Source organism: Phoenix dactylifera, chromosome 5 (assembly GCF_051530095.1).
Source record: "Phoenix dactylifera cultivar Ajwa chromosome 5, Ajwa_hap1_PhDact_Kaust_v1.1, whole genome shotgun sequence".
Classification (NCBI taxonomy): domain Eukaryota; kingdom Viridiplantae; phylum Streptophyta; class Magnoliopsida; order Arecales; family Arecaceae; genus Phoenix; species Phoenix dactylifera.
The window spans coordinates 35,365,733-35,437,373 of NC_143194.1; the positions used below are offsets into that span (position 1 = coordinate 35,365,733).

General features: G+C 39.0%; 4 protein-coding genes and 1 long non-coding RNA gene across 13 annotated transcripts in view; 3 read left to right on the top strand and 2 right to left on the bottom strand.

Moving 5' to 3' along the window:
- Window positions 1–8,575: 8,575 nt before the first annotated feature.
- On the bottom strand, window positions 8,576–21,585 carry LOC103713411 (nuclear poly(A) polymerase 4-like). Its single transcript, XM_008800327.5, has 10 exons — window positions 20,448–21,585; window positions 20,268–20,345; window positions 16,011–16,118; window positions 13,070–13,132; window positions 12,806–12,967; window positions 10,717–10,830; window positions 10,572–10,634; window positions 10,139–10,468; window positions 9,884–10,048; window positions 8,576–9,648 (listed from the first exon to the last, which is right to left on the bottom strand). The coding sequence occupies exons 1-10, from the start codon at window positions 20,571–20,573 to the stop codon at window positions 8,725–8,727; spliced, it is 2,133 nt and encodes a 710-aa protein (XP_008798549.1). The 5' UTR covers window positions 20,574–21,585; the 3' UTR covers window positions 8,576–8,724.
- Window positions 21,586–31,693: 10,108 nt separating this feature from the next.
- On the top strand, window positions 31,694–35,682 carry LOC103713430 (protein IQ-domain 26). 2 transcript variants are annotated; one of them, XM_008800359.6, is made up of 4 exons: window positions 31,694–33,176; window positions 33,387–33,883; window positions 34,483–34,689; window positions 34,775–35,682. In XM_008800359.6, the coding sequence occupies exons 1-4, from the start codon at window positions 33,089–33,091 to the stop codon at window positions 35,483–35,485; spliced, it is 1,503 nt and encodes a 500-aa protein (XP_008798581.2). In that variant the 5' UTR covers window positions 31,694–33,088; the 3' UTR covers window positions 35,486–35,682. The 2 variants fall into 2 exon arrangements, with proteins under 2 accessions (XP_008798581.2, XP_088578718.1); XM_088722592.2 differs by having other exon boundaries at window positions 31,694–32,108.
- Window positions 35,683–36,902: 1,220 nt separating this feature from the next.
- Window positions 36,903–39,174, top strand: LOC148703582 (uncharacterized). Of its 2 annotated transcripts, XR_016413361.1 has the most exons (3): window positions 36,903–37,140; window positions 38,075–38,173; window positions 38,997–39,174. It is a non-coding gene; the product is annotated as an uncharacterized LOC148703582 (long non-coding RNA). The 2 variants fall into 2 exon arrangements; XR_015987476.1 differs by lacking the exon at window positions 36,903–37,140 and having other exon boundaries at window positions 37,270–38,173.
- A 9,917-nt stretch (window positions 39,175–49,091) lies between these two features.
- On the top strand, window positions 49,092–61,037 carry LOC103713431 (uncharacterized). 6 transcript variants are annotated; one of them, XM_088722593.1, is made up of 7 exons: window positions 49,099–49,294; window positions 50,435–52,153; window positions 52,263–52,300; window positions 52,412–55,969; window positions 56,075–56,211; window positions 57,694–57,920; window positions 58,027–58,284. In XM_088722593.1, exons 4-7 carry the CDS (start codon window positions 55,889–55,891, stop codon window positions 58,095–58,097), a joined length of 516 nt encoding a protein of 171 aa, XP_088578719.1. In that variant the 5' UTR covers window positions 49,099–49,294; window positions 50,435–52,153; window positions 52,263–52,300; window positions 52,412–55,888; the 3' UTR covers window positions 58,098–58,284. The 6 variants fall into 6 exon arrangements, 3 of the variants coding, with proteins under 3 accessions (XP_088578719.1, XP_088578720.1, XP_088578721.1); XM_088722594.1 differs by having other exon boundaries at window positions 50,435–50,616; XR_015987479.1 differs by lacking the exons at window positions 57,694–57,920; window positions 58,027–58,284 and adding an exon at window positions 58,853–61,037 and having other exon boundaries at window positions 49,093–49,294.
- The window catches only part of LOC103713432 (profilin-1), a 14,031-nt gene continuing 2,951 nt past the window's right edge, over window positions 60,562–71,641 (bottom strand). The window contains exon 3 of one of the 2 annotated variants that reach the window (XM_008800361.5): window positions 60,562–60,938. In XM_008800361.5, coding sequence (XP_008798583.1) covers window positions 60,804–60,938 — 135 coding nt within the window. In that variant the 3' untranslated portion in view covers window positions 60,562–60,803. Of the gene's footprint in view, window positions 60,939–68,497; window positions 69,925–71,641 lie in introns of those variants that run through there. The other variant, XM_088722596.1, reaches the window with a different exon arrangement.

Sequence of the window (71,641 nt, forward strand, 5' to 3'; positions counted from 1 at the left end):
AGAAATATTTCAGTTCACTCAAATGACTCTAAAAGAAAGAAAATGTAAATGCTTTTGAAAGAAATTGAGCTTCAAATGAATCATTTTCTGATTAATATTTCTATACATTTTCTCTAAGATTAAGAGAAAGCATAACTTGTTCGTAAAGGATTAGAAAGAGTAATTACTACAAATTTTGGAATAATACTAGATTACTCTACATTCTCGATATTACAGAATTTCAGTGTTATTCATGTTTATCACTAAAATCTGAAATTCAACAATTTAAAATGATTAAAGAAGAATGCATCTTTTGAGGGGGAGCTTTAGATATTCAGTATCCTATCCCAAAGACACTTTATTTTGATGCATACTTTGAATTTTATGGATTGATTTTGATGAACCTCCTTATATTGCAAGACATGCTTTAATTTCCTTGAGATGAGTTCTATAAAGGTTGTCTTATCTCAAACCTTGAGTCTTATGAAAATAAGCTGAAATATATTTTTGAGATTGACAATCTTATTGAACATTATCTTAGGATTCTAAACTCTTAAATGGAATGATCAATTGAGGGGGAGAAAGAAAATTTCAGAAGGAGAGGTCTTATGGAACTTAATCGCATAAATCTATAACTAAAGGAGAGAGAAAGAACACTAAATGAAAAGTGATTCTAATACTCTCCAATATGTATCATCTGAAATTTAAATCTGAAAATCTGTATGATACACCTTGAGGCGTGTTATTTGGTTAGTATATCTCATGCATCACTCTTAAACCAAATTGCAAATCTTAAGAGCCTCTAATTTAATGAAAACGGGGGAGAATAATGTGTTAAATTTTCTTGAGTATCTCTTAGAAAATCTATTTTTGGAACTTCACTAATGAGCTCTAATTGGCTTGCTTTTTGGAACTTCAATTTTGTGCAAATTCATTATTTTATGTATCAAATTGTGCTTATTTTCTAAAGAAATAAAAGAAAGTCTTTAAAAGAGCTCTAAGATGTATCAAAAATTGCATGAATGTATATTTTGATATTTGTGCCCCAATGCTCCTATTATCATAAAAGAACTTTGAAGTCATTAAGAAAATTAATTAAATTGCTCTCATGGTTGATAAAATACTTAATAGATTGGGCAAAAGGTCTTAAATGAACAAGCTTTCATACTCAGTGAAGAGAGGTTGGATTTCCACTCATGTTTTTCCTTGAATATCATTTGTAGTACTTCTTGAATTAACCTAAGGAAGATTCCACCTACACTTGATTAGAAAACTATCTGTGGTATCAAATTAGAAAACCTCTTGAATTCACACTCGATGTGTTCTGCTCTGATCTTTGTGCTTAATGTTTCACTATCTTTTTGATGTTGTCAAAAAGGGGGAGAAATATCTAAGTATATGCTATATACCTCAGAATGCTTTATTACTTTGAATTGAATACAAATCAGCTTAAAATTTAAATATGTTGATTGTGTTAAGCTGATTAAATCTAAAAGCATTATCATGAAGTATGTTTTAAATATACATGTCTTCTACTTCATGCAACTTAGCTATGTATTACTTCTAGAAAACAATATCTTTTATATTGCATATACTCCAAGTTTTGTCATCATCAAAAAGGGGGAGATTGATGACCCAAAGATTGATTTTGATGATCACAAAACCTTGAAGTATAGATACTAATGTTTATGTTGCAAGGAGAAAGATATTTATTTTGCAAGGAACATAGCAAGTTGGGAGAACACAAGAAGGCCTCCAAAGCTCTCAAGTTGGAAGAAAGCTACAATTTATTGGCCCAAGCTTAAAGTTCAAAGGATTCAAATTGGAGGAGTAAAATCAAAGAAAAAATTCAAAAGAATAGTCTTCGAGTCGACTCCTGAGGAATTCGAGTCGACTCCAATGTTTACCGAGTCGACTCCGGGGAAGTATGAGTCGACTCCTAGGAGTCACAGGCAGAAAAGTCAGAGAGCAGTTTTCGGGTCTGAGATTCGAGTCGACTCCAGTGGAACGCGAGTCGACTCCGATGGTTGGTAGGTCGACTCCAAAGAAAGCAAGAGTCGACTCTCAGCGGAACACAAGGAAAAAGTCAGAGAGCATTTTTGGGACTCTGAGATTCGAGTCGACTCCCGCATTGCACGAGTCGACTCCGAGACTCCGCGACCATCAACAGACAGAAAACCAAGTTACTGCCTCTGAGATTCGAGTCGACTCCCAGACAGCTCGAGTCGACTCCAAGGCAGCGCTACACCAAGATGGCAGAAGGCTGTGTTTCGCAAACTGAGAGCCGAGTCGACTCCAAGGAAGTTCGAGTCGACTCCAAGACTGGACGAGCCAAAAGACAGAGGATCGGGAGTTCGGGCTCTGAGATTCGAGTCGACTCCCAGGACAGTCGAGTCGACTCGAGAGGACAAAATTCAAAATTGGATCCACGGACTTCAGTGGATGAGCCGACTCCGAAATTGCCAAGTCAGCTCCAGAAGTTGGCGAGTCGACTCCAGGTTAAGACGAGTCGACTCCCAGTCGAGGCAAGCACATTAATTCAAATTTGGAACAGTGGCCGAGTCGTCTCCGGTAAAACACGAGCCGACTCCTGCAACAGGCGAGCCGACTCCTGATCGCGCGAGTCGACTCCGATCCCAACGGTAACATTGTCAGAAAATGCAGACTGTGTCCAACGGCTCTTTTTCTTGTCTCTAACGGCTATATTCTTGTTTCCACGCCATCTAAAGCTATAAAAACAAGAAGAGAGCTAGGGGAGAACTCATGGAAGTGGGAGAGATCATCTAAGAAAGAGATCTCAAAGAGATTACAAAGGAAATCTCCCATAAGCACAAAAGGGCCATCCAAAACGAAATAGATAGAAGAAGAGCATCCAAGTGAATCCGAAAGCTTCCTCTCCATCCGTGTGCTGCCTCGGGGATCCTCTACTTCATGCCAAATCAGAGGAGGATCAAGTAAAGAAGAAGCCGAGCTCCTCCATCTTCAAAACTCGTTTGAGGGCTTCTCTTTACTCTATTTGTTTATATTGTCATATTTGCTTGTTTAAGAAGCTTTGTTTTGTTTTATACTTTGTTTTAATATCTTGTAACTTGATTCAATCAAGGGATTGAATCAAGGGGTTAAGGTTTGTTGGTGAGCCAAAGAAAAACCAACGGTGTTAAGGTTTGTTGGTGAGCCAAAGGGAAAAACCAACGGTGATAGGTTTGTTGGTGAGCCGAGGGTAAAACCAACGTGTAAGGGTTTGATTGTGATCCCGGGAAAACAATCGGGGAGGTTCTAGTCGGTGAGCCTGGGAAAACCGACCGAGTTCGTTGTGACCTCGTAAAACAACAAGTTGGGTTGTGAGCTTGTAAAACAACCGGCTGTAATCTGTAGGATTATAGTGAAATTCCCAAGAAGTCTTGGGGAGTGGATGTAGGTGCTGGGGTGCACCGAACCACTATATGTTTGTTGTGTTTGTAATGCTTCTGCTTATTGTCTAACTAACACACTCACTTACTTAGATAAACTGCTTGCTTAACTCTTATCTGGACATCCTTTAATTGCAAGCATATTTAATCAAGTCACATTCTATACATCAAACTGTTGCTACGTTTAACTTTCATTGCGCATATATACAACTTAGCATAATTAATCAAAAAGTACTAGAAGTAGTTTAAAAGTTTTAAAAGACCCAATTCACCCCCCCTCTTGGGTTGTATCTACTGGGCAACACTACATATATTATAGGCTAGGTCCGCTTTTATACTAAAATGGCTAGCAGATGTGGGACTACATATACGCCCATACGGATCCTCACAAATCCCCACACTTTCTAATGTGCGGAACTTTCCTTCTTAAGAAGTTGGTGAAAGCGTGCGGTTCATATTATGTTTCGTTTGAAAGTTTGGGATGTTGTCTAACGAATGACATAGAGAAGACCCACACGCATGCTCTATCCTCACGTAGCCCTCCATTTACTCGGTATCTCGCACGACAAGCATTCTCCAGCCGCGACGCGTTCATTGAATGAGGAGGATATAGAGGTTCGTTCATGATACATACATCCAGGACACACAACTTCGTTAGGCATTCACCAAACGCGCGGATCATGTGCGTAATTTGGGTCGACAAGGTTGCGACGCAAGCGCGACTGATGATATTACTTTCAAGAAACCAGTCAGTAGGAACGATGCATGGTAGAGGAGGAGATTTAGATGCAGGTAGGGAGAAGACATGATGTTACTACTCAGCAAATTGCAGCCAACTGCGTACGTATTGGCTTGCGATTTTCAGCAAAGATTAGTAAGGGGGTTCTGCGATTCCGTTTTCAAATTTCTGCCAGCTGAACATGTATTGGCTTTGATAGCTATAGCCCACTTGTCCCCCAAAATTCTGGCAGCCAAATGCCAATCATTTGAGTCATTCAATTTTTATTTTGAAAATACGATTTATAGTAGCTTTGCTCGCGGGGAAATATCTCGAGCAATTCTGTAGGCATTTGGACAGTTGGACATTTGAATATTTTTGCTGAAAAATAAAAGTAAGGAAACTATGTTAACGGGCCAATTAACAACATTTGAATGAGTCGTTTTGATTTTGTACAATTGTAGTCGTTTTGCACACCTAGAAATATCTCAGGTAGTTTATTAGGAATTTGAATATTTTGTAACGAATTATATTAGCTGTCCAATTGACGCCAAGAACTTGAGCTGATAGTATATATCATGTTCATCGAGCGGGTTTTACTCTATAGTTTAGCAACTGAAGATTCTAAATTCGAATCTTCAGGTTGGGTTACAGATTAGGTCTGAAGAATTTTGGACCAGGTTTGGGTTTAAATATAAAGCCCATATATTTTTTAAGCTGAGCTTGGGTATATCATTGGACCATCGTGGGCCCGGACGAGGCCCGAAATGGAGCCTGAACTCAGATTCAAAATGGAGACCGAAATTAGGTTCTTATTAATGAACTGCTTAGAAAATAGGAATGACATTTCCAATTGTGTTATCGATTTGTTTTTTTAGTAAATATATTTCTAATCATCAGATGGTTGCTAACTTAAAACTACATTATTTCATTAAAAGACAAATAGCTACAGTATAAAAGGTTAAAAGATTAAGCTTCAATTGGGTTTGGGCCAGCCAAATTTTTAACATCGGTTGGACCAATTGGGTTTGGGTCGAGCCTGGGCTTGGGTGCGGGTCGGGCTTGTGTCAGAATTTTTCAGGCCTAAATCCAGCCTGAAGTTTGGAAAAAAATTTCAAGCCGAGCTTGGGTAAGGAAATGACCTGGCCTTTTTCCGGCCCTCCCCAAGTTATATACAACCTTGATTATGCAAATGAAGGGTTAAACAAGTTGAAATAATGTCTAAATTGAGCCACAAAAATAAGGTAAGATAGTGCCCTAAAAATTATATAAATAATTAACATGAAAAAGATTTAAAACTCATGGTCTCCAACAACCTATATTGTGATGCGATGGTGACTAACAAAAACTTCAGTTGATGACGAATGAATCATTATCAACTGTATACATCATTGAGAATAGATTTAGTCCTATTTAGAATAATTAGGAGAAGAGAGAAGGGTGATATAAATGATTGGGCCCAAACTTATGTGACTTGAGCATATAGCTTAGATTAGGTTTCTATGTGCATACCAAGTCCTTCTGGTATTAAGACTTTTTCCATTTCCCCAAAATGTGGTATAAAAGCCGATGGCCAACTTGATTGAGCAAGACACTAGGTTTGAGATGGCATGATTTTTGAAGGGAGGACTCTAATGAAGATGTGATGAAACATCACTAAGGTTGAGTAGACATGATTCTTAGAACAGTTGACTCTTGCAAAATGAGATAAAATATAGTTCTTGGAGAACGAAATTCTTGGACTTGAGTAATAACCAAGCTTTTAGATTGAATTTTACATTTCCACATGTATATCAAGTCTTGGTATTAAAATTTTTGATTTAATAAATTGTTTTAGAATCCTCTCATGGTCTTGTGAAAAATATGCGTGAAGGAATAATAATATGATCCCTGCGATCCTTTCCAGCATGAAGTAGTGGTCTCTGATCACGAATGCAATACCGGCATAGTCGCCGCCATTTGGTATACTACCATCAAAGTTTACCCTCAAATGGCCAGGAGGTGGGGGCTCCCAAGAAGTAAGGATATACCTGGATGCTGAAGCAGTAGAGGGAAATTTCCAGATGTCCCTCACCATCCTAGATGAAACGACCATACCCTCCTTTGATGGTCCACCAAACAGCTTTGAACACCTTGCCCTCTCCCTTTTGAGAGTTCTCAATTGGCGAACACTTGCATGTGACGGTATCATTGCACTGTCGGAATCTATTTTTTTTACTTGATGGGATTGTTACTATTGCTTGATTGCGCTGTCACTGTTTCAAGTTGATTTAAATGTTTGCTTTAGAAAATTAATTATATTTTAGAGTCATAATGATAATCAGCACTTCTTGCCCCCGTTATTTGGGGAGCGGTTGTGTGGTTCTTCGTTCACCAATTATCTAGATGCTTGCCTTCAAAAACATTTTAACTCAAAAGAAAAAAACAACATTTTGACAATTTTCTTCAATATTATCTTATTTCTCTGTTCGCGGCCACAAATTAGCCGTACGTTAATCCTTCATTATTTAATCTATGACCAGAGTCAACTCATTTTTTTAAATTTTTTTGAGGGCTTCTGTTCTGATTTTTAACTAAAATAAATCAACAATTGTGTGATGGAATGAGTAGGAAGGGAAATAGAATCAGCAGACCAGAAAAAAAATTAGCTTTAGTGCACCTGGATTGTGATTTGTGCGTGCCTTCATAAATAAGGTTTCAAATGATTCATGGTATCCTACGAACAAATCATTTGGTAGAAACTTGATCAAGGATTTCGCTAGCACTATTATGACCAGTGATGGACTAGCTTATGAAATGCAGGAACAAGGAGAATTATTTTGAGTTGCCTGTGAATCCAGAAACACTGGAACATCAAATTTTACGAGTCTCTCATGGACGACCTTATTATTACAGCAGGAGCTACAAAGTACAAGTGGGCATGCATTACATGCAAACAAAATCACCTGAATATCAGTTTAGCATCCATATAACAGGTGAAAAGAACCCCTGGTGCAATTACATGACACCAGTGGAGATGTAGCAGATGTTTGCAGTCCAGGAAAGTGATGATTACCACATTTCAATATGTAAACATGGTATACAATTTGATGAAACCCTTCATAGCCCGGATAAACACCACCTTTTGACAATAACAGTACGCATAATTTTTTTCCAAAAAGGCCTGCTAGGTCCAATCTACTGCATAAACTTAAACCGACTCCAAGACAAAAACCTGTTAGAAACTACCCGGTAAACAGACATAAGACATCTAACAGACCTGCTAAAAACCACGGAATCAAAAAGAGCTTGATATAAAGTGTGAAAGCAGCGTACGATATTAGCAGGCTTTAACAATGTACTTATTATTGGGTGGAACAGTTAGGCCATCCAGGGCACCACCACAATTGACTTGGTCGCAATACCCAAACAGATACCCATTCATTCCAAAAAACCAAGCAACCTATTGCATGAGAGATGATCCATTCACTCATGCGAGTTCCATTTCTGCATAATTTTTTACCAATACCTCAGGCATTCGTCTGGAGACAGAGCATAGCATGCCAGCTCCATGTTTGGGCTTTGTATTCTTGACAGGCAGGAGTTAGTGCAACATTGTACACCTAGAGGAAAAATAATTTAGATGTTGCAGATAATTCTCCAATAGCATCAACAGAGATGACACAGGCCATAATACGCAACACAAGATGTAACATCCAGAGAAAGGAACCCAAAGTTAAAATGTTATATTACAAGGGGAAAAGTATACAAAGTGATACTTAAAAAAAAAAACGACTCCTATCCTAATCTAAACCTAGAGTTCAGCATTCCTTAAAAACCAACCCCCTGATATTTGTCCCGCACAGGCATGACAGACTCGAACCAAAAGAAAAAAAAAATAACATAATTTACAGATTCCTGAAGCACTTCAACACCAAGCCACAGAAAAGAGTTCTGGTGCTTCTATCATCTGCCACATCTATTGTACCAACTTGCCCAAAGAACCCCAAGCCGTTGAAGCTCATGCCATGAATTACATGTTTCCTTCAGCTGTCATTGTATATATCAATCCGTGTGCAAAACCTAAACTCGAGCAAACTTACCCTCCCAAGTGCAGGTTAGGCTTTCTTTCCTCCATCAGCAAATCTGGTCTCCGATCCATGGCAGGTTCCATTACACATTTTCATCAACAGTCTCTTCAAAGCCTCATGCTGTGGATGTCAGACTCAACCTACCACAAGCATAAAAACACAATACCACCAAACAGGACAATATAAAGAAAACAGAGCAATAGAATATTACAAACATTGAACTTTGGGCATCATGAACACTTGCCTTAATGCAGGTTTCCAAGCGGCATCCAAACTCACACCCACATGAGCTTTGAGGGCCACTCCAATTGTGATATTTGCCTTCAAATATCAGAGACGAGGGAGAATAAGAAATAAGCCATTCAGTGAAAAATTACTTCACTACCCCATTGAACTTCCAGAAGGAAAACATGCACCAGAAGGAACCTCTAGCTCATCCGTCATGCCATTTTGCACCATTGCCTTTCCGTTAAAGCACTCATTCTCCAAATGGGAAATTCCTCTCTGTGATGATTCCTGGCAGTCGTTCCTGGCAATCTCTCCATCATCACTGGCCACACATGCTCTCTGAACTGCTGCAGACAATTGATGAAGCCCTGTCAATTTCCACATGCAGAGTCCCATCGCTCAACTTCATATGAACATCATTGCTGATATTCCCAGCATGAAGTATTTCTGTATCACCCACTTCTGCGGTCCTATCAACAACAGCCAAGCCCTCCTTCAAACAATTAACCTCAGCATCCACTGTCATCACTGGTTGCTTGTCCTGTGAAACACCTCGGGCAATACCATTAACATTGCCATCAGGTGTGTGTGTCTGCACCTGTCTGATTGGGCTAACGAAGTTCTTGTTCGCTTCCTTATCCAGTTCCTTTTGGCCATCATTTTTTCTCTCAAGCCAGCTGTTAAAAGCACCATCAGGATTCTGTCTAAACACTTCGGTTTTCACAACCATACTGACAGTAGGTGCTTCCATCAACCCACCATTTACAGATTCAGCTATAGGAGGCTTCTGCCTGTTTGGGGATGCCCGTTTCTCTGGTTTGTTCAATTTAGCATCACTTACATCAGCATCCTTTTTCCTCTTAAGGCGTCCCTCTGCAGATCCACCTTCACATTCCTCAGATCCACTTTCACCAGAAATTCGCTCTGCCTGGTGCTGGCTTATGAGCCGAGATGGACGAGGCCGCTTGTAACCATCTGGAAAGACATAAGAAGGAATCTGCTTCCTCCGAACATGAGAAACATATATTTCCATTCCAGGTTTCCAAAACATGTACATATTCACAGAATGCCTGAACTCATCAACTGTTCCACGTATATCAAATTGCTGGCCTTCTTGTGTTTTCACCCCTTGTTTCCTTTGCAAACCCATGAAGAAGGCACAATGTGAACACTGCTTGGAAAGGTCTACATACTCACTGGGGTATGGATGGCACTGCAACATCCCATATGTGTCCCGCTCAATCTGTTTAAGGTACAAAAGAGAGGAAAGTGTGAAAGAACAATGTGCATCAAAATTACGTCGTAAACAGCCAGTGATGGAAAATTAAATATACTCAAGATTTTTCATATCTGCAGCCAGTAATGGCAAATTACATATACTTAAGTTTTTTCATATCTGCCAAATCTCAGTGCCATGTTGGAAGAGTTACTAAGAAAAGATTTGATGAAATGAATTTTAAGTCAAAGAAGGAACTTACCTTCAGAGTCAACTGCCTCAACCGAGATTCAACCCATCCCTTCCATAATCGCAGATCCTCAGCATCTGCAGCAATAATGTCAACCTGCAGATAGTTTTTATAGGTTTCGAAGAAAAGGTAAGGCTCAAACAGAGCACTCCAGCTGGCCTTGTTTAATTCGATGTCCTAGGTAAGGAGGGGGGAAAATGAGTATCAGAATGGAACAATAAAAAGACTTAGCAAGCAGTGCCACAGTGGACATCACAAACTTCATACCTCACAGATTTTATTGCCAATCTGAAATTGTTCCATCATTACACGGAGGGTACTAGTTGATACATTATAGCTTGAGTTCATGCATGGATATGCAGGTGTAATTATAGGCATATGATGAGTTCGATCACGAGGGTTCTTGCGTGGATCCCAAACAGGGAACCCAAGTTCATCCTCCTCAATGGCACATAACATCACAGGATTTGGCCAGCGCCACTGTGTATAGACTCTGAAGAATCGGGAAACTAGCATACTTGGCACAGCATTGGGATAAAGCTGGCAGACACGAGCAACTAATAAAGCCCAATTGACACCCCCAAGAAATCCAGTAACCTAGACAACAAAGAAAAGAGACCGAAAAAAAGGAAAAACAAAATGAAACATTCAAATAGTCAAATAATTCAATTAATATCAAGCAAAAAACCTCCCAACTTACGTTCGAGTACACCCCGCGCTTCTTAGCCCAAAACTTTAAGCACCTAAGCGTGGTGCGGAAATTCTACAGAAAACAAGATATGATTCAGAAATGTACAGTCATGATAAGTAAACCAATAAAGAGTAATGTAATCCTTAATTGTAACCTCAATGTTAGGTACGAGTCGAAGAATCTGATCTGCCACCCTGCAGCCATTAAGACTTCGAATGGTTGCTTCATCAACATTGTAAAGCACAGATCCATGAGAAATGTCTAAATCCTGCAAGGAAGTTTGTACAGCAACACTACATGCATCAAACATAAAATAAAATCAACAAAAGATCTACAATGCACATTAAATTAGGTCTACAGGTAGTTGATTGTCAAACACTAGAGGACCCCCAAATCTATGTTAAGGCAACAATGGAAGTGAAAAGTAAGTAGACCACAAGTACTATACAGAACAAATTAGACCCTGGCATGAAATTGCTGACATGATACTTTTCTAGCTGGTTGATATAATTTTTATCACCTGCAGACATCTTATGTAAGATTTATAATGAAAATGAAATGTTATAAGCAAGATTCTGCCCTCATATAAACCAAATATTTGCAGCTAATTAACTTCTCAATGAAGCCTCACTCAACCAGTCCTATGCCAAACTCAACTTATTGCTCTATTTGACACATGAGAATGCAGGCCAACACAAAGTTCAAAAAGCCATACTTTTCCATCCACAATGTTTCCGGATGATAAAGAACAGATAATGATGCTCCTCTTGGTCAGGCTGAGAAATCTCTAAAGAGACCACAAAATTTCGAAAATATCACTTCTAAACAAAGAAAAGAAAAACAACAACTGTGAAAAGCAAAGAGAACAGTTCCTCATGACGGGTAAAAATAAGAGTCCAAAACTTATAAGGAGGGTTTATCTTCTGAATAAGCCTATTTTATAACATAAACAAAAAAAAGAATGAATGAATGATTAAGAATTACCAATTGATGCAGAACAGCATTTTCAAAATATAAAAAGAGGTTGTGCTGCTTCAAGGAATTTTACCCGAATTAAGCGGACAAGGATACTTTACAAAAGTTACTAGGGCACACACTTCATTAGGACAACACAAATTATTGAAATGACATAAATATAAAAGGAAGAATTGAATGCTGCTGCCAAAAGGTAATATAGCAATCATAAAAAATGGTAACTATCTAGAAGAAAGGTCGGGAACAGCTCTCCTAGGGGTAAAAATGCATTGCATATTCAACAATGACAAATTTATATGAATAAGGCATTGCGGGATTTAAACTATCATATATTAAATGATCAAATAAAAAACAACATGCAAGCGATTTGTTTCTAAACATAAAAAAATGATGACAGACAATATATGATGCATATCCTAACCAAGGGAAGCCACTCAAAAAAGGTGGGGAAAAAAGATGAGATTGTAATACACGATAAGTTTAATGATGGAATTGACAAGGAATGGAAACTAGGAAATAAGACATAGAGAATGAGATGGCGGCCTAGTGCACAAAGCTTCCACCCCTACAAGGTTTGGGGAGGGTTAGATAAATGTAGCCAACCCCATGTGCGAAGAGGCTGTTTCGATATTTTGAACGCATGACACTCAGGTCACAACGGAGCAACCTTAGTGTTGCACCAAGACTCACCCTCTAAAGGGTGTCCTCCCCCGACCGCGGAGTTTGAGAAGGGTCAAATGAATGCAGCCTTACCCCCCACATGCAGAGAGGCTATTGTCGTGCTTTAAACCCGTGACCCCCAAGACACAATGGAGCAACTATACTGTTGCGCTAAGACCCACCCTCAACAATGAGATGGAGGGACAAAATTTATTTGCATATAGAATGAGATGGCGGCCTAGTGCACAAAGCTTCCACCCCTACAAGGTTTGGGGAGGGTTAGATAAATGTAGCCAACCCCATGTGCGAAGAGGTTGTTTCGATATTTTGAACCCATGACACTTAGGTCACAACGGAGCAACGTTACTGTTGCACCAAGACTCACCCTCTAAAGGGTGTCCTCCCCCGACTGCAGAGTTTGAGGAGGGTCAAATGAATGCAGCCTTACCCCCCACATGCGGAGAGGCTATTTTCGTGCTTTAAACCCGTGACCCCCAAGACACAATGGAGCTACTATACTGTTGCGCTAAGACCCACCCTCAACAATGAGATGGAGGGACAAAATTTATTTGCAACAAAATATGATGCTTAGCTGTTAACAGACTTACTTCAGGAACAATTAAGAGGGAGATACTAGCATAAAGAAGATCAATAGATATTCCATGGAATTTGAATTTCATAACAGGAACATGAGCATCTGGCACAGGTTGTAGCTCAGTCACTTCATCCATTTCTGCCAAAATTGCATGCAAAATAATGAAAAAGTCCTCCTGCAGAAAGCGTCCAACAAAACCAGTGACACAAAATTAGACCAAATAAGGTTTAAAATATTTCAACATTAACTGAACAGTATATTCAAATGACAATTAGACCTCTCGGTTAACATATGAAGGTCCAACACACAGAGTGTCAATGTCAGCCCCAGGTCCATGAACCTGTCAAACACCAGATAATATATGATACTCAAACGTGGAACAAGTAGTTGCTTGGTCTTCTAATATGGAGGAAAAAAAATTAGGCACATACCAAGGAACTATCACCAGTATATCAAATTGAAGAAAAAGAAAAACTACCCAGAAAATTAAGAGAAAATTGCAGAAGAATGACTCAGGGAAGAACAAACCAAAGATAAAGCAGTATGGACCTTAAAAAAAAAGACACATAAGGGTGCGTCAGATTGAGAAACCAAATTGCAAGAGCTATGGCAAAAATAGCTCCATAATTTTATCTATTGAACAATACCAGCAACATTACAAGCAAACTTCAACCAGGGCTTGAAAATTTAAAGAATAAACCATAAGAGACAATGGAGAAATCCACCAATATGTCAAAAATGTTTTTTAGAAAAAGTTTAAACAAGCAGCGCATGAGCAGAGTATTGTCATACTATATAACAAAAGCTTGGCTGGATGACATAGGAAATAATATAGATATGGTTCCAGCATAAAAACAATTGAAGTAAAAAAGATAACCGAGCATGTGCATAAGAATATTGACAGATTTTACTCCAATTTCACAATAGTTTACTAAATGTAATAAATAAAGTAGCATATATAGACCATCGCAATATACAAAGCACCAACACAGAATGATAAATAGAGACAAACAGACTGGCCCATAGGCTCAATTTTGTATTGTTTGGGCCAGGTTGATGGCTGTTTCATTAAGAAATTAAGCAAAGCAGCCAAAGATTGGTCCATTCCCATCACTGACAGAAGGTAAATTAGGGAACGAAAAATATTCCACACTCATGCACTAATAAAAACCTACCTTTTAAACATATTTTGAAAAACAACTACTTGTGGCAAGTATGCTTAATCTACCAAATCGGGATTTTCATTCATTAATGTAGCATGATGTTAATGATGGAAGACACAAAAATCTAAATACCTATTAATAGTTCACTTATATAAAAGTGCAGTTGACTAGGATGATAAAATATCTTTGTAGCATTCCAATGCAATACACTGTAATGCAGGATTTGAAGACGAGCAATTTGTACTTAGATAAGCCACTACATACAGCCTTGTGAATTGCATCAGTAACCATCTAGCAAGGTTTGTACCGTACAGAGCAGTATGGTAGAATCAGCAGCTTGTCTCCTCTAGCTAACCTGATTCATAATGATCCAATCACTCATTTGAGTTTTGCTTCCATATCAGAGAGTGTATTTAGAGGAGGATTTCCTGAATTGACGCAGGCAGCATTATAGGAACTGTTAACTAAATAATTTCCGTAAAGGTACCCAATCAGATTTTGACAAATAAAGCTACATTAATGGTTCCGGTAGTCAGGAGATATGTTTAAAAGTTCACTGTGGTTTAACGGAAGATTGTAATCCTGGCAGACAAGGCTCCTCTAGATCTCACCTGGACCCTCCATTGTAGTAAAATGCCCATGTTTCGGTTGATTTAAATAGAGAAAGGTGGAAATGGAGATGGTAGCTAACCCTTAAGTTGCAGAAAGGTTCATGAAATAATAGAAGTCAATTAATAAGAATGAAAAATTCTAGTGGTGCCCATTATTGTTTTAACTTGGAATCAAACTCTTACTATCATCTCATCAACTGGTTAAATGTTTGAGAATTTTTTAAAAAAATTTAAAAAATGTTTGAGAAGTTTTTTAAAAAATTGAAAGTACAAGACCAGATTTAAGTGACTAGCTTTTGCACAGATCAAAATGAAATTGTAAATCAGAGACGATCAAAATGGATCGGTGCTGGAATCAGATTCTTTCAATTTTCTTATGGTGTGAAAAATAATTCAGAGAAGTTGGAAACATCAATAGAATAATAGTTGAATGAAGAATTAAAAATCACCAGACATCAATGGTAGCAGCAGCAGCAGCTACTACAAATATTTATAAACAAGAAAATACTAATGGACAAAAGAAAACACAAAATCGCTATCTTGATCGATAAATAATAATAAGGTGGAGACCACTGGATAAATATGACAGGTCATGAAGAGGATGCAAACACATACAATAAAAATAGGAAAGTTATTGAAAAAAAAAACAGTTGGCTTGATCTATCATAGAACAGTAAAAATCAAGCCTGCGGATGGATCCATAAAAAGGACCACCAAAATGCAGCAATAGATAATAAGAATTGGCAAGGGTAAAAAAACAAGCCTGCAAAGGAAATAACAGCAAATCAATTCATAACAAGTTCCTTGAGTGAGGCAAGTCAACCATTATTGTGGTTGCAGCTATTAGTTATCATCAACAATCTTCTAAAAGTTACTCAAAATTCCTACTCTAGCTCATTCAAGACCCAAACAAGTTGCAATTTCTTTTTTCCCCTCCAGCAGCTAAAAGAAAACAAAAATGATGAATGTAGTACATAACAAAAAAGAAACTGAAATCTCAAACTACAAAAAATAAATTTTACGATGCAGCATCAAAAGTTGAAAGGCAAAAGCATCAAGATCTTGTTATAACCTTACCTAAATCATTAAGGATGATAACAATTATGTATCAAAACATAAGCATTGTTAAAGATAAAAAAAATGCAATAAAATGCAAACAGCAAGAAGACCACAACTAATCCCAAACATTGACACACAATAATGTATTAAATTTTCCTCCATATCACCAACTGTTTTACAGTGTACATCTAATTATCCGAAGCATTATCACAGTTGCAAAAAACTTAAAATGCTGAGTTTAATAAAGATTCTAATTGGTGGATAAGAACTCATTGATTCACAAAGCCAGCCCAAAATAAGTTCCTATAGTCCGGGAAACCTGATAAGACATAAGAAAAACTACCATTCAATATCCAGAGCAAGAATCTAACATAAATTCTCTTACCCCTAAGCGATATGATCCAAATGTAAAAATGACAGCATTTGCATCCTCGACCATTTGATCAGTGTACCCCCTCTGACGAGTTAACTGCTTAACCCAGTTTTTAACAATCTGAGATTCCATCAGACAATACCACAAGAAGTCAAATCCATTGCAGTTGAACAGTTGAATAGAATTTAGGAAACAATCACATATATACAGCAAGGTCGAAAACCAAATAATTTTGCATGGAAAAAAAAAGCAATTAGTAGTCATCAAGCCAGATCATTCTAAAAGGATGGATGATCAGTGCAGCTTTCAAAAGCAACAAAGTGATCACTTTAATATTGTCACTGAGCAACTAACAAACACCAATAAAAGAAAAAAAAAATGTAATCAGAAGAATTGTTATGCAAAAGCAGTAAATTTGAATAATCTGACAAATTACATGGTAGACGAACAGGAAAGAGAAGAAATGTATAATACTTTTTAAAGTAAATTAAATTAATTATCTACTTATATGAAAAACTCTTCCATGCCCTTAAGGACAACACTTGAAAGTGGTAAATTCAAATAATCTAATAAATTCCATAGTATGAGACCTGGAAAGAGAATAAATGTATGAAAGTTTCAAAAGTAAATTAAATTAAAATCTACTTCCTTACAAGAATGGCTGTTCCATGCCCGTAATGGCAATACACCTGAAGTGCCATATAAGCAAGACTATTCCATGCAGCTTGCCGGGGAAATATTAACCAAAACGAAAAATAAGACATCCATTTGCCAAAGTCCTAATCCATACTTGTGTATTTCAAACAAAAAAAAAATGAAACTAGTAGGATGATGTACAAGTTTTAGCCCCTTATCATTCGTATAACTCATTTCCCATTTTATAAATTCTTGGTAGTGGTGTTAAACAACCTGAACAGCCAAGGCTCAACAAAAGCTTGCTTCAAGGTTGATTTGAAGCTAAATAAACCAAGCTGAACCAGCAATCTAGGCTCAAAATTAATTTCAAGCTGAGTCAAAAATAGACCCAATTCGATTAGGATCAAAAAAAATATATATACATATAAATATATAAATAGATATATATGCACACATACGCACACATGTATATGTGTACACACACATATATACATATATACATATATGTGTGTGTATATATACATATATACCGACAAAGGGAGAGTTGGAGAGGGAGAAGAAGAGACAAGAAGAGAGAGAGAGGGAGGGAGAGGAAGAAATGGAGGGAGAGAGGCCCAGAGAGATGGAGGGAGGTCCAGAAGCCCTCGTTGAGACAGGTTCCCTTGTCTCGTTTCCAAATAGGGGCCTTTTTTTATTTTGCTAGTTTGAACTAAAGCCGACAACTGTTGCCGATCAAGCAAGCAAAATAGAAAAAAAAAGCCCCTGTTCCAAAACGAAACAAGGGAACCCATCTCGACAAGGGCTTCTGCCCCCTCCCCCTCCCTCCCTCCCTCCCTCCCTCCCTCTCTCTCTTCCTCTCCATCCTCCTTCTCCCCTTCCCCTCACCTGATTTTTTGAACAAAGGGATGGAAACGTGCTGGTTAGCCGTACCAGTCCCGAATGACACAGACACGGTTCAGGGGTGCTACATATATGTGTTTGTGTGTGTGCGTGTGTGCGCATGTGTCTGTGGGTCTGTGTGTCTGTATATGTGCGTGTGTGTGCGTGTGTGTGTGTGTGTATGTGCGTGTATATAGTTTACATAGCGACCATTAGATCTTAAATCCAACAGTCCACAATATTAAGACTGTTTCAAGCTTAAATATTTATTTAATTTTTTAATCCATTAAATATTAAATCAAATTTGAACCAAGCTCGAATCAAGCTTTAATTTAAACTTGAATCTAGCTTTGTTCAGGATTGAATTAATTTCTAGCTCGATTTAGGATTTTCAAGCTGACCAAATAGGTTCATGTTCAGCTTGGTTCAAAATTAAGCAAAAGTCGAGCTCAAAATAGTGATAAACAAATTTAGCTTAATTTTAACTTTAAGCTCAAAATTAAATTCAAACCAAGCTTGACCAGACCCTATCTAAATCAAGCTTGGGTCATGTACACCCCTACTTCTCATTTATTCCAAAAAATTTCATTGAAAAGCAATCAGTAGGTCTTACCATAGAGTCTTCTGATTTAGAATTTGTGGAAACTGAATTTCACATAACTAGCAAAAAATAGCCACTAAAAGAAAAATAGAATGCAGTAACACAAAACAGTGACTTCACTTCAGCAAAATCCTTCAAATCGAGAGTCATGCTGAACCCCCTTATGCTCCCTTCTCCACACCACTCACGGCATCTGTTAATTATACAAGTTCTGGTTTGTTATTCTAAGACAATTCCTCATCCCCTGCAGCCTTTTAACTAGTCTCTTTTTTCTACCACCTTCCAGAATGACACCAGTCCAACTAGGACCAAGGGCATAGCCAACTAGGCTTGCTACCGCTCTTACCAATAGGCTATTGGCAATTATTTAGAAAAGTAAACCCCTTCTCTCACTTCATACAGATGTTTACTAGGCATTTCCATAGCCATACCCAGCTCCAAAAGCTGATTCACTATAGCCATATTGTCTAGGAGCTCCAGTTGCACACTCCAGCACCCAACTCCAAATGCTGATCCGCAAAATAGAGCTTGAGAATGTGAGCCTCTTGTGAGAATTCATTTTTTCTGTTTTTTATGGGCATGATACGACTTGTTTACTCATATAATTCACGTGAAGATGACTTAAGAGGAGATGAGTCTCATAATTACCATTTGAAAATAAAATGAATCAAAGACTTTACTTTCAATTTCTAAACTTCTTTTGCTGATTTTGAGTTCCATGATAGGATGAGAATTCACCTATACAAGTCATTTACTTCCATTACCTGCTGAGCTTTAAGCAGAATTTAAAAAAAAAAATAAAATAAAATTTTAAACCATTTTCTCTCAGTTTTGATACAACTTAAGAAAAGCATACTGCAGATCCAATTACAAGATTAATTTACATCAATAACCAAATAAATTTCATTCAGATTATTGCTGAGACTAAACATACCAGACAGTTATCACCCTTGACTTTCTTTTCTTCTGAACACTCAATAAAACTCTTATATACATCCCAACTTTGAACTTCTTGACATGAAGCTGCTCGTTGTTACCTCGATCAAATCAGAGTTCACACCATCCACCCTGAGCAATTAGGAGGAGTGGGCATAGGTCGCATATAAGTCTCCAGGTCACAGACAACACCCAACATAAAGATGTACACTTCCCCACTTCAAGCTACAATCCAATTCTTTTGATTTTTACTTCCTAGAATAATAATCATGCAAATAATAACAAGACCCCATTCATTGCCTGTCCATGTAACACCTTTCCCTAGGGCAAAACTTGACTCTATTCAAGCTAAGACCAAAAACACTCATTTTTTCCATGGAAATACATTTGCAAGATTAAAACTAAAATTCCTTTCTAACGGCATATGATTATTTCATTGGAAAAGATCACTACTTTTGACTTTGCTTGATTGTCTGCTCCCAACTTCATTCATGAAAGAAGTTAAACAAGAAGATGCTACCGAAGAACTCAAAACTATCATGCACGATGGAGAGGGAAAGAGGGAGGAGTGGGAAAAAACAAGTATGAGGACTTCATCTCAGTAAGTAGTCAATCAAGGATGTATAGCCTTGCCAGCTAAACCTATCATAGATCATTTTATTTTATAGTCTTTCTCCAAGTTCCAAACCATGTATATTCCAGAATGCCAAACAAGGCCCATAATAACTTCATCTCAGACAAGTGACTGTTTCTTTACCTCATTCTCTACGAGAGTGATCCAACTACAACAACAATTTAAAAAACAACCAGCTGATTTTGACATCATTCCAATCTCCAAGCAAATGTCTCACAAACATGCTGCTAATAAGAAAGCATATCAGGTAAATGAAAATGTGGTATTTTAGCTATGATCTCTTTCCTGAAAATTTTTGAATGTCTAACTAAAGCAAAGTTTGAAACCATTAGATAAAACTCTAGTTGACTTTACTAAAATGTGGCCATAAGACTGCTTTTCCAACATTAAACACATCCAACTATATCAAGTTAACTGATCTACTGCATAAATTGCTAGCTAATCCCCGACATCATCTATTAAAAGGTTTTGTTTTTGGTTAATATAATAGTGAAATTCAACAAGGAAGGTATCTTAGAGCATAAAACCAGTGCCAAAAATAGGGGCAAGTAGGTTATCAAACCAAAACTTCAATAGATATTACCTTATCTATCTCTCTTAAAATCTCCTCTCTCTTTGCAGCTTCCTCCTTGCTCTCATAAAGCCCGGAATCAAGCAAGAACTGTCACATAGCAAACACGTATTAGAAACCAAGATAGCAATTAATATAAACAGGTAAATAAAAGAACGGAGGAGGAGGAGGAAGAAGAGGAAAGGGCCATACCTTTTCTAGTTCCTTCGTTCTCTGGAGATCCGCCTCTGTAGGCCCAGCAGTTGAGATTGGTTTTGTTATGCCATACTGCCTCGGAGCTTGTGGCGGCGTGCTGCCCATGGCATCCGAGATGCCCATTGGTTTCAGCCTAACGAAAGCCCTACCGAAATCTAACGCTCAATATGACCCTCTTCCCCTGATAACACAGCTAGTTGTATTGCAAAATTACTGCGCACCTCCTCAGCACTAAAAGCACGAGAGCGATCCAAAGAATAAGAACTTGGAGACACAAAGGAATCCTCCAAAACGAAAGGACAAATTCAAGCACCGACACACAAAAAATAGTCTGACTCGGATCTTCGAGGAAAGAAGACAAATAATCAGGATCAAAGATCACAGCCGTATGAACACAACTTCTTTGCAAGAGGCCCAAGACGATAAGCACCTCGGAACCCTAGAACCACAAGGAGGGCAAGGGAAATAGATCCGCGCTGCAGAAATCCAACGAGGCCAACAATTTCTTCTGAAGAATTCAGCGAGGGAAGAAAAAGCCGACCATATAAAAAGCCTTATATTCGGAAACTCCAACTCCAATGGGGAAAGCCGTTCCCACCGTCAGCAACAGAAGACGCGGATCGAAACCCTAGAGTCTTCAAGTGGAAGGAAAACCGGAACCCAAACAAACAAATCCAACTCCAAAAACCGCAATATAGAATTCAGACAGGCAAGAAACAACAAACCCTAGAAAACGAATCCGAGGCGAAGTCGAAGAGCGAAAGGAAAGGGGATCGAAGGAGGAACCGAACCAGACAGAGGAGCAGCTCCAGAGGGCTTCTTCCGCCGAGGCGATCTCCGGATCTGCCACCGGAGGGTGGCGGCGAGACCCAAAATCCGGGCGGGGCGAGGGGGGCGGAGAGTGAGAGCAACTTCTTGAGACGGTAATCGCGGAGCAGAATTGGAATTAGGAGCGAAGAAAATAAGGAAAAGGAATCCGGGTTTGAGACGGCTGCACGCGGTTTTCTGAAGGCAATCTTTTAAAGCAGTTTCTCGGCCAGCCGGTGCTGGGGTTTGTCCCGTGGGAACTAAAATATCTCTCCGTACTCCCTCTGCGTTGCTAATGCTGGATTTGGTGGAAAAAATAGGTATAGTCAGCGTCGGTGTATATTTTTTTTGGAAAAAGGGAAGCCAATTGCCACCCAATTGGGCTTGTGAACAGTTCCACGTCGTTTTGGTCAAAACGACAAGGATGGCGTTGGCCGTGTGATGTAGGACAAGTCAACGGGCCCTTTGCTCTCCCTTACTGTGTAGTGGCTTCGGCTGCCTTATTTCGCACCAATCGACAGAGCCATGTGGCATGCGCTGATGATATCTGCATCCGTCTGCTAAATTGAGAATGTGGGCCTGGGCCTATATAAGGCCTATGGGCTATGGTGGACTCTGAGCTTAGGTCGATCAAGCTTGGGCTGGGCCTATCTCACTAAGCTCAGCTATTTGCATCCCATTTTCTGGCTTGCAGGAAGAAATCCATATTGGTTGTTCAGCTGGACAGCAAACTCCTTCTATCAGATAAGCCAAGCTCGATTCCATCTTGAGCTCCAAATATCCCTTTCATGCACCGAGCTAAGCACAAGCATCTTGATTCTCAGCTTGGTGTTACTTCTCTATACCACTATAAATGTTTATATGGGGTCCTTCTCATTGTTCGAATATTATCCAACTTGACCCTTCATTTGGGATCAAAACTCATGTCAAAACTCTTCTAATGAAATGCACCAGGAACTCTTGCTCAACGTCACGGAAATAGAAGTAACGAGTCCAACAAAATCATCAATTATGTAAGGTGGAATCTTTGAATATATTAGATGAATTGAATCGGTTAAATATGCTAACATCCTGAAACGGACACTTGATTGACGCATTCACATTACAGCCAGCTGCATGTATGCACGAGGAAGAAGTAGAACTACATGAATTGATTTTACTGGAATAACGAGTGCACCCATCTAATGCAACTAATGCTAGCCAAATGCCGCTTAAGAGGACAAATGAGTTGGTATAATTCCATGTTGGCTGGATTTGGCAATGAAATCTCCGCACTTAACTAGCTAAAAGTTCGCATCTTGATGCGACACCAGATCTAGGATTCACATCGAGTTTCTTGCTTATATCGAGTCAAGCCAAAGCCAATATGAATGTGTATCAGATAAATTACACATGAGAAGAAGGGAATGGTGTATGATTCGCTTTCTCAACAGGTGCACTGTCCTATAGTCATTCTCCCCCAGTAAGTTGTTTGAAAAGAGAGTGAAAGCGAGTACGTAGAGCTCATATCTTCCGTTGTCGTCGTTATTATCATGATCAATGCCAGTGAGACAGATTCAAAGCCCATCATGCAGTAATAAAAACAAAAGTGGGCCGGCATATATTCTCAATCTTGTTTGTTGGGACATGGGCTAATATGTGACTCGTATGGCTCTCTGTTAAGTACTTGCCTTGAGCTACTTAGTTTTTTCTCTTTTTTTGAGAGAATAAGAAGGCAAAAAAAAAATTCTCCCAAAAATGGTGGAACCTGATAGTCCAACACTGGAATCTCGTATTCCATATCAATTTCGGGATGAACTAGCTTTTAGCATCAAGTCCAGCTCATGTGCTCCACCTGGAACCTAACCCTAGCGGCCAGGTGATCTTACCAGATCCTAACTATTCCGGTTGAATCAAATTGAATTAGATTGGCCCAACTAGAACTGAGTGATGTTTGCTGACTAAGGTCCTGTTTGGGAGAGCTGTTGGCAGTAGAGCTGTTGGAAGTAGAGCTGTTTGAAGTAGAGCTGTTATAAAAAGCTGTTTGCTGTTTGGTAACTACATTCGTAAAGTGCTGTGGTACTTTATTTTGTGTTTGGTAAACAAACTGAGAAAGTACTTTTGTATGACAAAATTACCATAAAGGACATTGCATAGTATTATACAACAGAACATAATAAAATATAACATAACTTAATACATAAATATACGATATAGTATAATATTATTGTAATATAAAATAATATTATGTTAAGATAGCATAATAGTAATATAATTATTAGAATAAATTAATATTTGTAATATAACATAATATTAAATTATTTAACATAACATATTAATGTATTATGATATAATATAATATATATTATATTTATAGTATAATACAATAATAAAAGTATAAAATATTATAATTATTAGTATAAATTAATTTTCATAATATAACATAATACTAAATTATTTAAAATAACATATTAATGTATTATAATGTAATGTAATATAATACAATATTTATAGTATAATACAATAATAAAGGTATAAAATATTATAATTATTATTATAAATTAATTTTTCATAATATAACATAATATTAAATTATTTAAAATAACATATTAATTTATTATAATGTAATGTAATATAATATAATATTTATAGTATAATACAATAATAAAGGTATAAAATATTATAATTATTAGTATAAATTAATTTTTCATAATATAACATAATTTTAAATTATTTAACATAACATATTAATGTATTATGATATAATATAATATGATATTATATTTATAGTATAATATAAAAATAAAGGTATAAAATATTATAATTATTAGTATAAATTAATTTTCCATAATATAACATAATATTAAATTATTTAATATAACATATTAATGTATTATGATATAATATAATATGATATTATATTTATAGTATAATACAAAAATAAAGGTATAAAATATTATAATTATTAGTATAAAATAATTTTTCATAATAATTTTTCATAATTTCTCATAAAATAATTTTCCGCGGTCCAGGGGCTCTTATTCGTGGTCCACGCTCGAGGAGGACCTCAGCGTGGGCCGCAAGGTTGATAATAAAAAAAAAACAATAGATTGATTTTGGAAGGTATAGAAAAGGATTAAAAGTTTTTTCTTCTAAAATGTGGTTCAAGAGATGCATACAAAAATTGAAAAGAAAAAAACCTTTTCTTACGGAAGGGAGTCTGACGGCTAGGGTTCTTGGCTCTAGCAGATTTTTAGGTTTATAAAGGAACAAACTATGTAATTATGTTATTTTAATATGGGCATTTTTGTCAAAAATATAGCTTTCCGAAAAAGCTGAAACAGCTTCCTCCCAAAAGCTCCAAATTGGAGCTTCCTCCCAAAAGCTGTTTTCAGCTTCCCGCAAAAGCTGAAACAGCTTTTTGAAAAATTTACCAAACACAGTTTTTCATCTAAAAGTACTTTTGCAGGGTCAGAAAGTGCTTTCTGGCCCTCCAAAAGCTCTCCCAAACAGGGCCTAAGCCAATTGGATTGGCTCGCGTTGAAACTTCCAGTCTGACGTTTATAAATTGAGTTGATCCGACCCATTACAAGAGCCAGTGGTAAGGCATGGCGATTTTGGGCTTGGAGTGCTCGGGTCGCCACTTTATTCCTAACAATCTGGCACAGTCCGAGGTGGAGCCTCCAACAATGGTGAGTGCCATCCGATTATAAATAAGAACTCATTTGGTTTGCAAAAAAAAAAAAAAAAAAAAAAGACAGAAATATTTTTTTAAAAAAAAGCTATTTTTGGAAATATAATACCGAGAAAATTAATTTTTGCATGTTTAGTTGACAATAGAAAAATGGTTCATTCAAGAGTAGCTTATATTTTAGTTGAGCATCAACTTTTTTTTAAAAAAAATTATGCGAAATGTCTATTATACTTTTAATAAAGCAAAGACCGGATTTTTTATAGCTTCATAGTATTTTTTGAAAAAAAAAAATCCCAATTCTCAATCGGTGGGAAAATGTCTTTCTCATGTCCCTCATAGATTTTTTTTCTTCTGTGAAATATAGAATTCTTATTCGACAGGAATATTACTTTTCCATTTCTCTTATTTGAAAAATCCAACTAAATAACAGGGTTTTTTTCATTTTTCCATTGATCACAGATTTTTCTTTTCTTTTTCCATAAACAAAATGAGTCCTAAATAAATAAAAAAAAAAAGCTACAAACGTTTTCTCCGCATTCAACAGTTGGATTTGGGAGCAGGAAGGAAGCCCTTCTTCTATCGAGACAGAGCTGCCAAAGGGGAGGTCTGCAAGAGATAAGAATTTGACAATTGATGCAGTTAGGTATAATTTGTCTTCACGTAATGTAATCCCTTTTAAATTTCAGATTTCTCAAATTCGATTCGAATTTGCTAATAGATAAGATCATTAATTGTTCCCCACCCCAAATAAATAAATAAAAATCATTAATTCGCCTGACATTTTTTTTTTAAAAAAATTATTATTTATTGCAGGGCTGTGTAATGGGAGCAATTGAGGCTATATTCTGGAAGGCCGAAGTAAGCCATTTCTCTTCTTTTGCTTCGTTCTGGTAACCGCCAGCTTTTCAAACTAACCCGTATAGAAGACGTGCAACAACATTTTGGTACTCTTATTTTCCACAGCCCATTTGTCTTATGCTTTGTTTGATCTGCTACTCCGTTATAGAGAGCTGTCATGCCGTTATCAGCTTTCTAATTTTACCGCAATGTATTTTGCATGCATGAAGTTGACATTCGTGTGCATAACCTGTCAAATACCTTAAGGGCTCATTTGATTCGCAAAATTGAATTCAAAATCTGAATCGGAACCATAATGGATTGAAATAGGCATTGGAATGACCCAATTAACTGATATATTTGGTTCATGATCGGAATCAGAATATAATTTAAATACTAGGGTAGAGCAAGAATTAGATTTTGAGAGATTGGGGCATTTCCATTCTTCTTTAGAGTCAAAATGAGAATGAAATTTTTTCTAACCAAACAAATGGAATAGGAGTCATTTATTCTCATTCTCATTTCTATACCTGGTATGCATCCTTTTTTCTGAAGGAAGGTCAAGTAAATTCCTAATTTTTTTTTTGAAAATAAGAGAGAAATAAAAGTTCAAAAAGTTGAAAGTGATAAAAAATTGATTAGTATTAAAGATACAATACTTGGCAAACAGATTTTTTTTTGGGACTTTCATCTTCAAAAAGTTTGACACGAATACACTTTTCTGGAGTGGAAACAATAGCTTCATTTTGTTCTTCTCCTCTTTTGGCCTTTTTCTTCTCTTCTTTCTTCTTTCTATCAAATCCCACAACTGACAAAACTCTCCATGTTCTCTCTCTCCTACCTTCCTCTTTTTTTTTCCCTACTCCCTCCCAGGATGTAGAAGGCTATGACAATAGGCTTCCGGCAATTTTTTTTCTAGCCCTTTCCAAGATATGGGCGATCGCCACAACCAGTAGCAACCCTCCAAATATTATTGTAAAAAAAAATGAGAATTGTACCTAATCCAAGCCACCAAAAAAGTGCAACGACAATTCTCAATGTGGGGGTATAAATAGGCGAAAGGAATTGCAGCATACAGTGCACTTTCGTATATAACAGTTGTGCCAAAGTGACTGCAACATACAGTGCATTTTCTTTTTCACTCTAATCATCGAATCTATCTTTTTTTTGAGCAATATTTTTATAAAAATTACTGAGGAGCATGCACTAGATCAATCGGAGTATTAAAACAAGTTGAAATATACAAAAATAAATTTAGATTTTTTTTTGTTTGCGTGTATACATTCTAAATATGTGAAATTGCATAAATATCTTGCAAACTTGCTATTTGTATGTATATCCTTATTTAACAAAAAAAATTATATATATATATATTTTTTGCGTGTCTACTCATTAAAGGTATTACAATCATTTCAATTGTAAACCGCTAATTTCTTAACGGCATTAGATAGTATTGGTACATATGCAAAATACGAAAAAAGAAGAGATGTATACATGCAAAATAAATTTTTTATAAGGATATACATGCAAATATCAATTTGGGAAGGGTATTTATATAAATTTTAAAATTTAGGAGGGTATGCATGCCGGAAAAAAAAAAAAAAACTTTAATTACATCTCGATGGCAATTTTCCTTCCCTTTCCATAGTAATAATAATAAAAACAAACCACCTTAGAACTTGCCAATGGATCAAACCGCCACATGATTTTGTTGTCTCCTATGAGATGACACAAGATGTAAACAAAATAAGTTGGTCAAAATACTAGCGTAACAATGTTATGAAAAGCGGGTTAGGCACCATCATGTTCTTTTTTATTTTTATTTTTTTTGAGACACTATCCTGTTGATTCATCAACGTATTGTCTCCCAACATCATAATGCAACTGAAGGCAGTCTTAGGAAAATTTGAGCCAAGTTGGGCCAGGGTCCCAGTTCTTACATGTCCGCACGAGCCCATAATGATATGGAGTCCTTCTTCCATCCCATTCCCATCGTGCTCCGAGCCCACAACTCTGCCATCATCTTAGCCCATTTCCCAAACTGGCTTGGGTTGTATCTTTATCGCAAATTAATGATTGATACTTTTTTACCATGGATCATGTCTTGCACAGATTTCAAAACATTCCATTTTTTTTTTACCGCAATATTACGCAATCCAATGGTTGATGTTGGAAAAAAAAATCATTCTTTTTCGCGAAATATAGAATCTGAACCCTGCGGAGACCACTCAGCCCTCGATTTGTTTTATTTTAAGGCAAAGATAAAGTATTTTATCACACGATTCCTCAAGCAAATGACTAAACCACCCCAGATAACATTTTAATTTTAGCAATGGGTTGCTTTTATAAGAGGACTATTCTGGTCACTGGGGCGCATAATTCCGACCATCTAGGAACCTTCTGTTACCTTAAAGATGTCCCCGTTTCAAAAATTTAAAAAGATTCGGTATCTTAGCGGGAAATTCAAATGGGGCCAATTTCGTAATTCCGATCATCGTTGGGCTGAATTTTACGGTAGTAAAAGGGGGTGGTTCTATATACACCCCCCCTATTGCTCAGGACACCCCCCAAAAATTAAAAAAAAATTAAATACTCTCTACACCCCCCTATTTGCTAAGGACACCCCTAAAAAATTAAAAATTCCTAAATTACCCCCCACCCTTCCCACCCCCTCACCTAAATTGCTCTCTACACCCCCCAAACCCCCCCCCACCCCGCTCTTCCCATCCAAAACACCCGCCGGCTTCTCCCTTCCGCCCAAAAAACCTAGCCTCAAGCACCTCCCCGGCCATCTCCCGAGCAACGAGCACCTCGCCGGCGAAGGAGGAGGGGGGAGGCGGAGGAGGAGGACGGGGAGGCGGGGGGAGGCGGAGGGGGAGGTGGGGGATGGGGAGGAGGAGGAAGGAGGACGGGGAGGTGGGGGAAGAGGAGTGAGAGGAGGTGGCGGAGGAGGAGGGGGGAGGCGGAGGAGGAGGACGGGGAGGTGGAGGGGGAGGTGGAGGGGGAGGACGGGGAGGTGGAGGGGAGGAGGGGGGGGAGGTGGGGGATGGGGAGGAGGAGGAAGGAGAACGGGGAGGTGGGGGATGGGGAGGAGGAGGAAGGAGGACGGGGAGGTGGGGGAAGAGGAGTGAGAGGAGGTGGCGGAGGAGGAGGAGGGAGGCGGAGGAGGAGGACGGGGAGGTGGAGGGGGAGGTGGAGGGGAGGAGGGGGGGAGGTGGGGGATGGGGAGGAGGAGGAAGGAGGAAGGGGGGGTGTACTGAGAAAATTTCAAGGGCAATATGGTAATTACACTAAAGGTTAGTTTGGGTATTTTTTTTTGGTTTTTGGGGGGTGTCCTGAGCAATAGGGGGGGTGTATATAGAACTACCCAGTAAAAGGCCATCCAAGGTAGCCAATATCTAGGGTGGTTCTATATACACCCCCCCTATTGCTCAGGACACCCCCCAAAAATTAAAAAAAAATTAAATACTCTCTATACCCCCCCATTTGCTAAGGACACCCCTAAAAAATTAAAAATTCCTAAATTACCCCCCACCCTTCCCACCCCCTCACCTAAATTGCTCTCTACACCCCCCAAACCCCCCCCCCCCCCACCCCGCTCTTCCCCTCCAAAACACCCGCCGGCTTCTCCCTTCCGCCCAAAAAACCTCGCCTTAAGCACCTCGCCGGCGGCCAAACCCCCTCCGTCTCCCCCTTCTCCCTCTCGTCGCCGGTCGGTGCATTGCACCTCGCCAACGCCCAAAACCCCCCGTTCCCCCTTCTCCCTCTCGTCGCCGGCATTCTCCCGATCTCCGACCACCTCGCCGGCTTCTCCCGGAACCACCTCCCCGGCCATCTCCCGAGCAACGAGCACCTCGCCGGCGCCTCCACGACCATCTCGAGGTAGCTCCCCCCCCCCCCCCCCCCGCCTCTAGTGCTCCGTTCGGCACTGGATCGCCGAACAGAACCCTTCTGTTCGGCTGAACAGTGCCGAACAGAAGCCTTCTGTTCGGCAACCCTCAACCGAACAGAAGGCTTCTGTTCGGCACTGTGCAGTCGAACAGAAGCCTTTTGTTCGGCGATCCAGTGCCGAACGGAGCACGAACCGTGAAAAAAAAAAATTTCGAAACAAGGTGGAACACGTACCTTTGCGGCCGATTCTTCGTCCCAAATCACTAGTTGCTTGTCCATGCTTCGAATGGGGCTTAAATCTCCTTCAAAGGTCGCCTAAACGATGTAAATGGATCGAGGGGTTTAAGGGGGGTTTGAGGGGGGGTTTTTTTTTTCTTTTCAAAACGAAACGGAGGAGGAGGAAGGGGGGGTGTATGAGAAAATTTCAAGGGCAATATGGTAATTACACTAAAGGTTAGTTTGGGTATTTTTTTTTTGGTTTTTGGGGGGGGTGTCCTGAGCAATAGGGGGGGTGTATATAGAACTACCCTAGCCAATATCTATCCGCGTGGATCGCCAGAAGACATCCCGAAATCAATATAGCCATCCATCATTCCATAATTACGAAAACGACCTCCTCCGTTCGTTTATAGGGCTGTCAACGAGCCGAGCCGAGCCCGAGCCACCGCAGGCTCGGCTCGGCTCGTTCCATAAAAATCTAGGCTCGAGCTCGGGCTCGGGCTCGATACCGAGCCCTGTACTGGGCTCGGGCTCGGGCTCGCCTGGCACAGCTCCGGCTCGGGCTCGGGCTCGTGAGGCTCGTTTGCCTGAGCCCGAGCCTGCCCCGGCGGCCGGCGCCCCATCCCCATAATTCGTCGGAGGACGGGAGGAGAGAAGAACGAAGGAAATAAAGAAAAAAAGAAAGAAGAGAAGAAAGAAGGGGGCGGCCGCAAGCACCACCGGCACGGGCGTCGGCCGCGGGTCGACCGCAGGCGCCGGAGGCTCGGCCGCGGGGGAGGGAGTGAAACTTTCACTATGAAAGGAAGGGGGTAAGGGGGACCTCGACGCAGGAACGGCCGGATGGGGCGGCGGCGCTTCACGCTTGTTGCCTTCCCCGCTGGGGGCGACGGCATCGGGGACGGAGAAGGGAGAGGAGGTTGCGGCGAAGCTTCTCGGAGAGCTAGGATCGGGTGTACGGCGTCGTCATCGTCGTCGGAGGGGAGGGGGCATCGGCTTCGGGCTTGGGGGCAAGCCGGCGAGGAGAACGGAGAAGAAACCGAGAACGGCGAGAAGAAAGGAGGGCCAGAGGCGGAGGGGATTAGGAAATGTTCTGGAGAAACCGAGAAGAACGGAGAGTGGGAGACTAGGGCATCATATTCGGGCTGTTTGCCGTTTGGTTTCCTTTGGGCGTTTGAGGCTTTGAGCGTGGGAGTCCCAATCACCCAAGTGGCTAACAGGCTAAGTCGCGAATCGGGAGGGGCTCAGGGGGCGGAGCGGCTGGGCCTGGGCGTGGGCCCGCCGGCTGGGCCTGGGAGTCTCACACAGTCACATACTCACTAGGGCTCGTTTGGGCTCGTGAGCTGCTCGGGCTCGAGCTCGAGTGTAAACGAGCCTCATGTTGGGCTCGGGCTCGGGCTTGTTTCACTAACGAGCCGAGCCCGAGCCGAGCTTTTACCGAGCCGAGCCCGAGCCGAGCCCGAGCAGCTCGGCTCATTAACAGGCCTATTCGTTTATCCCCAATTTGCTCGCAAGCCATTAGGAGAAAATTACGCAACCTAACCTCATTCAGTACGGTCGTCCCGTTTTGGTAATTTGGCGCAAATGCAGAGATATTTATAAGAAACCGTTTGGATATTGCCAGACGAGCGGCGAGATACTCGTGCCGGGTCTTTAATGGCCTCTATGTCAATTGTCAGCCGACGACTCGGACGCTCGCAAATATACCAAAATACCCCTGCTTTCATTCCGGTTCCGCTGCAGATATGGCGAAATCCAGGGGCTCTTCCGGATCGTGGCCATAAAATAAATGCACAGGGACACGTGGAACCCGAAGGGGGATCGAGACGTTCCTCTGTCGGAAGGCCGAAAGAGGGAACTTTCGCCCGATACAATAAATGGGCCTTGGTTTGCTTTGTAGACAAAAAAACGTTGCCTCGCGTTGTCCGTGAAAAGAATTTAAAACTTTCCATTCATTTCAGACGAAATAAAAACAAAAGCAGAGAGAGAGAGGAAAGAGAGCGATGAGATTCCCTTTTTCAAATTCCCCCTCCTTTTCGTCCAAAACCATCGATTCCATTTCGGAAGCTGGGAGGAGGAAGCACAGAGAAAAGCGACCAATCTCCATTCTCCCGTCATAAAACCATATAAGAATCCTTCCTTTCCTCTTCGTAGCATAGCCTCTTCACCAAATCACAAGCCTCCCACAGGCTTGATAAAGGGAGAGAACTGTCGGAGTGGAGTGCAGAAAAAGAGTAAGCTTTTTTTTTTGTGTGTCAGAGTCTTTTTTTTTTTCTTCTTCCCCAGTTCCATGGTCGCACCTGGGACAGAAGAGAGAGGTGGTGCCTGTAATGGCAAGAGATCGAGCGCCATTTCACTGTCTTTTTGATGACGTGTACTAAGATCTCTGCAGACGAGAGAGTACTCGGTCCTCCCGTTTTTTCTCTGTTGTATGATATCGGCCTTTGAAAGCAGCGCTTTCAGAGCAGAAAAGCTGGATGGTGTAGCAGAGAATAGGAAATGGATAAAAGTTAAGGGAGAGAGAGAGAATTTATGGTGAATAAAAGGTAAGGAAGGGAGGGAGGGAGGGAGAGAGAGAGAGAGGGAGGGAATTTATGGTGAATAAAAGGTAAGGGCGCTTTACGAGATTGTCAGCTGACAAGGGAATTGAGGAATATACTTTCTCGCTAGACGCGATACTTGACAGAGAGGTGAGAAAGGGAGAAGTGGAGTATATAATCGACTATGTTTTCCATTTTGATTTAGGTTTAGCGACGTTGTCCGTTTAATGAAAACCCAAGCTTTTATTAGTAAATTAAATAGGGGTGGTAGGGAAATCAATTATTTCTCCACATTTAAGAGACCGTTCTTCATTCTTTTCTCACACTCTCTGTCTCTTCTGCTAAATTTGTGGAGAAGTGGAGGATATTTGGAAACATGAGCTGTTTCCTCCTGCGCCTTTTTGAACTTCCAAAAAAACACTTTTTAGTGGAATTAGTCATTCCATTTTTTTTTTTAAGAGAGAGATCCTCTTTAACCAAGCAAATTAGCTTTAGATATAAGAAAGGAAAGCCCAATACCCCCTTCGACTTCTTCCCATTTTCCGATATCTCTGGGACTGAGCCCAGCTATCCCATCTGCCAACCTCTTTCCCTCCCTCATCTGCCTCCCGCTCACGTTGAGTTTTCTAATGGCTATCCTTTATGGGTTTTGTCTATTAACTCCCAATAGTTGAATGGGCTCCGGGTGGGAAGGACATTGCCCTGTTTCTTTCGGGGACATCCTCTTGTCTTGTAATGCAGTTCATCACGAGGGGTTGACAGGTTTTTGTTCAAAAAAAGTTCCCATCTATCCATCCTTTCCATTCTCCATTACTATTTTCCTTTCGTTTCAAAGTGTTTATAACCGTTTCTCCTCTTTTTGAGTTTTTTTTCAGCTCTTATCCCGCAACCCCCGAAAAGAGAATTCTTCTGCTTAGTTTTTTATGTTACGTGGCCATTTCATTCACATCCCTTTACCACTTCTCTTTGTAGAACCTCCAAGCCAGTTCCCCATTTCTAGCTCTTCTACTCTCTATTCCGGCCGGAATTTGTCAGGTGCCGGCGGCCGGGAAATGGGTCGGGCTACACGGTGGCTGAGGAGTCTCCTGGGCGGGAAGAAGGGGATTAAGGAGCCGAAGGACTACACCAGTTGTGGGGCTGAAGAGAGGAGGGAGAAGAAACGGTGGAGCTTTGGGAAGTCAGCTAGGGACCTTGGCGAAGTGGTTGTGGGCCAGAATCCTTCTACAGCGGTGTCAGTGGACACGGACACGGCATGGTTGAGGTCTATCTATGCTAAGACTGAGAAGGACCAGAACAAGCATGCTATCGCAGTGGCGGCGGCCACGGCCGTAGCTGCCGATGCTGCCATGGCGGCGGCACAGGCGGCAGTCGCGGTGGTTAGGCTCACAAGCAAGGGGAGAGGCGCCACTATTGGAGTCCACGAGCGGCAGGCGGCTGTGAAGATCCAGACTGCTTTCAGAGGCTATTTGGTAATGATAATTAGAAGCCTTTTCTATTAAATCCTACTATCCTTAGAATTTAATCTGATTCCAAATGCTTATGAAATTTTAGCTCACAGGATTGATTGCTCGGTGAATTTGATACCTTCCCTTCTTTCTTGTTGTCATTTCATTTCCAATTACTACATTTACCTTTTTTGGTTGAACACACATTTTACTGCAAGAATCAATATTTATGGGTATCCTTCCCTGTTCATTTAAACCTGAACTTCCTGTCTTAACTATTCTTTCCAGCTTCTAGATGTTCGAAGAGCGAATCGTACACTTTTATTTCTCCTTATTTGATTTATAATGGGTTCTCATCAATTCTTGACGATCGCTCTGGGGTATTTCTGTTACTTACTACTATCTTCTGTCATGTAATTACGGAGTTCCCTACTATTTCTTAATTCGTTGTGTTCTTAATCCAGTTCACTCTTGTCCCCCATTTCTGAATGGAATTTATAAAGTTGGGCAACTTAATGACTCTTTTCTCTTGTTCCGCATCTCCTGTTTGGCAATTGATAAACCTTGTTCTTTAATTTATTCAGCATCATGGGATTAATTCTCTGGATTTGCCTTGTCTGCAGGCAAAGAAAGCTCTCCGGGCTCTCAAAGCACTTGTTAAGTTGCAGGCCTTGGTTCGAGGCTATCTAGTTCGCAAGCAGGCAGCGGCAACCCTTCAGAGAATGCAAGCTCTCATCAGAGCTCAGGCCACCGTTCGAGCTCAGAAGTGTCGCAATCTTCTTCCAAATGACCGGAGGTTTCAACCAGAAATCCGCTCCAGGGGATATCTGGTACGTTAAAATTTCCATTTTTTTCCAGTCAAGGCATCATAGGACAGCGGCAGTTGACTCCTTCCCCTTCCCGCCTCGATCACAGGAAAGGTTCGACGATACAAGGAGTGAACGCTTGGCATCAGTCCACAACCGGAGACTATCGGCTTGTCTTGACAATGCTTCCAATATTGGATTCGACCGGAGCCCAAAGATCGTCGAAATCGACACCGGCCGGCCCAGGTCGCGATCTGCCCGCCGGACCAGCCCCTCCGTTCCGGACCTGGCCGACGACCTGCCCCCCCAGTCAATCTACTCCCCTCTTCCTTGCCAGATTCCGGCCCGGATCTCCATTCCCGACCGCCGGAACTTCCAGGACTGCGACTGGTGCCTCACCGGCGAGAAATGCCGGTTCTCAGCCACAGCGCGGAGCACCCCCCGCTACATGAGTTACACCCAAAACATGCCAGTGACTCCAGCCAAGAGTTTGAGCGGCGCTGACGGAGTCTTCCGCCGGTTTCTAAACGCTCCCACTTGCCCAAGTTATATGGCAAACACTCAGTCCTTCGAGGCAAAAGTCCGGTCGCATAGCGCACCGAGGCAGAGGCCAGAGCCGGCCGGGACAAGAAAAAGGCTCCCTTTGAGTGAACTAATGGTGGAGTCTAGAGCCAGTCTCAGCGATGTTGGAATGCAGAAGTCTTGCACTCAAGCTCAAGAGGCTTTCAACTTCAGGAGTGCCGTTGTGGGCCGGATTGATAGGTCTTCAGAGTTAAGCTGGGAAGCAGAGAGGGAGATCTACTTGCAGAGGAAGTGGTAATCCGTTGAGTTCAAACTTTAGAATAAGAGAGTGAAGTCCTCTTCTTTGCATTATTTATCCCTTTTCGTTTCCTGTTGCTGTAACAACATTAGAAGAGAAATCAGAGAGTGGTTTGGTGTCAATTCTTAGAATCTATCCAATTCTAAGTTTCCTTTGTTTCACGCCGGACTTTCATTTAAAAAATGTTAAATGTCTTATCACTGGAAGAGGAATAGCAGCAGGAGCTCATATTTTGTGTGGACCTTTTTACGAGGTTGTACCGTTGTTATCTTTTGAAACGTACAAGAAGGCATTGTTCGCGTTGTTAGATCGGCTTCATTACCCAAAACCTAAGCAAGGTCCCATCGATTGCATGGTTTAGAGTCGAGCATGCGCGTGCTTGGAGTGGATCGCCGGACCCAAATCAACTGTACCTACACCGGATGGTGAGCTAAACTTATGATCCTGGTCGGGTGGCAGCATGGTGTGCTCCGTACGTTTTCAGCTGAGTTGGTGAGGACGGGTGGGTGCTCGAAAGCAGTGTAGGTCCGACCCTCCTTTGGATCAATTTATTGCCCTGCACGGCATTGACAGCTTATTTTGTCCTTGCATGTTTAGGTTTGGTGATATGTTTAGCATTTCATGTTTTTAGGATGAATCTGTGGTCAAGCTTAATAACAATGCAAGCACTAGTTTTGATCCTGAAATGTTCAACAAGGAATCCGGAGTTATGTAACATGAGACTAAAAAGGGATGTAATCCTGAAGTGATGCTCGTGCATTGTAACCCCAAACTACTATAAGTCACATATATTTTAATAACGTATATTTTTTTCATTATGGATGCTAGGAATGTGTTTGGTTGCGAAAGTTCGGCTTTGAAATAGAAATGAGAATAAGTGACTCCGACTTGAGCTTTTTAATTGGTGAGAGTCTCATTCTTATTTCATTGGGAATGCACCAATCCTCCAAAACCTAATTATGGCCCTTCCCAATTATTTAACTCCCATTTGTCAGGTTAGTTTAAAAGTTGATTTTCTAGAAATACCACTTTATTTAATTGATTTTTCACAAAAATCCCAACCGGCCATTTCGATTCTAATTTTTGTCATAAACCAAATGCATCGGAAAATATGAGAAGTTCAATTTTCATGTCAATCTAATTCGAGCTCGATTCTGATTTCGATTTTGGTCGTGAACCAAACGCACCCTAAAATCATTCTTAGAACATCCACGACCTTCCTACATATAAGTCATAAAGTTTATCTTCATTTTATGCTATTATTGGTTATACAATAATGTCCTAGGGCATGCTAATCGAAAATCTATATATCGTATGTGCTTGTAATACCCATGAAAAAAAAAGAAAAAAAAAAAAGAAAGAGAGACGGGCCGGCCCGAAAAGACCGGGCCCATCTCCCTTTTAAGATCGTGCCCTAGGCACGATCGTGGAAGAGGGGGAGGGTGCAAGGGAGCGGCGGCGGCGTTAGGGGGGGTTTGATCGCCGGAAGAGACGAGCGCCGGAGCCGTGAACCGGCCGGCCATGGAGGAAGCCGGAAAGCCTCTCCTCCCTTCCCCACAAACCGGGAGAAAAAGCTTTGGACCTGTGCTTGTGCTAACGGATTTCTCCACCCATCTCTCGCCGGAAAGGTCGCCGGAGCACCCCGTCGGGCTGAGGTAAGCATAGCTCGTCCTTTGTACTTCCTTTGCTAGGGGTAGGGCTATGTTGGATGGGGGTTTTGATCGGTGAATGGTCGGAGAAGAGTCCGAAACAGGGTACCCCTGTTTCGGCCTCTCTCTTGTGGATCTTGCTGCCGCCGGCCGCCGGGATTGGCCGAGAACCATGGCATTGTGGTCGGTCGGGACTGTGAGAGAATTATTTTGGGATTTCTAGGGTTTATTGGAGAAGGGGAGAGATGGATCCGGGGTCTTCTTCCTCGTGATCCCATCCTCTCCTCCTCTTCCCCTCGTCGGTTGGCCACCGGCGGCGGCGACGGCGGCTGGGTGTCGTCGGTTGGGGGCCGAGCCACCATCACGGTGGCCTTTCCGTGGAAGAAATGGAGGAAGGGGGAGGGGTCTGTGTCGGCTGGAAAGAAGAAGAAGGAGAAGAAGAAGAAGAAGAAAAAGGAGGAGGGAAAATAAGAATATAATAATAATAATAATAAGAGGAGAAGGAAAAGAAGAAGAAGAAGAGGAAGAGACTTCTTCTTCTCTCTTTCTCTTGGCCGGCCACCATCGCCGGTGACTGCAGCAGGGGCGGCCGGCGATGGTTCGGCCAATGGTGGCCGAGGGTGGGGAAGGTGAGGGCACAGCCACCCCGGCTGTTGCCCTTGGACCAAAGAGGTGGAGGAAGAACCCTTCTCTATCATCCACCCTTCTTTTGGTCTTTTCATCGGGACCGGCCATCGTCGCCGGCGTGGCAGCGGCCACGGCTGGCAACGACATGGGCCGGTGGTACAAGGGTAGGAGTCGGGCCACCCCGACTGCCCTAGACTTGGAGAGATTGAGATGTTTGGGGATCTGGTTATGGACCCCATAGTAAATATCAATTATGGTTTGGAATATTTAAATATTAAATGATTTAGTTTGTGATTTGTAATTGATGTTGTAGAGGAAGAGTCGGCAGAGCCAGGAGGTTTTGATCAGGGGACTCAGCACCCCAGCGCGTAGGTTGTGATTCGGACTGTGTTTGAGTCAGTCTACAATTTCTGTAAGAATCCCTACATCTGAGCACTTCTATGCATATATTGATTTATCGTTGGATTTATTTACGGTTTTGATGTTATTGCTTGTGAGTTGATATGATACATATGAGACGAATTTTTATCAACATATTTTCATGATTATGTTGTTATTGTTTATGAGTTGATGCGGCACCTATGAGGCGTGCATGTTGTTTATAATGAAAATATTGAGATAAATTCATTTGGGAAGAAATAACATATTTTTTGAAAATTTATGAAAATATGTGATGTGATGGAAATGTGATTGAACATGTAAAACTAGACATGTAATATGGGTTGGACTAACCTTGTCATAAGATAGCCTCTACGAGCTTATGCGTAGGATAGCGGCCACGAGCTGATGCGTGGGATAGCCTCCACGGGCTTACGCGTGGGATATCCTCTACGAGCTTATGCGTAGGATAGCCTCCACGGGCTTACGCGTGGGATAGCCTCTACGAGCTTATGCGTAGGATAGCCTCCACGGGCTTACGCGTGGGATAGCTGCCACGAGCTTATGCGTGGGATTTGTGCAGTCTTGGACTGGGACATGATCTTGGTTAGTCCAACGCCAGAAATGAAAAGTTTGAAAACTTTGGAATTTGAGTAATACGGGAATGGATCACATAATGTGAAAAAGGATTTGTGTATATGTACTGATTACATATATTTGTTGTTTGTTGAGCTTTTGAAATGATGAAATGATATATATATTTTGATACTTGATTATTTTATGATTTTGTTGTGTGTGGCTGTTGGGATTCTTACTGGGCTGGAAAAGCTCATACTACACTTCCATTTTTTTTTTAGAGGCACTGGATTCGTAGAATCTGTCGGATGGGACAAGAAGTGAGCTCGATCTGGAGTCAGACTGCTAGATAGTTAGAAGTCAATTTATCTTTTATTTATGGACATTTGAAATTATGTAATAAATCAGTACATTGTAGCTGGATTTGATTGAATTACATCAATCTTTGGTTTTGGCATATATGTGAATGTTGTACCTTTTAGGCCTTGCATGATCTTTAGGGCACTGCTCTAGGGCTCATGCGGCCGGTCGCGTGCCGGACCTGGGTGATGGGTTCGGGGCGTGACAGTGCTATTATGAGTAAATTTTTTTTAATTTTTATATTTATATTATTTTCCAAATGAACATACATAAATATGCAATTTCCAAATATGATCATATCCAGCAGTGCAAATGAGTGGGGGCGGACCAAGGCACGAGTGATCTCGACCTGACATGATATCTTGAGTCTGTTTTTATTTTTACTTATCAAAAAGCATCAAGAAACATAAATATAGCCTACTTTCTCTATCAAAAAGCATCCATGAAGCCGCCATTTATGTTTGATAAAAGATGGATAACTTGAATATCAAGGGAAACATTTGTAAGGGTGCATCAACATAAACTACATATGCAGCGGAGAACTTTTTTCTTTTAAAAAAATTGTGGATACTGAATTTAAAACATGACTAGCTGCCTATTCTTATGCTAAATTGTGAAGCAGTTGTTTACAACTTTAAAAATCAATGAAGAACATAACCATATGTGACACCGTACGGTAATTCAACAGAAAGGTTTTGTTGTAAAATGGAAAAAGAGCGAGAAAGCATTTCCTTGCAGCCAAGCCAGCCTCTTTTTTTTTGGGAGGGCGGGGGTTGAAAGCATGGAACGCCACACAGAGGGCTCGTTTGGTTCGCGGGAAGCATTTTCCTTCCTAGGAATATGATTCCTGGGAAACAAATTCCTAGGAAGAGGATGCCTAGGAAAGTATTTTTGTCATGTTTGGTTGACCATGGGAAAGTGACAAATTTCCAAGGTGCTTATGTTTGGTTGGCCATCCACTTTCCTAGGAAAGTTATATATAATTCCTATTATGCCCTTAATAAAAATTAGATTTTTAATGCCTCTTTAATGCTTCTTTAATGCTGAAGGGACTTTTTGGGAAAAAGTAAAAATGGAGTGATTCCCGCCTCATGGGAAAGTAACTTTCCCATGTTTCTCATGGGAAAGACTTTCCCATGAAATGTGGGAATCACATTCCCATGGGAATATAACTTTTCCTTCTCTTTTCTTTGAAAACTCCAATCAAATAAGAGGCATCTCATTACTTTCCCGTTGACCACACTTTCCCCCTTCTTTTTTCGCGAACCAAACGAGCCCAGAATGAGAGAAGCCTTCCGAGCGGCATCATGGAAATATATTTTGTCTCCTTCTTACGGTGCCCTTGAAACTTTGGACTGTGATCACGTGGGAGGAAGGTCAGAGTAGTGGAGGCAAGTGGTAGAGCAGTGGGTGATGCTGATACTTCACGCCGCTTTGAATCTTGCTTTCTCTTTTAAATTTCTTTTCAGTAATGATTATATTTTGATTTGATTGATCGGAGGCTTGGGAGGATGTGCACATGGTTAAACTTGCCCCATGTTTACTTTCTTCTTTCTCTCTTCTCAGTCTCTCACTCCTCCGCAGCCCAATTAGGCCCGATGCTTGCATCACCACTTCCATCACCTCCCTAACCGAAATTCCCTGGGCAATTTTGAAATGCAGGCCCCATCTTCAACCACCACATTTCTTTTTTTCCTCAATTTTTTTATAAAACGTGTTTCCTAAATAAATCTATAAAAATATCTGACAAATTAGGATTAGGATAGGGAGAGACAAATGAAGATATATAGATACAGCAATGGTAAGGAACACTGAGAAGATAGGTCGAATAGGCCGTTAAAGACTTCAAGCTCGAGACGGAAATGGGAGAGAAGAAGACTGGATGGGCAATTGAGTTTTTTTTTTTTTTGCAATTTAACTTCAAATTTGCATCTTACTTCGTTGAAGTTATGAACCAGATATTCAAAGCAAATTCGAATGAGAGGGCATAGAGGGCCATCTCGTTGAGCTCTAAATATTGTTGTTAGGTGGTAAAAAAAAAAGAAAAAAAATTAAAAAATAAATTTATTCCTAAATTATAATGACCGCGCACAAATATTTAAACGAATGTCTGTCCACTAATATGCTAGAACAAACTTAATCCAAGATACTCACTGCAATTTAAATAAATATTTTTTTGAACTAATTTATAAATAATAAAAAGATAAAACTTTAGATATATAATTTTGATAAAATATTAAATGTGATTTTTAATATCCCCTTTGTCTTAATCTCCCCATTCCCTTCCCTTTGTCCGCTTACACCGCCCTCTTTAATCACCTGCATTGTTGCCAGCTCTCTCATCGTCCCCACTGCCACCTGATCGGGAACTCCTCCATCATTTCAAGATATGACTGACGGTGCTCATCTTGTGTCCTTGGACGGTGAGGATTGGATCAGTTGTCATCTATTTCAAATTTCAAAAAAATGGGAGTGCAGACCGGGAACACGGAGCCGACCGATCCGTGCGTCCATGACATACGGTACGGGTTGTACAGAGAATCGGGTTTATGACGTCATATCAGGACCCTTGAGTACGTAGGAAACTTCCACTGAACGAATCTCTTACGAAGCATGATCTTATTTATCTGACATGAGTGAAATTTCCCAAGCTAATTCTCTTCGGTACAACGAATTATTATTTTACAATGAAGGTGGTTTGGGTAAGATGTAGCTTCTCCATCAATTTACGATGGATTTCTTTGTACCCGCCTCCTCTTTTTTGTTACCTTTTCCTCACCTGTGAGGTTGTGAGTGCGATCCCGCGTCAGGGTGGGCTAAGGTTGTGCCCCAGTGTGTTTGTTTTGATGGAAGACGACGGCAAACGAGTGAAAGCTGAATTCGCGGGATCCATGGTTGATAAAAAAAACAAAGGAAAGACTAAATACATTATTACCTAAGTCATCAGATGATATCTAAATGCTAGGCAAAAATCTTTGATATCTTAATTTTTGGAGCAAAGCCACGAATGACTTAGGCATACTTGAGCCATGCATGACAGGTGTTACAGACTAGCTTGATTATATTGAAGGACGACTCGACCACTGTAATCAGCTGGATTAGGATGGCTCGAGTGCGCGGTAGAGCAGGACATATCCTGCTTCGAGATATTTGGACAGTGGTGAGTAACGAAGTAGTCTTTTTAGCTAAGCATGTATTTATAAAGGCCAATAAAATCGCGGACTAAGTGGTTTCTTATATAGCCTGCCACTACGGAGTACTATGCAGATTGTGAAGGTAGAGTTGTTTAGAGCATTTTAAAAACTATTTTTTTGATTAAATGTATCTGCACTCGTAGCATAGGAACCGTCTATTTTTAGAAAAAAAGAGGAAGAAAAAAAAAAACTTGGCAAGAGGACTTGGACATCTTTAGCAGCCAGTGATCCTGTTGCTTTTTGGTATTTTAAAATTGCGCTGGTCATGTCAAGTTCCAGAGCATAGGGGGAAAGGAAAGAGCAAACACTCCATCTTTTTTTTAATCGGCGATCCTCCCCTGCTTCGCTCTTTGTTCCTTGGGTTTATGCAAACATAGCTGCCAATTTTTTTTCGGTACAGAAGAGGAAGCCTCGAAGCAAACCCATAGTGAAGAAAGACCATAAGCATCAGCAACCATTAGGTATGCCAATTGGAGAGGTAAAACACTGCTGTAGAGGCCACCCACTGATTTGGAAGACTCGTAGATTGGTTAGGAGGATGAGTTTCTTTCAGCCAGTACATGTATATCGGGAGGCGAACAGAGTTGCAGATTGTATTGCCTCCTATATTGCTCGGCACTCCGATGAAATTATTTGGACTAGTGTCACTGAGATTCTATTTTTCTTGTATCATTTTATTTATTCTGACTTGGCAGGCTGTACCCACGTAAGAGCTATATGAATGCCATTTTTACAAAAAAAAAAAAAAGAGACCAACGGGTATTTGACCTATTCCCCTCTCGATATATATATGTAGCTTTGAAGGCTCAAATAACGCTTTTCAGCTGCAAAATATCCTTAAGCAGAGGATTCATACGATGTAAAATACATTGGTTCTGAATAGGATCTCCTCTTTTTATGGTGAAAGGATTTTGATCCATTCTTTATACCTCGGGCCAAACAACTAGCATCAAGATAGGCAGTCTCTTGTATCACTAATCGTATTTGGTTAGGGTCATGAGAAGAAGGATGGATAGAGATAGAAGCATGAATGGGGATGAAAGGATGGCTCGCTCCTATCCATTGTTTGGTTCAAAAAATTTTAAGAAGGATGGATGAAAAAGAAAAAATTGCCCATCCATCATGCCTCGCTAATTTGCACCTTTCTAATTTGGAAGGATGGATGGAGCTTGTAAAGATAGGTTTCTATGTTGATAAGATTACTTCTCATTATTTTTTTTTGATAAAACCTTAACATTTCTTTTATTTTTTATTTATATTCACTATTTTTAGTTAATTAGTTATATAAAATTAATTAACTATTTAAGTTAAATTATAAATTAATTAGTTATTTATATAATTGATATAAGATATAAATTAATTTAAATATAATTAATTAATAGCACCATTTATTAAATTAAATTAAATTGAAATTAAATATTTATATAATTTTTTATATATTATAAATTACAAAGATTATAAGTATATATTTTTCTACTTCTTTAGTATATATAAGTATTATAAATTGATAATAATAATAATAATAATAATAATAATAATAATAATTTTTAATCAAAGGTTAGTTTAGTAAAAATGAAATACAAATATTATGTATCTTCTCTTTCATTCCTTCTATACCAAGCAGAGGAGAGGATTACTCCCATCGATTCTTCCATGTTTCACAAAATACATGGAAGGATGGATGGAACATCCATCCATTCTATTCTTCATCCATCCTTTTTCTTCAATCCATTCTTCCTCCAATCTAAAAAAAAAACCTTCTCCCATGCAATCAAAAAGCAACAGCAGATTTTTTTTTTTCTCATCAGCTTTATTAATAATCATATATTTATCTCCACGGACGAATAGAAGAATCCATCTCAAAGTCCATGATATCAGTCACCGATATTTTTCATGATGGATGCATAAAACCAGATAATAAATCACAACAAAATGCTATTTATTTATGACAACGTGAAGATGACACCAGGATCACCAGCCCCTTTACAAGATCTACCTGATGTTGTACGCTGTAAAAACAGAATCTTAATCAATCATTTATAAATAAGTTAGTTATGCAAGTAAAACCTGTAGCTTGGTCCCTTTCACGTCAGAATCAGTTGTGATTATTTCATGAAAGAAACTCGGATACCTTCTAGATTTTAGGTGTTTACATATTTATTGACGTCCTTCGGCCTGTCTCATCAATTATTATAGTTGTCGGACCCCGGACATCAAGTTACTGCGGGCTTCGCTAACTCCATGACTGCGGTCAAAAACCTATAGCTACCAAATATAATTTCCCCGCGCCGGTAGTTGAACCAAGGAAAATATCGACTAATGTAGTTAGATAAATACGGCACTGTTCAAAGGGAAATATGAGCCTTGCAAAAGCCATTGGCTATTAATGGTGCTAAAGGAGCTTAGGCACAAAATTGTGGGCCCTGCTTGGCATTATCTAAAAGGCTAATGGAAATAATGCGACTTTTGCTTGTAAGGATGCAATTCGCGAGATTTTTTCCTCCTCTCTCTCTATCCTTTCCTTCTCCGTCCAGCTATCCCGTCGGATCCCACCGGATCCAGCAAGATTCTCCCGAGCAGGGCCTTAAGGGCTCGTTTGGTTCGCGGGAAGCATTTTCCTTCCTAGGAATATGATTCCTGGGAAACAAATTCCTAGGAAGAGGATGCCTAGGAAAGTACTTTTGGCATGTTTGGTTTACCATGGGAAAGTGACAAATTTCCAAGGTGCTTATGTTTGGTTGGCCATCCACTTTCCTAGGAAAGTTATATATAATTCCTATTATGCCCTTAATAAAAATTAGGTTTTTAATGCCTCTTTAATGCTTCTTTAATGCTGAAGGGACTTTTTGGGAAAAAGTAAAAATGGAGTGATTCCCACCTCATGGGAAAGTAACTTTCCCATGTTTCTCATGGGAAAGACTTTCCCATGAAATGTGGGAATCACATTCCCATGGGAATACAACTTTCCCTTCTCTCTCCTTTGAAAACTCCAACCAAACAAGAGGCATCTCATTACTTTCCCGTTGACCACACTTTCCCCCCTTCTTTTCCCGCGAACCAAACGAGCCCTAAATGAGTCCGGAGATGGCACGATTGGCTCGCACAGAGATGGGATAAATTACCCCTGGAAGGCTTGTGACTTTGCGGGACCAAATGGGCCAAACTCTCATATAAATGCCAGGCACTAACTTGTAAACATCATCTCAAGGTGAATGGAAATCATGTGACTTTTGCTTGTAAGGACGCAATTAGTGCTGGTTTTTGAATGAAGAGGAGGTACAGCCAGAGAGCAAGAAGAATTGAAGGCCAAATATGATGGGTTCGGGTTGAAAGTATGATTGTTCTTCTTCCACGACAGCCACAGTTGGATTCTGCATTGCACAATCTCAAAGCATTACAACCTCTTTCTTGCATCTGTTTTCATACATCTCGAAACGGCCATGGGACAATCTTGAAGGAAGGTGAGTCATTCTTTCGCGCAAAAGATACGACCGAGAGCACGCATTGAATCGAGCTTAAAGGTGGTCCACTATTGTTTAATACAACAGAGGAGCAGGTACCGTTGTCTACATGAACACTTCGTTATCGACACTTGTAGTGGGCGTAACCGAGCTAAGAGGAAAGGCACTTCATTAATGTATAGTTATAGTTCTATCAGGCATGTCTGTTTTAGGAGGACAGAGCGCTCATTTAAGTCAGAGGAATGATTATACGGTTGTGGCCTTTTCCCTCTCTGTCCGTATGAGAGGATAGGGACCTTTTCTACTTCTATACTCTTGTTTTCATCTTTGACAACTAACGGATAGAGAGGATCACAGGTTGAATAAAACAGTTCCTAAAAGAAATTTTATTTTTATTTTTATATTTTGTTTGGGCGGAGGTTTGCTTTAACAATTTCGTAATCAATCGATCCAGTATTAAATAATGACAAATCTCATGAGTCATATAGATTTTAATGCTATATGATAAAATTTTGCAAGTTAACCCAACCTCTTTATGCTACATGGCAAAGAACTCTTCATGAGCACGTCAGAGACGTAGCGCTACGGTCAGAAAGAAATGGTGAGGCACAATTTATAAATTAGGAGATTTCAGAAGCCGATCATTTTCTTCCCGTTATATTATGATAACGATCTTCCAAGTATACCATCCGCGCACAAGCACGGAGAGATAGGCTAACTTTTTCTTCGGAACTTGAGCAACATGGTTGTAGGTTTTCAGACCAGTTATGCGATATGAGGTTCAGAGACTTTTTGATATATTTTGGTAAATGATTGTGTCCATAGTCATTGATGTGCGAGATCATAAGAGATTATAGAGATCCCTAGTCCTGCTCTTGATGAACCTATATCTTTCCATCCAAGTTTATCTTGTAAATCATTAACCGGCACAGCCAATGCAAAGGCAAGATCTTCCCTCAAGGCATGGAAGATAAGCACCGAATCCACTTCCTTTTTCCTTCAACTAACGTGTCCTTCGGCAATAGATTTTCCATGGTGAAATCACAATTCATCGGGGATGGGAGAAAACCATGGATCACTGAAGGCACTAACCAATCTGCCATAACCTATGGTCCATTGGATGCTTGTCATTACTGTTGGAGTGCGAGCACACATAGTTTTCGCCAAAGGAATGAACTCATGTGGCTTGGGACTAGGGTAGAGGAATGAACTTTCAGCCATTGAACTTGATAACACCAATTTATGTGTCAGAAACAAGCAGCCAATAAAACCCAACTTTCCAGCTAATTGTTTTGTGAGATTATGAAATGGACAGGGATAGTGCCCTTCCTATTCTATAACTGTCCCAAATTTGGAGTAAATTTGTAAGAAAAAGAAAAAAAAAAGTCCCTCAAACTAGTCATCAAATAATGACCTGCAAGAGTCAATATTAGACTCTGTTTCTTGATTGAAACAAAACAAAATATGGAAAAGAGAGGTAGCAAACGATGAAGAGCAGCTATATTCTCATTCATTGGGCTTCTTAACCTGCAAACTTGAATTGCTTAAAAAGAACACAAAACCTGGGAATAATGTGATTCTGCTCATATTGACTAGAATTGGATAGTATATTATAAATGGAGAGAGAGATTAGGACCCGATACTAGAAAAATCCACAGCTCCATGGATCAAACCCATCGACAAGCTAACCTACTATTTTGCAGGTTAGAATGAGTATAATTTAGAATAAGTATTATATACTAATCCCAGCCAATAAGTTATGGTAGATAAAATAATTACTTAGATTTGGTACATGTAGTGTATATGAATGATTTTATAAAAAGTTATAATTTTTTGACGTGATGCATGTATTGTAAAAAATATATTATGTGTGGTTGCAAACATATGATATATCATCATTTTGCTATTTATATGTACAATACAAAACACAATTGTCTAGTCGGTTGCAATTCCATTGTATGCAATTGAAAAGTATATGGTCAAGAAATGATAAAACAAGGTGATTGACTTCTATTATCATTTTAGTAAAGAATCAGTCTATTTATTTGTCACCTTCAACCATGATTAAAGGAGAGATGAAAAGAAGATCCTTGTTCTTCAGTCTTCGCAATGAAAAAAGAGAAAAAAATGGAAACAATATCTCACTGCCTTTATTATATCTATCTAGGTTCATTCTGACTAGTGTAAATCATTTTTGCAGGCCTCACAGTCAAACACGTTAATATTTGTTTCAAATAGAATCCAGACACATAATCCATGGATTTGAACACAATCATGTTCGTTACAAGTCAAATGGGTGGTGTAGCTTAAATATACATGTCTCCAACCCTCTTTTGTACTCCAGTGGTGCACCTAAGCTTGCGGTAATACAAGAGCCGTTCATTCCATTGGATATTATTCCCTCCTCAAACTGATCCAGCAATATGACAACAATGTAACCAATGTATGGTGCAACCTTGGTCAAGGATTAGTTTAGTTTGCCATATGCCAATACAATAGAGATGATCATGGACGAAAAATGGGCACAAAAACTGTCAAATTTTAATTAGGTTTGGCTTGAAGCGCGACTAAAAATAAATATAGTTTAGACCAAAGATCCAATTCATGATCAACTTTATTGCACATGTACTATTTTTTTTATATTTATTTTTTTAAAAAAATTTCTGATACTATTTTTTATATTAGTATACACTACGCTTTTGTAGATGATTAACCCAGTAACACCTGTGTCCAATTAGTGCGCGCTTAACAGACTTGATACGATATTTTCCAGGTAATAACGTTTCTTTATATTACGACTTACACCGTATTCCATAATCGACCGTACGCCCTGCAGCCCATGAACCCAGCTGCCGACTCACGAGTAACCGACTTTATGTATGATTTATACACGACTCACACTGTATCCGCACCCATGACCCATCGTACTCAGCGCTGCGTCCAATTCATGCGCTCGAAGCTTAAACGACCTGCCACCAAGGTGGTAGCACCGATGGAACGCAATTAAGATTCCACCGGAGTGATTCAGGTTCGAAACGTGCGGACGTCGATTAAATGTAGAAATCGGATGCTCTCCGCCTGATTTATCCGGTGGAGTTGTCATCTGATCCGCCTGTACTGAAGTGGCGCTGAGGTAATGTACTTATACGTGAGTAATGAATCCAGTGGGAGAAACCCACCGGTCGAAAAAAGTACATGGAAACTTGCCATCTGCATCAAATATTTCTAGTGGAAGGAGAGCCAGTAGGGACTGCTGTACGGATGAGATTGCCTCCCCTATTTTTTTTTTTAAAAAAAAGAAAAAAAAGAAGAAAAAGGCTTAAACGACCTTGCATTTTGCACATAAACAAAATGACTGATATCGTATTTCCATCGCAAGCCTATAAAAGGCCTTCCCACCTCCCTCCCTCGTATCTCCCTCCTTCCCGCATTCGGAACAGGGTGTGTTTCCTCTTCCCTCCCTCCGATCTCGTTCACGACGAATGCCCCGATCGAACTCCTCCGACCGCCGTAGAAGAAGAATTGCTATCGCCGTGCGGATTCGAAGCTTCTCATCAGGTCAAGGTATGAGTTCTTTGCCTTTTCCTTTTCGTTCTTGTTGCTTTTTGATCTTGTTTCTTGAGATTTATCACATTAAAGTTTCTTCTTCTATATGAGTTCTTGACCTTCCGTTTCGATCGTTCTTGAGATTTCTCGCGTGAAAATTTAGGTTTCCGACTTGGATTTTCGGTGGACTTTCTGCTGTTGTTTTTATTTCTATAGATATATAGAGACTTTAAGGAAGAAATTAGGGTTTCTATTATAGGTATGTTGGGAAGCGTACTGATCCGATACCATGAAACGGCATCAAGATGTGGCATTATTTGATTCCCAAGCTTTCTTGCTCGACTTTTTATCTTTTTCTTGAAGAATTATAAGTGTGTTTTTAGAGAAATCAATTCAGAGTTTATAACTTTGTGCTAGTGTATTCCGGATCAGGCATATTGAGGTTTTCTTGAACCCGCATGAAGGTATGTTTAGGGTTCGTCTTTTTCTATTTCTTATTTGCTTCTGCCTGATCCATCGTTAGGTTTTTTTGCATACAATAGATGACATGATTTAACTTTCTTGGTGCAAGATTTGGTTGCAGAAGAAATATTCTGTTTCGTAATAGATAATTCTCGGGTAATTTGGTTTGAAATTTTGTTATATTGCTTGTGATATATGATCTATTGTTATCACTGATTGTAGCATCTGTTGCGGAAGATTTTGTTTTCTAGTGCAGTTTTTTTTTTGTCTTCTGTGAAGCCACTTTTACTGTAATCGCCTTCTTTATGGTGCCTATTAATGAATATTTCAATTTATTTCTCCCAAGAATTAGGTTTACAGGAATAAACTGTCTCACTGCTCTGCAATCCAGTTTTGTGACATAACGTGCTGTATATTCTATTAGTTCTCATAATGACAAACTTGTGTTTATGGAGCAATATCAAGTTCAGTTTTCTGCTCACTTCTTTCTTGGGGCCTGGACATTTTTCTAGTCTTGCTTATGCTGTCTATGTGATTTGTTTTGATTATGATGGGATGAGACCATCAGTTCAGAAATTTTAGGTAAGTTGTGGATGTCCTGTCCAATATCTTTAACTGCACTCATAGTTTTCAGAGTTTCTTGAAGAATATCCTTTGATATTCACACAGAACACTGATGAAAATCATAATTTAAAGGTAAAAGAATACTGCGAGTTAGGGGCAACAACAGGCTCGTGGAGTAGAGAACCAGAATGATGCATTAAATGCATGAATTCATTTCCATGAGGAGACTTGATCAGTTGATATCCTGAGGTTGATAAATTCAGCAACTTTTGCTCATCAAGATGATACTAGCCATTTCTATGTTGAGAAAACAGGTAATCTTGAGATTCACATTGGAATTTAATTTTCTCTAACATACTCTGTTAGAATCCTTTTGGCTTAGAAATCATGAAATGTAGAACTATCTTATTGTTTATATGCATGAATTTAAGAAGAAGTCATTATGTTATGCAGTTGATGGTCTCTGATGCTTCAGATAGTGAGGTTGATCTGAAGTTGATTTTAGAAGTAAAATTTCAATGCCTTAACTAGTCTCAACCAAACTATTTGAGTCCTCTTTGTATAAGCATTTTTCTCATTTATTCCTGCTAATGGCAATATGATCTATTATTCCATGCTTCTTGAAAAACTACTTCAATCTATATTTTGTCAACTGCCTCAACTGCACTTTAAAGACCATTAGTGCCTGGACCATATTGTTGTGTCAAAACATAATTTTGCTGTAATTGTGGTGCTTAGAGAGCTAATTTGCTGTAAAACCATTCAGCAGCTAATTCTAAATATTGAAAAAATGGTCATACCCTGAACATGTCAACTGTTCCATGTATAACTGTCTAACTTGATCTGTGTCATTCTCCAGAAGTGCAAAACCCATATATAATGAAAGGGATGTGTTTGGCAGTTAATACTGAGCAACTGATGCAGATATAAGGGCTTGGCAAGCTCAAATTAATATTTGGCTGGAGCAATCATGGTTCATGTTGCATATTGATGAAGTTATTAAAGAGAAAAAAAGACTCACCCCAGAAGTTCACGTTATTACTTTTGTTAAATTACATCAAACTGTTGCCTTGATCTTTTAAATATGCGATCTGTTATCCTTTTGTACTCTTTCTGATACACATTTGATTGCCTCCTTTAGGTTTAAGGACGTTCCAGAGGATTATGAAATTGAATGCAAATTCAGTTAGAGGGTGCAGAAATTTGATGATCTGTCTGTAACTACTTTGGATCATTAATGCATACAAAACATTGTGGTGTTCTCATGGCATGTGATATTTAACAAGTATGACTTATGACTATTCGGCATTGACTCATTAATGACATGGTTGCTTGTGCAGAGTTCCCATTGACAGTAATTATGTGTATGGTTTTGTAAAAACTAGGGTGAACTCTTGCACCACCTAACTTGGCACACACTTTTGTTTATAAAAGTTGTGTTTTATCGCAAAAAAGTGGAAAGTAATTGTGATAAATTATTGGAGGTTGGCTTTAGAAAACTGAAATCCAGGATTCATATTTTCTAATCACTATAATACAAAAAAAAACATTATTTTCAGGTTTTCAATTAAGCAATTCACGTAACATTTCTTTTTTGAGTTACTCATTTTTTTAATTTGCAGCCTTCTAACTAATATTGGACTGACAGTTTATGGTCTATGAAGGGTTAATAGATATTACAACAAACTCAGTTGATGACACGTGACTCATGGTTGACTTGAAACTTGGTCTGACGTGTCACTCTGTCTTTTGTGTTTGTAAATGCTTACTGAGTATTTCCCCCACTCTTTAAGAGAGGGAGAGAGATACCTGTTATATGTCATCTTAGCAGTTCTGGAGACTTATGATTCAGTAAGTTCCGTAAATGCTGAATTATATCTCCAATTGCTTACTTATATAATTTCTGCATTTTTCTAAACTTGCTGATGCGATTCTGTTGATTTGTTTTGATCATGATTAGATGCAGAATCATCAGTCTAGAAAATCTTCACATAGCTGGTAAGTGATGGGTCTCCTCTCCAATATCTTTAATTGCGCTTGCAGTTTTGCGAGTTTCTTGAGGAATGTGCTCTGTGATATTCACACATAACACTAATGCATAAATTAAAGGCAAAAGCAATATTTGGAGCAAAGGAAATGACAACAGCAGCCATGTGGACTAGAGAACCATAATAATGAAAGTTACCATGAGGAGCCTTAATCACTTGATGTCCTAAGCTTGATATATTCGGCAACAACATCTCATCAAGATTATTCTAGCCTTATTGATGGTAAGAAAATAGATATTCAAAGCTTAGCTATGTTATTTAATTTTCTGAGGCATCCTCTGTTAGAATCCTTTTGACTCGGGAATCATGGCACATTGTTTATAGCTTTATATGCATCAGTTTAAGACAAAACCATCATATTATGCATTATGTGATTGATAGTCTCTGATGGTTTAGATGACAAGGCTGATTTCAAGTTGATTTTAGCTGAGTTTTACTCCCATAAAAACTACAGTCATGGTTAACTAGCCTCAATTATTTGGGTCATTCTTTTGTAGCGATTTTGCACTCTTAGTCACTTCATTCTTGTTAATGACAACATGTTCTATCATTCCAATCTTCTTGGATAAAAACCTCCATCTGTATTTTCTGAGGTCTATCTCTCCTCTTTCTTAACCTTGTGAGTACCTTTTCTTAACCTTGTGAGTACCTTTTCTTGTGGATGAATGCCACTTTTAGCTATGCTAATCAACCCTGTATGCATGTATAGAAGCACCCAAAGGTGACATATGCGTGTGCATGATGGGGTGAAAAAAGATAAGTCATTGGATCATAACCAGAATAAGAAAATAGTAAACCACCTTGTTTTGCATGGGTGTTGATGAACATATAAATTCATATGAATGCCATGAATTTTGGAGATTAAAAAAATGACGAGTAAACTATTAAAATGTACTACAAAGTAATAAATAAATCATCTTTAATAAATCATATTTTACACTTCTTGAATCAAATACATAACCGAATCAGTAGTATATAGACTCATGAAGAAAATGCTTGCTGGGCCACTTTGTCAAATGATTTTAATGGAATAATTAATGTGGTGTTAATTTTGCATGAATACGATGCCAACTAAGGCCCATAAGTTATACAAAATATACTAAATTCTTGTGGACTCAAGTGATGCCATGAAGATGCAAAAAGCACACCTATCAAAACTATCGTATAAAAGGTTTAGGATTAGTCGATTCATATTTATACGCTTGCAATTCATATTTATTCTCTTTATTTTCTTAAAAGATCCTGGGGGATGAGACCCATGCAAGGGAAGCAAATGATGCGGATTGATTTGCTTCACATTCAATAGCCTGAATTTTGTTGATTTATAGTTTTTAATTGTAGGATGTTTTTAATTGTATGCTTTAGATTGAAGTCATTAAGGCTTTTCGAAGTCTAATAATAGCCAATCAAGGTCGTATTGTAAGACTTTTAAGTCCATAATTCTAGGAGGTCCAAAAGGAGTCAATTTAGGTAAGTTAAGGTGTTGGTTACTGTTGATGTTTCTGTAGCATGCATAGTGATGCTACAGTACATGTCGGCTGTTAGAAGTTAATAACTGGTTTGCTCTGGAAACTTCAAGGAGTTAAGACTGACGGTTCGGTGATCGGGCGAAGATAGACGACAACTGTAAGCTTTTTAGGGGTTTGTTTCTATCTTTTGAAGAGGCCTGGAAAGATTAAAATTCGTTACTTGTGGGTCAAGTTTGAGTCTTAAAGTGGGCTGAGTAAAAGACTTGTATGCGGTGTTTTTTTAAAAAACATTTTAAATCATGAATCAAATTGAAGATTTGAGGCTAGGTTCTTGTTTCCTCCCTCTCTCTTCCCCTCTTCTCCTCCTGTCCGTATTTTCTGCCATTTGTTCCTCTCTTTTCTCGCTTTCTCTCAATCTTCTTCTTTATTTTCATAATCTGTTGTTTATTCCTGCTTTTTTTTGAGCTTTGAATAGATCACATTGCTGTCTGTAGATTTCTGTGTGCATTATTTGATCTAATCTGATTACAGATTTATATTTGATTGTCCAAGAGAGCTCTAGATTGTGATTTGGTTAATCTTCCCACATATAGGACACCCCAAATAGACATTCTTTTAAATAGCCATTGCTCTAAATTTCAAGTTTTCTTATTGAATAACAAATCACAGAACCTTGACAACCAGCAATAAAGTCCTTCGTACCTTTAATTCTTCACCTTAGGACCACCAAAGCATGCAGGAAGTCCTAACCCCTTGCTGTCCTACATCACATACTCATAACAAATACTGTGAAACTTATCCTGCATTGGTTACTGGATGAAGAGTAAATTTTCTTAGCTGAATCATCAAACAATCACCAATCAAATCTTATATTCATCTACATTTGGCTCGAACCTACTTGATTTTTCATTTCTCATCAACATTTTACCTCTCAAGGCAGATAGCTATCATCTAATATTTCCAATGACACTAAATATCTTAGTCTTTCATCATAAAAGATAACCACTGATAACTAAAGTTAAGTATGTGAGGACCTGTGCGGCCATATGTTAATCCCATATAGGCTATGAATTGGGTAGATGTTGGATACTTATATAGTATCAAGGAACCCAAATAATGCCTGTTGGCTAGCCTTTTGGGGTGGTGTCTTGGGTTGTTACAACTAAGTGCTGGAAAGGCTGCACATGAGTCGGGTTGACCCGTGATCCAACCTAACCCAACCTGCTTAGACCGTATCCGAACCCAATTTAAGGACCTCTGGGGTTGGGTCAGGTTCCAAATTTGGACTTGTTTCACATTCCAAGTTGGGTCTGGGTTTAGAGAGTTTTGATCCAAAGCGATTCATTTGTTATATGGGTCTAATTTGGGTCTTTTGACCTATTATCGGACCTGACCTGAACCCGGTATACTTGTTAACTTGAGGTGAGGAGGGGTGTTAAGCCGAACTACTCTTTAATGTAGTCTCTACTCTTCCGAAGTCCCAATTATTTCCAACTCTCAAATACCCGTTTGGTCTCCCTTGGTTCGAGACCCTAACCCTAGAGCCTCTTCCACAACGGCAATCGACTGATCCTGCCGTCCAGCAACGTTGACGTGCTTCGAGCCTTCATGATGATCTCCTGAGGTATCCCCTTCACTACGTCGGCGTGCTTCGAGCGGTCAAGCCTCTTCTCACGACAGTCTCTCGAGGTATCCTCGCTCTCCCCTTCCACCCTCACCCATCTCTGCCATCGGTTGGCTATGGAGGGTCGTCCATCCATCTCTTCTTTCCCCATTTTGGCTGTTTGGTTGGGGTGAAAATTAGGGAGTGGGTTCCTTATGGGAGTTGCTGGTCTTGGGAGTTTGTGGGTGCTGCCCTAAAGTTTGGTGCTGGAGGTTAGCGACATTGTTCCCGTGGGTTCTTGGTTTTGTTGGGATTTGTGGATTGTCGTGCATTCCTAGTGTTTGAGGTTTTGGGAGGGGGATGGTGGTGGATTTGGAATTGATGGGATTTGGTCTGGGTTTTTGTTGGGTATATGCCTTACAATTGGTTCTGAGCTTGGTTTGGTAATTGTCGGGTATATGCCAAAATGCAAGTGTGGTACTTTTACAACCGACTCAAACCTTCAAAGCTTACTTGGATTGCGATGTATAAGAAGCAGCATAAGAAGGTAATTGTTCCACGTTCTGATCCATTTATATTTGTGAATCATGCTGGATGCTATATGCTGCTATGCTTGGTCATTGGCATACTTATTTTTTGCTTTCTATGTCAGGATATCCATGCTGAAACTGTGAAGAAGAGGTGCCAAAGTATCAAGACACCTTACTCTAGATCAATTGTTGATGCTACTTTAGAGGTGATTCAGAAGAGAAGAATTGAGAAACCAGAAGTATGGGATGCTGCCATATGGTATATTGCTGCTCTTTTCTCATCCTTCCCTCTGATTTCTTTCTTCATTATCTTGTGTCAAGAACGTACATCCTTGGATGGAAAGTTTGACTTTTAGATTGTAGATTGATATTGTGACTGACTTGGCATTCTATCCATGCTCTGTTTCAATCTATTAGATATCTTTAAATATAATAATTCGTATAATCCATAGGGAATGCTTGACTTTCGGAACTCTTTTCAATTGCTTTCTGAGCCTTGTTGGAAAAAAATTATGTTGAAAGAGATATTCATGTCTAATAATGAGTCTAAGAATTTTCTTTTGTCCAAATTTAACTTTCACTTTAGAACTCCATATGCGTGACCCAGATTCGACCCGAATCTGATTTGGTCCTAAAATTTTTCGGGTTGGGACCGGATTATACATGGACCCGACTTGACTCGAATGACCCGTTGGGTCAAAAATTTTGGCCGGAGATCCGATCTGACTTAATCTTCTATTAGGTTGGGTTTGCATCCAACATTAGGACCCGAACAAGGAATTGGGTCGAGTTGGGGTCAGTCATGACTTGGTCCGACCCGACACATTTGCACCCAATGTAGGTGCATGCTAAGGCGTGCCTCAGTAAATCTTAGAAGATGCACACATCCAGATTAACATCGAACCATCAATAGGTAACTTATTTTATGATCAAATCTAGACCACTAGATAACTTCGATGCTTTGATATGTTTTGTTGACACTTCTAGCAGTTGGATGAGGGCTTAAATCATCATAATAGGAAATTTGTAGCGTGATCTTGGCCCTTGACTTCATCACACGCTTTTGTTCTATGGATCTCATCCCCAAGATCATTTTGATTTTTTCCATCTTTATGCTCCATTGTCAAAACTTTATGCCTTCATCAATTATAAATTGATTTGGAACTACATGTTTGAGACTTTCAATCTCCTCAACTAGGCTTTCTAGGAGCTATTGCATCTTCAATTGAATCATTGTGATGTGAAGGATCATCACTTCTGAGATTTCTGATAAACAAATCTCCAATCATCATAATGTGAATGAAGAAGTTACTTTATACTAAATTCATTTCCAAATGACTGCCTAGTCCGTTATACAATTTCCTAATGATTCCTAAATACTGCGTGAGAGGACTGCTCCAGTTTTTCCGTGGAATGGTATGCTCCAACAGTTGAGATAGTCTGGTCCATTTCCTGACTTGTCCTATCTCGATACTTGGCACAGTGCCTTGTCTCAGCACTTGGGATGGTGGGATGCCCCACCGTCCATCCAGTATTTAAAACCTTGGTGATAAGCTATATCCATTGCATGTATCATCTAGGCTCCTTGGCAACCATGAAGTGCTGCTTTTGGTTGGCAAGTTAACTGATTTAAAATCCTTCAGCTCTCATTCTTCTAAGAATTTATATGATTATCCTTCATAATAAGCACACTACACCATGTTGGTTGTGCTGATAACGGGCCTTCCGTATTGAGTAATAGGCCAGATTGTGGAGTTAAACTTGTTTGGTGTAAGAGCAGACTGTGTTTGAAGAAACTTCTGCAGTTCAAGGTCGGGCATTTGCAACTGTACCTCACCAAGCAAGATTTACTGGCCAGCCCGTTCCTGAGATGGCCGGCTCCATGCTTAAATTGCCAAGGATTGGCTCACAGTGATTTGGATTCCTTGGCTAGTGAAAAGTCAAGATCTGGCAGGAGAATCTGGTTTGGTAAGTCAATTTATAAAATACATTAATGCATCAAAATTAATTCTTTTCCAACATGCAAGTCTCAGGCAAGAAAGTTAAATAGCTGATGGCAGCCCTTTGGTGGCAGCTAAAAGAGGAGCAATAGAAGAGCTACACCGTCTCTCTTTGCATGAGATTTCTGTGTTACCATGGCACTAGTTGGTCAATTCCAGTTTTAACTTTTTTGATATACAAGTATGATTAATCTGAAGTTGAAAAGCTTCATTACATTTATTCAGTGTCTTCCTGAAGCAATATCAATAAATCAAGTCTCCTAAAGTTTAGTATCTTAGAAACTTGTTCTGAAAAAAAATGATACTTTTGGAATGAATTTTCCGTCCATTCATTTGAAATCCAATGTGTGTGTCTTGTCTAGATGGTGTTTGTATTGACAAAAGTTTGCATGTAGACTAATGATGAGGTGAATTGATGCATGAGATATCATTTTCTTTCATGGCCTATAGAAGAAAGGTATGATTTCGAAAGACGAAAATGCAGGCTAATCTTTTATATAAGGTAGAAAGGAGGAAGCCTCTCCAGCTATCATATAATGTGACAGTAATAAGCTGTATGCAAGCTTAGTTGAAGCAATTGAGAAGTATTTAAAACATCTTAATTATAGTCTATGGATGCAAAATATCTGAACCACCTTATTCAAAGTTTGTTAAGATTAAAAAAAATCCTTCACAATTATTCATTTTTCATTTATGCCAGAGAAGTATTGCTACACATGATGCATGATGTAGATCTTTCATATAACATGGAATGTTTTAGCTTGACAAAGGATTTAGCACGTGTCACTTGCAGCAAATGTGGCTCCTTGTGACCTAGTTGTAAAACTGTACATAAGCTGCAATATTTTACATACTGTATATCAAATATTAGCAATTCTCACATAGTCAAGCAACATACAGATGGTTAACAATAGCACAAAGTTTTCAGCTATGGTTGTCTAAATGTGGATATGGGGTATGAATGGTATGGAATGGATGCTGAGGAGATTGGATGCAACCACTTAAAAGGACTTCAATTATTTGCATGCTTGGCATAATGGGCTTCAGAATCCTTCTGTGGATCAAGATATGCTGGCTCATGGGGTACAATTCCACCCTCTTTCGCTTTCTAGTGTGTTGCACAGTTTCTCTAGAATTCTTGGTTCATACATTGATTTAATAATGAAGTCATTGGAATTCTTAGCAATGCTGAGCTGTCAGAATGACTGGGGAAAGAAAGGGCAGCCTGAGAACTTATTTTCCTGTTCAGAACCTCAATAGTATACATCCAGAACCTGAAAGTATCTCTCTCAGGAAGCTAGAGTATGACCTTTTATATTATTTGCATGTGGATTCTTTCTTATGATGTCATTTTACTTATCTACAGTTATTCCATATTTACTTTATTACGCTTCCAAGTTTGCTCGTGTTGTTGCATGGTCAATTTGGTGTATTTCGGTTGAGACATGGGTTTAGAATAAAGGTGATTAGTAGGTCATGGCTTTGGTTAATACAGTTGCAGAGATGTTAGTCTTTTACCTTTTAAAATGGAGTGTCTATAATATGGATTATTGTCTCTTCTCAGAGAGAGAGAAAGAGAGAGAGAGAGAGAGAGAGAGACATTTTGCTCTCATGATTTCATCCACTTAGTATGCTTAAAAAAAAGTTCCATGGAACGGTCAATGTTGCACACAGCATGAACCTAGTGTAACTGGATTCAACACTTGAGCATAATTTGCATGTTTGTGATCTTTATAATGCAATACCTAGAGCAAAGTTCTTTAGGCATCATTAAACATTTTTAAATTTTTAGGTTGCATTTTGATGTATCATGTTCTCTCTTGCTAATTGATTCTTCGCTTGTGCTTAACTGATTAGCAGATCATTTCACATTTTTAGTATAGTAATATAAGATAGTTATCTTTCTAGTACTATTTATTTTCAGTACAAAAATCTGTACCTCATCTGCATATTCAGTCTCTAAAAAAAACTCAGTTAAAATTGTTATAGTTTGGTGCATCTAGTTTGTAATTTTGCACGAACTTATAATTTGCTAGCTAATTGTTCTCTGTTCTAAAGCACTCCAGGAATCACATCCATTAACTTGTCACATGTTAACCATCTTCTTCGATTGATTAGTTGAAATTTCTTGTTTTGCTTGTCAAAATCCTTCAGCTTTGTGAGGTGTTATGTTCGGTAACATGCCAATCATTGTGACATGGAGAGTGGTTTTCATAAACACAACCTCAACCAAGACAATCTCGATAGTGGATCCCCCGTACTAGTATAAGGTTAGGTTCGATGCTAACATGTCAGTATAGACCAGTATGACATGCCAGGACCCTAGCCATTTGCTTGCACCTTGTTTTTGGACCCATATGAAAGATGTTTCTCCGTTCAGAAGGTGGGTGCATGTAGTGACAGCACAAAGCCCTCGACATCAGCATTCTATAATGGCGGAATAAGCATATTTTGTAGTAAATTATAACAAAGCTACAGCAGTCCATGCCATCAGGCAAGCACCCTAGTTTAAGCAAATAATAAGTAGAACTCAGTTTTCAAGCGAAGCCTCCCTGGAAGCCGAGATAAGAATATAGAGTATGGAAACAAAATGTAAACAGCATACATGGTTAATCTACAATCTTAGTACCTTGAAAATTTGCTTATGGATATCACCATTCAGTAACCCTAGTGAAATAAAAAATATAGGCATCAAAGTTTAAGATAGGTACAATCTAACTGAACCAGATTCTCTCACAAATATCCCACAGGATACAAATAGATTATTCACCGCACTCATGCCAATGCCAAGTTGATGCAAGCCCATGTCAAACATTCAGATCAAACAAAATAAAGTCCCAATCGACCAAATTCAGAAACCCTGATCGACAAGATAATCACCAAGCCTCTCAACAACCATGTTGCACTGACCAGGAGTCATTGGCTCATCATATATACCAATGATCAAGGCCAGATTGGTTTTCTTGACAGTGACACCACCAGAACCCTGAAAAAGATTTTTTTAAAGAAAAACAGGAGAAAAGTCAGCGACCGTTGGAAAGGTTTATTGTCGGTGACACCACCAGAGCCCTGAAAAAGGTTTATTGTTTTCTTAGAAACCATGATTAATTTTTTTCAAATGAAAAAGCGCTGGACCGTTGGAAAGGTGTGTGGGCAATGGTGATGTTAATTTGATTGTAAGGTGGCTACACCCATCAGGTATTGGAGAAGCTTAATAATTTGTAACCAGGTAAAAAGCAAGATGAGATGACTAAAATTAATTAGGCAAAGTATTAAAATGCAGGCACAATATTCAGGGACCAGTATGGTATACAGAACACATGCGGTATGCAGGAATATATGCAGTTGGTACCATAGAAATTTCTAAAAATTAAATAGCATTTATAAGAAAAGAAAAATAAATAAAAATAAATGCTAAATAAGTAAAAAACTCATTAAAAAATGAAAATTAATTAGAATGTTGCAGTCATTTGATAAATTATTTAGTATACTATAACACATTAAATGCAAAAAAAGATTATGAACAATCAAGTACTCATACAACAAACAAATCTACCCAATATCAAATAATGAACAATTACTACAGGAAAAAGGACTTATCCCGACTTTTTACTGTCGACGCTTCGGCAATTTTGGCTCAGGGGCGAAAATGTGCCGACGCTTCTTCAAATCTACCCAATATCAAATAATGAACAATCACTACAGGAAAAAGGGCTTACCCCGACTTTTTACTGCCGACGCTTAGTATAAGCGTCGGCAATTTTGGCTCAGGGGTAAAAATGTGCAGACGCTTTGAAGAAGTGTCGCCGGATACGACGAGTAGATGATGCTTCAAAGCGAAGCGTCGTCGAGGGCCATTCCCCCCCCCCCCCCCCCCCCCCCGCCCGGCACCACCACAAAGATAAATTCTAATCCCTCTAAACCCTAAACCCTGCAGCCGCCCCCCACCCCCCATCCCTAGCCCCTACAACCACCCCTCAACCCGCGCCCCCCACCCCCCGCCTCCCCCCGGCGGGCAATCCCTAACCCCTCCTCCTCCTCCCTACCCAAATCCAACAAATCCCTCTTCCTCTCTCTGTCGCTCGCTTTCAAAAGCGATAACCCCTCCAGCCGCCGCACCCCCTCTTTCACCCCCAACAAATCCCTAACCCCCTCCAGATTCAAGAAGCCATCTCCTTTTCCGACCAAGTCGTCCTCAAATCCCCCTCTTCCCTCCCCATTTCCAACCTCCTTTGCCTCTATTACTCTTCCTCCCTCTCCATCACCGTAGGCGGCGGCCTCGTCCTTGGCTCATCCTCGGCCCCCCTCCTCTTTTCCCCACTTCTCTTTGTGGCGTCGAGAAGCAGCGCGCAGAGAATGTCTCCAGCGATGATGCCTTCGCCCGCCTCTTCGCCGTCGTCGAGTCCGACATCGACGACGCCCTCAAGGTCCTCCTCTTTCTCCCTTCTTGGGCTTCTTTTTCCTGATGTTCCCTTAGTGGCGCATTTTTTTCTTTTCCGTGTTGTGTAGAAATTGGAGATGGCAGCCGGAGAGAAAAACAGGACAGCGGCAGTGGCGATGAATGCCGAGATCCGGTGCATCAAGGCCCGGTTGATGGAGTTGCCCAAATTGCAGAAATATGGGTAGTTTTTCATTTAATTTTTCTTCTCTCTTCTCGAACTGTAAATCTTTATGCAGCTTGCTAACCAACTATACTGGGAGTATGCGGATCTCCGGCGAACTCCTCCTCCCTCACCGCTGTCCTCCTCACTTGCCACGAATGCGGTGGTTCAGATCCATGTTCTAGAAAAAGACACCGTCTCCTGGAGTGTTCGTCTCTGAGCTGTTTGGCCTTTTCTCCCTTCTAGTTGATGCTGTCCGTCTTGGTTTTATCCACTACAGTTGTCTTCCCCATTAAGTAGCTGTATCACAATCACAGAACTACTCTTTAGGATATCTCTGTTGTAAAAATTCTACTGTAAACATTGTTCTTGGCTTCCTTCAGCCTCCTTTTAGTTCAAAAAAAAAATATGTGGGTTTTGCAATGCACCCTATCTAAACCATGGATGCAATATTTTTAAAAAAAATTAAATATTTTTTTTAAAAAATATTTATAACGATGCTTTAAAGCGTCGCTAAAAAGCATCACTAAGAACCACCCTTTAGCGATGCTTTTCATAAAGCGTTGGCAATTCTTTTTTTCACTCTGACATAGCCGACGCTTTAGCAACGCTTTTAAAAGCGTTGGAAGGGAAATTACCGACGCTTATAAGCGTCGGTAAAAGCCTTAAAAAGTGTCGCCAAATCTTGTTTTTCTTGTAGTGAATCAAGGTCTAAGCTACTGCATGGCTTATAATTTAGCTCAAAGTACCTATACATTAAGCTAAACATATAATAATTAAGCTCCTAATCTTCACAAAGATTCAAAAACTGATCTTTTCGAGAACCGACTTATCAAAAATGATCCATCATCATTATCAAAAATCCATATGAACTAAGGCTTCCTTTGGCAAAGCTTTTAGGAGAGCCAAAAAGTACTTTTTAACCTCCAAAATATTTTTGAATGGTATGATGGTATTTGGTAAAAAAATTTAATTTTTTTTTGCTTTGCCGAATAGCTAAAAAAGTGTACTTACAAAAAGCTCCATTTTGGAGCTTCTCCTCAAAAGTATTTTTTGACCAATGTCGGAAAGCTATTTTGGTTTTAATGGATGCTTTGGTGACCAAAAATACCTACTAACAAATCTCATATATATACATTTTATATTATACCATATCATATTATTATACTATAAATATAATTTAATATTATAATAATAAATTAATATTATATTATATTATATTAATAATATATAATATAATTTATTATTAGATTAGACTATAATCCAATATATTATAATATTGTTATATTTTATTATATATTACATTATGATTATAATAATATTATATTTTATATAATATTATATTATAGTATATTATATTATATTATACAATATCTTTTATTGTCATTTTATCATACCAAAATATTTTTTTATTTTAATCACCAAACATATGTTCAAGTTTCATAATAATTTAGAAATATAGTTACCAAACAGCTTTTTGTAAAAACTCTACTTTCCGATTCTAAAAGCTCCAAAAGCTCTACTACCAACAATAATCCCAACAATAATTCCAAACAACGCCTAAGACCCATTTGCTGCTGCTTGAGCTTATATAGCAAACTAGCAGTTCATGCAAGTAGGTGGCATATGGGAGAACCACATAGGATCACTAATGTTGTCCGCAAGCTGCATTCACATTTTCGGATTCACATGCCGCTGCCTAAACTGCATTTTTGATAACCAAGTTTAGACATGGATGTCAAAGCAGCATTTAAACCAGTCAAAAAGGAAAACACTATACTGACATAAACTAAGGTATTAATATTGAGCCAGATTCCAAGAAGTAATAGGGGAAAAAATAGACAGGAACTAGAGCTCCATGGAGCAGCGGACCAAAAACCACCACATCAACTAAACTTGTTATAAAATACAAATGCTAAAGGCATGAGAATAAACAGAAACAAATGAAAGTGCAGGGTGGAAACAGGCCAGTTGTAAGAAGTTGGGAAATATGAGCCATAAAATTTTTCCTAATAGTGAACTGCTTTATTATCTAGAGAACTCAAAAAACAGGCACATGCAGGTTGACGAAGTACTGGGGCAAAAAATGAGGTTATACGTGGTTTGTAAGTTGCCATGCAGCACCCTCTATCTCAATCAAATTAGCTCTAGGAGTCTTGTTGCTCACCACTGGCATCAGTTGCCAGACTTCTAATATCAACCATTGAATGGGTTGTTGCAAATTTCTTAAAACACTGCAAAAAATAAGGGGCTCCATTTCTCATTGGCTTAATTTTGATTATATTTAGCATCAAAATTCAACTTTTCAATGATCTAGAAGCTGCAGTACACCCTAATCTATTAACAACTTGCTATCTCAGCCTAAGGGGAGGGCTGATTTCTGGATTACAACCAAATTTTATGTCCTACAGTTTGTTTTGGAAACCGTTCTATTCTGAATAAAATGGTGTAATTCCACCCACGAGCTGTAACAGAACTAACAATTCTCCCGTGATTTCAGAAGGCTAGAGAGAATTCACCCTCCCATTAAATCAATAAAACACGATTTTATAATCATTACCTTGCATTTGCTTTGGACAAGTTTTTGCATCATCCTTATCCCTCTCAAATGATTGTCACACTTTAAATTGTTTGCCTATTTTTAAGCTTTCAATGGTCATTCTTTGAAGTCTATATGACTAAGTTTGCTACGTTATTATCACAGTGTAGAGCAAAGTTTCAACCCTTGCTATGGCACATTGCTGTTGATCTTATGCCTTTTGTATGCAAACAATTCTGCTTGCTGCTCCTTAACTCTCATTGCATGAGAATACAGATACACTTAATAGATGTATGCCTATAAAGAAAAAGCTACCTGAATGCACAAGCTGACAGAATCTTGCCTTATCAGTTCAGGTCACCACTTCATCTCTCTTCTCTTCTTTCAAACCTCTTAGTATATTATAATAGCCTTGGACATATGGGGCTTGAACAGCAAGACCAATGTGCTTTAAAAATAAAACTGGGAAATGAATACAATTTGATTTTATCAAGATCTTGATATTAGATAGGAAACTAAGTATGATTTCATTTTATGTAGTCTTCTTTCACTGAATTGTTCTAATACAGTGTGTTGTAGGAATAAAACTGAAGTTGGGTAGAGAAGCTAATTTGCCTCTATTCATGATCAGATATTGATGAAGAGTGAACTGAGGCCAACTAGAACAGTGAGCCCACTTGCAGTTAAATAGGTAATTTGGTCCAAGTCAAACCTCACTATGGATTTCAAAAACAGCTTTAATGCAATTACTTGGAAGGAAAATTGGAAGTACACTTTTCAGAGAAGAAAATCCTTATCATATTTTCTTAAAATCTCAGAACGAGTTGGTAGTTTGGTTGGATGTACATTTCAAACAGCTATTTGGCTGCCCAAACATAAATTTGATTCCTTCCCACAGAATTAAAGACCTTGCAATATGAGTTCTTTATGTGAAATGAAGAAAAATGGAAGTCCCACTTAAACTAGGGAAAGAGATTGATTTCTCCACATGAAAGGAAGAAAAACTTGTTTATGGATTTATGCACAATTCTGCAGGAACCAGTGAAAATAATCCTTTCCTCAGTTGGTCTGTGGTTTGATCTCATAATTTACCTTCCATATGCCTGAATATCTCTTAAGCCTTATTTTCTTTCAAAATCGAATCATATATTGCATTTTGAATCACTTATAGATACAATCTCATCCAGAGAAAATCACATTTGTAACGGAGAAACAAGATGCTTACAGCCAAAATATGGACTGGTAATGTCTAGCTACACCAACATGCCAACAAATGTGAATCATGATCAGAAAGCTCAATTCTGAAATGTAATCCATGTGACCCCTCATGTGTGCATGCAGTCTGATGACTGCACCCTATAGGATCAACATGGTCCCCCATATACAGCCAATCCACGTAGCAGTCTTCAAAGCACCAGCATAGAGCAAGATGGCCAACATAAACAGCCCAAGCGCTGCCGAATAATTGAAACTTGATCTTTTCCTTTTCTTTCTTTTTTGGCATGGATGAGGAGGGACATCTCAACTATAATCAATTTCATTTTCTGTTTTTCTGAACTTTGCATATTTAGTTCTAATTTTCTAACTTTCTATATATATTTTATAAATTTTATCTTTTAAAATATCAAATGCATCTGCACCCAAATATGTACCCGCACCACATATGAGCTATACAATATGCTGTACAGCATCCTAGCCACCTATATATCCCCACAGCCAATGTTGTCAGGATCAAGGTCAAGCCAAATGTTATAGGAAGAGTCAATGAGATCAGGGCATGGACAAATCATGTAACATTCGTTTCTGATTTCTTCTAAAAAAATATATATATAACAGAGATGTGAAATTTGAAAAAAAAAGAGTCAATTCTCAAGCAAATGAAAGATAAAATAAGAAGTCTAGTTTTCACCATCATAAACCCATATAAAGCATAGCTATTACAGTTATTTGGTACATTACCCTTAAGTAGGATATCTTAAGGGAAAAAAGAGTTAGATTTTAACATATGGTTGCAAAAGAAAGTTCATTGCTTTTCCATGAACTACAAGGTTTTTTCTTAAACAAAAAAATTGTAAGTCAAAAACCATAATGACTTGTTGATTTTGTATGCTCAAGGCATATTACTGATAAACAAATAATTCTAAAAGCCATACAGTCAAATGAATGATAGAAAATTGACTACCCCATTATCTAATACGAAAAGAACAAGATGGATGGGTCATATGATTCATAGGATTGAATGATCCATAGTATGGATCTAGAAAATCTAAACCATATAGGGATGAGATGCACATTATTTGAGATAAAAAATGATCCAGATCTTACGATCTAAATTATGTATTGTAACATTTCAACAACAATCTCTTCAGCTGCTTTTTAGAACCTTGCCAGAATCTTAGGCTTTCGATTTGCATTAGAAGCCCAATTGTCGCAAGCTGATGAGATGTAACCACCGAGCAAGAAGTTGGATGATAGGAAAATGGTTGGACAAAGTAGTTTCAATACCAAAGAAGATGCAGGATTCATATACAACTCTAGACAAAACCACAAAAAAAATGAAGATGATATCTATAGCAGAATCTTAGATTTGCAAGGAGAAACATCAAGGGCAAGGAAAAATTATCAAAAGATCTGAATATTTTACCCAAGAACAATCTTTGCATAACTTAAATGTTTAGCAATCTGCATTGTCAAGCTCATTTGTTGTAGTGGAAGGAAGATGATCCATTCTTTCACGATTTGTCAATTTCACCAATATTAGGGCTGAAAACGGATCGGATATTGAAATATCCATATTCCTATCCATATTTTTTAACGAATACGAATATAGATACGGATATTAAATGGATATCAAGATTAATATCCATATCTATTCTAAATGGATATGAATACAAATCAGATATTAAGCATCTAAACGAATACGAATACGAATCGGATATTAAGCATATCCATATTTGTTATAAACGGATACGGATATGAATCGGATATTAAATATATCTATATTTTCTTATTTGAATACAGATATAAATCGGATACTTTTTCGGATATTAATCAAATTTGAGCAAAATTCAATGATAAAAACTAGCAATAAAGACATGATCATAAAGAAAAAATTCAATTAAAAATATAATTTTAACAAACATTTATCAATAATAAAAACTAATAATTTCATACAAGATATACCGCTTAAGGTTGCTCGTCATCGAAGCAGACATGATCTATAATGCCTCTAAAGCATCTCACGGCTATCATCGAGTGGAAACTAGAAAATAGACGGGACTTTGAAATCCTAGTTACTTGAAAAAGACAAAAGTGGAAAGAGAGACAAAACGGATGAACGAGAGGTTTGAGCCTTTCAGGTGTCCGGGGTGATTCGAAAAATTTTATTCGAATCGGATATTCGTATTCGGATTACTATTTTAAATGATAGTCATACGATATCTGGATTTCTTTTAATTTAGGTTTGGTTAATTACTTAATTGGTTCCCTGATTTAACTTAACTTGAACTTCTTTTTTTCACTTACACTTGTCATACGAATATCCGGATCCGGATCCAAATCTGAAAAAATCAAGTGTATCCTCATCCGTATCCGTATCCGAGAGATTTTTGAACTAACTATCTGAATTTGTATCCAGATCCGATCGGACCAAAAAAATAATATTCGAATCCGATCTGAATTGAATACAGAAACGGATACGGTCGGATATAATCCGACCACCCGCTTTCGACCCTAACCAATATGTCTCATTGAATAACAAATTCAAAATATGAAATGCAATGGCTGAAAATGACTTTTTTTCATGATTCAATGGTCTAGCAACACCACACAGCATGATTGCTCTCCATCATATAAATTACTAAATTTGCCACATGCCATGAGTGTGGGTGAAGGTATTCAATTTCCACATCGTCTCTTCTTTAAACCTTTGCAAACGGAGTTCAAGGAAAGATCAGAGCTTAAGATGCATGGAGGGTATTTTTGGAAATAAAGATGGAACCATTCATGAGAGGAATCTCAATTTAATAGTAGAATAGATGATGCAGCCTCTTAGTTGATGGGGTATATTTCTTTTTCCTGGCTGACTTAAAGTTATGATTTGAACTGAATCTGTTTGTTGTGATAAATGATAGCAAGACTACCTTGAGAAACAGGGAAAATAAATTAAATGGGAGAGCACTGGAAAAAGATTGAACTTATGGATGATTCCTTTTTTTTTTGAGGGGTTTGACACTTTGAATACTAGAGGCCCAAAAATGGTGAAACCCAGACACAATCCCAAAAGTACACCAAGAGGTGGTCAGCCAGGAGAATTCTAGGCAAAGAAAGGACGGACGGGGGGAAGAGGGTGGTGTTCAGACACCAAACATAGAGAAAGGGGGGCATGCCTTCCTCACTGTTTCCATCTTTTTCTCTATAGGCCAGCCCTGTCTTACAACACAGAACTAAATAAGTTCATGATCTGGCAACTTAAGTTACCACACTGTTTGACTAATTTAAACCCTCAAAATAATTAGATCATCTCATAATCACTTTACAAATAAAAGAGCACTAAAACTTTAAATTAAAGGCCTAAACAACTGAAATAAGATTTAAAATCAATAATCTAGGTATTCGACAATTCACATGCATCCATTTAGAGATCCAAGATGGAGATAAGAGTTCTAGATTGAATCCGAAACACCTATTGACAGCTAAGATAGCATAGAAAGAAAGGTTATTTCTGGAATAAAGAGTCGATGTCACACATATCATTGTTCATGAAATAAAGATGCACAAATGGGTGCTAAAGACCTTTTTCCTTTCTTCGATAAGATTTTTTTTTTTCCTGCCTGCGACATGAGATCAACATATCCGTGAGTTAGTAAGGTAGTTCACAAGCTAGATTTATGCAAATGTTTACTGGTTAATGTTCACAGAAACATCAGCAATCTGTAGGTAGTTCCAGCTCACTTAGGATTGCAAAAAGAGGAATCAATATTTTACGAGAACATGGTACAATTTTTTCTAAGAGAAACTTTGACAATTTTGTTCGGCACTCATTAAGTGACAACCACCATATGGTTGTCAAAACCTTGCTTTGCTTATTTTTTTTCTTTTATTTTTCTTTTCTTTCATGGGCTCCACATCACTGAAAGTATGCACTTTAAATTTTATTGTAGGAAAAGTTGTAATTTAAATTTTTATTTTAGGAAATATGTACAAAAAAAGAATCAAGAATAGAACAAACTGGTCTTGAACTTTGACCGGTATGATTAAATTATAGAAGTCTATCATGTTTTTGTTTTATATCCTTTAAAATCTTCATGATTTTCAAGTTGATAACTGATAATATTAAAATCTGATGTCAGATAAGAATCAAATCTTTTATCAGTATTCTGAAAGACTGAATTGCATATAACAACCCAAAAGGTTCTTCATGCCATGTGTACCTCAGAACCGCCCTTCCAATCAATTCTACCTCCAGCACATCAACTCCCCAATGTAAAATGAGTCTGCTTGACTCCTAGGTTTTAGTGTTTCACATTGTAGGACTGCTACTGTCTGTATTCTTGATGATTGTATATCTTTGCCTGCTCAATTTCCTAACCACATTGTGATGACATATATCTACTTCCTACATGAAGCCTTTAACCATAAGTTCCAAGTTGAAACACTTCTAGACACTCGTTTTGTTCTTGATCTTCTTCATGCATAAAATTTAGATGACTAATTACTACTCAAAAATAGATGCTAATAGAAATATCTTATTTAATGCTTAACTGTGTTCTGCTCACAACAAGATTATATAGTAACTGATTGTAACAAATTACTGGCTAATAAGGAGGCAGAGTATTCTTTTAGTAATACAGCTTTTAATCTATTAGTATGAATTCAGACTTTCCTAGACTTCATATTTTCTAATCCTCCATAGCGTTATCAAATTTATACCTGCATATGGTATTTCCATTAGGTGTCATTGCTTGGTGTAAGGCTTAGACTTTCAAGCATGTTCAAGTCCTGAGGTGGCCACTTTGGTGAAAAAAATGCCAAAGGTTAGGTCAGTGCACAGTCTGACCCCCAGGACCTCGGATTGTCAGGACATAATTGGGCAATGGCCTTTTCTATATGGTATTTTCATTGACATCTCAATTGACACCTAGAGGTTACGGGTTCAAAAGATGAAAACAACCTCTCCACATGGGGGTAAGGCTACATACATATAACTCCTCAAGCCCTGCAACGGCGGGAGCCTCATGCATTGGGCCACACTTTTTTTTATCTCCATTGTTTCATTATCACTATAATGAGGACAAGAATGTAAGGTGAAAATTCTTCTTACTAGATGTGCATCACTAGCTAGCTAGCATAGGTTTCAATCCCAAATTTTGTTCTCCGAATTATGGGTTCCGAGCATAAATCTATTAATAGTTCTTCTGGATACATAATAGCTTGATATTGTTCACATGTTTTAAAACCACGAGTTTATTATTTTTTAGTAAATCAACAAGTAAAAAACCATAAAAATTATGCCTCGCAAAAACAAATTAACTAGTGATGCTAAATCAT

What these genes read in the sequence shown, in the direction of transcription:
- LOC103713430 (XM_008800359.6), top strand. Translation starts at nt 33,089, where the DNA reads ATGGGCTCCGGGTGGGAAGGACATTGCCCTGTTTCTTTCGGGGACATC. An exon ending in TCATCACGAGGGGTTGACAG is followed by an intron (nt 33,177 to 33,386) that starts GTTTTTGTTCAA and finishes TTCTCTTTGTAG; the next exon opens with AACCTCCAAGCCAGTTCCCC. An exon ending in TCCGCTCCAGGGGATATCTG is followed by an intron (nt 34,690 to 34,774) that starts GTACGTTAAAAT and finishes CCTCGATCACAG; the next exon opens with GAAAGGTTCGACGATACAAG.
- LOC103713431 (XM_088722593.1), top strand. Translation starts at nt 55,889, where the DNA reads ATGCAAGTGTGGTACTTTTACAACCGACTCAAACCTTCAAAGCTTACT. An exon ending in GTATGGGATGCTGCCATATG is followed by an intron (nt 56,212 to 57,693) that starts GTATATTGCTGC and finishes ATTGAGTAATAG; the next exon opens with GCCAGATTGTGGAGTTAAAC. An exon ending in TGGCAGGAGAATCTGGTTTG is followed by an intron (nt 57,921 to 58,026) that starts GTAAGTCAATTT and finishes CTTTGGTGGCAG; the next exon opens with CTAAAAGAGGAGCAATAGAA.
- LOC103713411 (XM_008800327.5), bottom strand. Translation starts at nt 20,573, where the DNA reads ATGGGCATCTCGGATGCCATGGGCAGCACGCCGCCACAAGCTCCGAGG. An exon ending in CCCTCTTAATTGTTCCTGAA is followed by an intron (nt 10,831 to 12,805) that starts GTAAGTCTGTTA and finishes ACTTCCTTGCAG; the next exon opens with GATTTAGACATTTCTCATGG. An exon ending in TTGGCAATAAAATCTGTGAG is followed by an intron (nt 10,049 to 10,138) that starts GTATGAAGTTTG and finishes CTCCTTACCTAG; the next exon opens with GACATCGAATTAAACAAGGC.